Raw genomic sequence first — 72,089 nt, forward strand, 5'->3', positions numbered from 1 at the left:
AGAGTCTCAACATCTTTTTTTACATCGTGGTGACCAAAACTGGATGCAGGATTCCAAGTGTGGCCTTACCAAGGCTTTGTAATTATAACTGTATTAACACTTCATCTGATCTTGATTTTATCCCTCTGTTAATGCAGCCTAGCACTGTGTTGGCTTTTTTGGCAGCTGCAGCACACGGCTGGCTCATTTTTAAGGGATTGTCCACTAGGGCTAGCTAGGCCAGGCTTAAAACTCTTGTGGACACACAGGGACTCCTGACTGATGATGCATTTGACCTCCTCCCTCAGGCTCAGCCTGGTCATCTCTTGCAGTTAACAATTGCAGTGATTCATTTAACAACAGTGGCAAAAAAGGTTGTAAAGCCTTACTTAGCAACATAAATTCTGGTCCCAATTGTAGTTCTAAGTTGAGGACTTCCTGTAACAGTTGAAAATAAGGCCTTTGAGAGGTGAATTATTCCCATCCCACACTCACAATCTGTTGTGCCTTCATCCTTATCACTTCTGGAGATACTGCAAAAGATCTGCAGGCTAGGAAGCCATATCACAGTTCTGCTAGTGCTCAACTCGGCTTCAAAATGCATACACGGTAAACAGAAATCAGAGAACTGAATTTTAAATTGGAAAGATTAGGAAATAAGCAACAATAACTATAACTGTGGATATATGGAACTTAGTTAAGCAGATGTTTTGAATGTTCAGAACCTCATATTTTGATATTAAAAGCTGATCCTTCAGATTCACTTTCCAAACTACCATTTCAATTTTGCAGTTCTATCAAATTTTCAATTGCCATCATTTCTGGAATAGGACTAAAAGGTATATTTACATCTTTCTCTTTTTTTTTAAACTGCTCCACTTATTTATTCCTTCTCTGATGTGTTTAGTTTATAAGACAAACAGAATATATATGTTTATATCTCTATCTCTGTTTCTCTCTATCTCTATTTCTCTTTGTGTCTGTGTGTGTGTCTGTGTGTCTGTGTATCTATTTCTATCTCTATGGAGATAGATAGATAGATAGATAGATAGATAGATAGATAGATAGATAGATAGATAGATAGACAGATAGATAGATAGAGATAGATAGATGAGAGAGAGAGATGAGAGAGATAAATGAGATAGATAGATGAGAGATTAGATAACTAGATAGCTAAATAGCTAAATAGCTAGATAGATGATAGATGAGAGATTAGATAGCTAGTTATAGATAGATATAGATATAGATATAGATAGATTTAAAATTGTACAGGAAAAAAGTGAGTTGCTCCTTATAATTAATTTGACAACACTGGAGTTCAATTTTGGCTTACAAAATGGGACTATAGAAATTCACAAAATGAAACCTTAGCAGTGACTGCCTTGGGCCAGCCTTCTTCAGCTGACAGGATTTCCAGCAAAAAGGCTATGAATGGCTCTGAAATGCCCTGATTAACAACACCAGCTCCAAACAGCCCATCCAATCCAGCTGATTATTTCACCATCCAGCCAGTCCATCAGGAGACTGGCCTGCCATGGTGTCCAAGCTTATTTATTTGTCTGATTTCTCTAGGTCTTCTCAGTAATGCAACCTTCTTTGGAGGATGCCTCCATTTGAACTGAAAGCCACTTTACTCCTCTGCAAACAACCCCCTGATCAGCTAACTAAGAGGCTGAAGGAAGCATTTGTAACTCATTCAGAAAGAGGAATAGAATCGCAAAGAAGGAATTCTCTGATGTCAGTTCTACATAGCACTCTGGGTGGCAATAAACAGCTACTGCACTTGAAGATTCAGATTTATTTTACACAAGTAGGACATTATTTCAAGCTTGGCCTTCAAGGGCTCTTTCTGTTGGCATCTAAAACGTTTCCTCAAACAATGCAGCATATGTTGAGAAGAACGTCGCTCTTATAGAGAATTCATATCAAATGGGGTGCCTTACTTCATGTTCTTTCAACTTATTAAGCCTAAATGTGTGGTGAGAAATGGGGAAATTAGGCCGGGAATTATGCATGAGGCATATTGAGGGCAAAAAATGGTTCCCTGTCAGGAGCTTGGAGTTAAAAAAAGAAAAGGAAGATGTCTGGAAATGCCAAATGATGTTAATGTTCAAAATAAAACAGATGCTTTAGCTGGCCCACATGAGACCAGGTATACGAGCTTCCCTTTTCTTCCTCCTTTTCCTTCTTCATATTCCATTTTTCCAGAGCAAAATCCAAAAGTTATCTAAACCATTTTGGACTAGTATACATATGGAATATATAACCTATAATCTTTTCCTCGATGGGTTAGGACTACAATTGCCAGAATTCCTGCTGAGGGCAGCCCACAGTCATGCTTTAAATAATTTTGAGAATTGTTTTCCCGGCATCTGTGGAAAGTACAAGGTTGAAAAAGATACCATGGTGATGCTCAGAAATGGACGTATTCCCCACATAAGGGTAGTCCTCAATTTATGACTAGTCATTTAATGACTGTTTGAAGTTATATCAGTCCACACACTTATGACTGTTGCAGCACCCCAATATTCACATGATCACAGTTTGGGAGCTTGGCAACTGGGCCACATTTATGACTAATTATAATATCCTGCAGTCACGTAATCACAATTTACAAACTTTTTTTGTTGGTTTCTGGAAGAAAAAAACAACCACCCATTCATAAGAACGAGTTCACAGTTACAGTTATACAATTTGCTTAATGACTGTGGACTCGCTTAACCACCATTGTAAAAATGATCATGAGACTGGCACAACTCAGCTGATAACAACAATGGTTTATGACAGAAATTTTGTTCCCATTTATGGTTGTTAAGTTGAATACTATCTGTGTGCACAAATACCACGAAAAATCCACCACTCGCAATGCTTTACACAAAGCACCTTTGGTTCTCTACCACATCAATCAGAGATTTCCCCCACATTAAGGACTTATAATTTATATGCTGGTTTTATAAATGGTTCTATAACTGAAAGCAGAGAAAAATATGAATAAAAAAGAAGGGAAAGGAGGGGAGGGGAGGGGAGGGGAAGAAAGGCGAAGGGACAGCAGGACAAAGAGAGGAGAGGAGAAGAGAAGAGAGGAGAGTAAGGGGAGAGGCAAGGAGAGGAGAGAGAGTAAGGGGAGAGGAGAGGAGAGGAGAGGAGAGAGAGTAAGGGAAGAGGAGAGGAGAGGAGAGAGAGTAAGGGGAGAGGAGAGGAGAGGAGAAGGTAGAGAAGGGTAGGAGAGGCAAGGAGAGTAGAGGAGAGAGAGTAAGGGGAGAGGATAGGATAGGATAGGAGAGGAGAGGAGAGGAGAGGAAAGGAGAGGAGAGGAGAGGAGAGAGAGTAAGGGGAGAGGAGAGGAGAAGGTAGAGGAGGGTAGGAGAGGCAAGGAGAGTAGAGGAGAGAGAGGAAGGGGAGAGGAGAGGAGAGGAGAAGGGAGGAGAAGGGAGGGGAGCAAAGGGGGAGGAGAAGGGAGGGTAGGAGAGGGTAGGAGAGGAGAGTTATTATTGTGCTGTTATTTATTCTATTCTTTGTGCTAACAAAGCTAGTGATGCTGTCCCTACTGTAGCTAAGCAAAACCAACAGAATTAAATGCTTTTATTGATTTCACTTATTTAGGAAGAAGGCATATTTTTTCCTATGATCTGTTACCCCAGAGTAAGCAGCAATTAACAGGATTCAAATACATCACAATCTTTCTTCAAGTTAATTCCACTTTTATCCTTGACATACCTTTGTATTAAAAAAAAAATCTGTTATTGTTCAACAGAGCATTTTTCCCTTTAGAAGATCTTCTCATTATTCCATTCCACAGACTTTTACATTTACAAATATGTATTATTTGTTTTATCAAAAATTGTCTGAAGCTTGGGCATATAACATGAATAACAATGGAAAATCAATTAGGTATACAAGGAAAATATTTCAGAAGGCAAAAATACTTTGGAGAAAATAATGTCTTTTGCTCCTTCAGGCCATATACTGTATGTGTTATTCAGCAACAATGTTATTCAGAATATGGGGGAAAAAAGTCTTGTTGAAAGCATAACCTTCTTCATTTTATTTACCAACAATAGTGCTGCAACAATGATAAAATTAATTTCTATTACCAGAAAATCTTCAAAACACCCTTCAGTTGCTCTGGGCAACTGCATACCAAAGTATTATGTTTTCACTGAGAATGTGAACAATTTTTCTGGATCACTGTCTATTAAATATTTTTGTAGCTCCATCTCTAAGTAGAAGTTCGAGTTCTAAATGCTTTAGATACATTCAAGTTCATTTGCTGGTAGAAGGAAGGATATTAATCCTGCTAAAAAGTCAGCTTGCATGTTTAACAAAGTACAATTCTGACCTCTTGTGGAATAAAACCATTTCTACAAGCATTGAGCAAAAGATTCAAATTGCTTTGTTATTAGTTAAATAATAATACCAAGAAAAGGTCCGAAGGAGGAGGAGGTTGGGGAAGGAAGGAAGGAAGGAAGGAAGGAAGGAAGGAAGGAAGGAAGGAAGGAGATAGATAGATAGATAGATAGATAGATAGATAGATAGATAGATAGATGATTAGATAGATAGATAGATAGATAGATAGATAGATAGATAGATAGATAGATATAGATATAGATAGATAGATAGATGATTAGATAGATAGATAGATAGATAGATAGATGATTAGATAGATAGATGATTAGATAGATAGATAGATAGATGATTAGATAGATAGATAGATGATTAGATAGATAGATGATTAGATAGATAGATATAGATAGATAGATAGATAGATAGATGATTAGATACACAGATAGATAGATAGATAGATAGATAGATAGATAGATAGATGATTAGATAGATAGATAGATAGATAGATAGAGATATAGATAGATAGATAGATGATTAGATAGATAGATAGATAGATAGATGATTAGATAGATAGATGATTAGATAGATAGATAGATAGATAGATGATTAGATAGATAGATAGATAGATGATTAGATAGATAGATGATTAGATAGATAGATATAGATAGATAGATAGATAGATAGATAGATAGATGATTAGATACACAGATAGATAGATAGATAGATAGATAGATAGAGATATAGATAGATAGATAGATAGATAGATAGATAGATAGATAGATAGATAGATAGATAGATAGATAGATAGATAGATAGATAGAGATAGAGAGAGAGATTGATTTCTGGATATAGTTTTGCACAGACCTAAAGAGTCTCTGTGTAGTTGCCAAGAACTTACCTTGACTTGATAACAGATGTTCTCTTTTCATTAAAATTATTTTTGTACCAGTCCTTCATTAAAAGACTATCCCAAGGCTTTATAAAACCCATAAAAAACATTCTAAAATAAAACATCAGTATAAAAACCAATGAAATTGAAATGAGGATAAATAAATAGGTTTATGAATTTTTGCCATAATTAAAATGATTTTGCCAAAGGCAGAAGATTAAACGTTTGGTGAGTCAACTTGGCAAGATCATATTTTCATCCAGGATCAAAGCTAATTCTCAGATATCTTTTTGCAGGATTTTTGCTGTGGAAGGAAAGTTTCCCACTGTATGCCAGAGTCCAAAGGCAATTGTGTGTTGAAAGGGTTTGTGCTACTTGGTTTCAATTCATAAACTTTGGGAATAAAGAATTATTTGCTTTTGCAAAACTGGAAACAGCGAACAGTAACATTTTGCTATCTCTTTCTAGCCAGTAATGACGTGTCCATTATAAAGTGAAGTCTACCCAGGACAGTAATATTCTGCCCTTCTCTGTAGAATACTACCTGGATTACCCATATAATATTACATTTATTAAAACGTTCTTTGGATAAAAGCTCTCCAAAGAATATCTAATAAAACTCCATGTCAGTGAACAGCCTTAATACTCCGTGTTTGTCACTGGCAGTTCCAGCAAGTTTGTTTTAAGGCTCAGTTTGTGTAAAATGATCGCAAAAGGCTCTGGGTTGTGATAAAACTTAACTGTTCGCTTTTTGGAGAACGTGTTTCCTTGTTTCCATGTTCTTCTCATTTGTCCTTCCAGTTTTCAGTATAGGAAAAGCAACTTTATCCAATTCTCTTTCTGCTCCAGGCTTGTGTTGTGTTGTTGTTTGTCCATCGATTTCGATGAAGACCTTGACATCTTGTGGGTTATGGGCCATCAATGATGTGTCCGTAGGTGGCTAATAAGACCAATGTTAGCACGGAATGTTCTGCCACATGCTGAACAAAGAAATGTAGACATTGTTATTTCAGCATTTACAGCTCTGGCTTTGCAGAGTGTTCGCTTCTCTTGTGCCAAGATTGTCCTTCTGTGTTCATATGTCTGGCAACCCTGGTACACCAAGGTGCGCCATGTCGATTGATCATGCGCCAGAAGTTCCCAAGAGATGGTGTTAATATCCAGGGACTTAAGAGAGGCTTTCAACGTGTCTTTGTATCACTTCTTTTGTCCCCTGTGAGATCGCTTTCCTTGAGACAGCTCACCATAGAAGACTCCAGGCTAATGGGAGGTAGAAGACCTCTTGTTTTATGATGGAGGGAGCAGTTAATGGAGAAGATTGGAGGGCTTGGTTTTTATTACACAAGAAGTTGCATATGCAGATATACATCTGAGAACCTACAGAACTGTCCGTGGGAAGTGAAGAGGTGGACTATTCTTGCAAATGAGTCAATCTCCATTTTCAGTATACTACTAGCTATAAAACCAGGGCAGATGGTTAAGGTAGCAGTTGATATCTGGGAAGCCTTTAACTCAGAGTGTCCAACCTTGGCAACTTTAAGACTTGTGGACTTCTACTCCAGAATTCTCCAGTCAGAGAGGAGGAATTCTGGGAGTTGAAGTCCACAAGTCTTAAAGTTGCCTATGTAGGACACCCTGTTTAATGGCTTTTAAAGACACCTCCCTGCTGATAATAGGATGTGAGAACCTGGGGTTGATATTGGTCTCTAGTAAGAAATTGCTTTTAATTTCTGCTATATCATTGTCCAATGACTTCTTTGTTTGAGCTTTAGGACTCGGACATTGGCCCGGAAACTCCAAGGTTGATATTTCTGGAGTCAGGTGATTATCAAATATTGTGATGATTATCACTGATAGACAGGAATAACTAACATGGTGATCATGAATTCCTGGGAAGGCAAAAGGAGAATGGAATGGCAGAGGAGGAGATGGTTAGATAGTGTCATTGAGGCAATGAACATTAATTTGAGCAAATTCCAGGAGATAGTGGAGACAGAGGGGCCTGGCACACTATGATGGATGGGATGGCAAAGAGTTGGACATGACTTAGCAACTGAACAACAGTAAGGCCACACTTGGAATACTGCATCCAGTTTTGGTCACACGATGTAAAAAAGATGTTGAGACTCTAGAAAGAGTGCAGAGAAGAGCAACAAAGAGGATTAGAGGTCTGGAGGCTAAAACATATAAGGAATGGTTGCTGGAACTGGGTATGTCTAGTTTAACGAAGAGAAGGAGGAGGGGGGACATGATAGTAGTGTTCCAATATCTCAGGGCTGCCACAAAGAAGAGAGAATCAAGCTACTCTCCAAAGTGCCCGAAAGCAGGACAAGAAGCAACCGATTGAAACTAATCAAGGAGGGAAGAAACCTAGAACTAAGGAGAAACTTCCTGACAGCTAGAACAATTAACCAGTGGAACAACCTGCCTCCAGAAGCAGTGAATGCTCCAACAGTGGAAGTTTTTAAGAAGAGACTGGACGGCCATTTGTCTGAAATGGTATAGGATTTCCTGCCTGAGCAGGGAATTGGATTAGATGACCTCCAAGGTCCCTTCCAACATTATTATTATTATTACTATTATTATTAGTAGTAGTAGTATTAGTATTAGTAGTAGTATATGATAATTATGGTCTTTTTTCCAATTATTGAAGGTGCAACTTACACTAGTAGTTACACACTAGGTTTATCTTTTGTCTCAGTGCAATTATGAGGAGATTGGAAAGTTGAAATATTGCTGTCAACCTTTTACCATGGTCAGATCACATTCTGGTGTCCTTTCCTTCCCATTGCAGGGAAGTGGGACCTATTCTGCCCAGGGCTAACTAACTGCAGACCCTAATTGATTTTGCCCCTCTCTCCAGATATGGTGACAGTTTCAGCCTATATTAGAGTCACCATTAAGGATTACATTATGGCAGTAAGGACTGGCAAATTGGAGCTGTTTTTCTACTCTTGCTACATCTGCAAATAATTGGTCAATGGCCATACAGGGGTGATCTGTTCTCTATGTGAGAATATCAGTGTAAGAAATCTTCTGTCTGATAGATAAAGTTGCACAGTCAAGTATTGTGATTTAGAAGTGTTTGATCCTGTGACTCCTGAGGAAATGGACAAGATCCTTGGGGATGTTTAACTTGTCAACCTAATTATTAGATTCATACCCCTCCTGATTTCTTCTGATTGTCTTAGTATATCTTTTGGAGATATATTGCTTGTCTTAAAGGGGGATGGATACAATAGTCCGTAAGAAACTATTGCTGGAAAATTTTCTGGAAGCTTTTCTGAGAAGATGATTGGGTCATAACTTCAGAAAAAATATATTATCTAGACAAGGGGTAGGCAACCTTGGCTCTTTTACGACTCTTGGACTTCAACTCCCAGAATTCCTGAGCCAGCCATGCTGAGGGGAAAGGGAGAGGTTTCCAAGCTGAGCCATGCTGGCTCAGGAATTCTGGGAGTTGAAGTCCACGAGTCATAAAAGAGCGAAGGTTGCCTACCCTTGATCTAGACCCATTTCAGTCAGTGTCAAGCCAGGAGATGGTATAGAGACATGATGGGATTGGGGTGGTGCCACCATTCTGCTTATTCTTAATCTCTGGTTCTCCTTAATCTCTCAGCAATTTTCAGTGCCATCAGGTTATTCTTTGGACTGGCTGTGGGAATTAGGAGTGGAGACATCATCTTATAGTGATTCTCTCTTTCTCCATTCCAGATGGCTGATAAGTGGGAGAATGTTGAACCTGAAGTCCACTCCTGTTTCATATCTTCTCACCCCTCCTTTTCCATATCTTCATGAAGCTAGAGAGTGATATCCTCCCTCAACATGGAGGATAATTACTTTGTCTTTGTAGAGATAATTACTTTGTCTTTGAGTCAGTCTCAACTCTTGGTCACAAACAGAACTTTTCTTAACTGTAGGTTGATGCTTTCAGTTCCTTGGATGGATCACTCCAGTGATGCTGTGGAAAGCTGGATGGGCAGGAGCAGCTGAGATTCAACCCTGACAAGAGATAGTGATTGTAAATTCATGATACCTGTGGTGTCAGAAATTTTTCCATCCTTACCTCACAGGATATACAGGTAGTCCTCAACTTGTCATTGTGTAACAACAGTTTGAAGTTAGGATGGCTTCGGAAAAGTGATGTATAATTTCTTAACGACTGTGGTACCATCCCTTAGTCACATGATCACAATTTGGGTTTTTGTCAGTAGGCTTGCATTTACAACCAGTTGCAGTCTCCTGCAGTCAAGTGATTGCGATTTGCAAACTTTGTTGTTGATTTCCAGCAAAAACCACCCATTGGGAAGCTGGATTCACTGAACAACCACCATAAAATTGTCATAAAATCAAGTGTGACTCAACATACGTCCGCAATGACTTATGTTGGAAATTCCTGTCCTAACTCAAGGACTACCTCTATGCATGCAAGACTATTCCTGGCTTGCCTGTGTCCATGGAGATTCTCATCCAGGTTATGGTCACCAAAGTCCAGTTGCCTCCTCAATAGTCCAGTTGCCTCTGGAGCCAGGAAGATCTCTGTACAGGTGTACCTGGTATACCAATCATTTCTTTCCTGGACTTGGAATCCCAGGTGAAAATGGGAAGAGAGATCTGAGCATCAGATTAATAGAACTCATTTCTTCTTCCCCAGAGGGTGAACACACTTGGATGGTTTCATAGAAATAGTTGATTTTTCTCCAATACTATATTGAAGAAATAATCTTGCTGAGTCCAGAGAAGAAGCATGAAGCAATCTTGCATCTTTCCAACAGCAACTTTTTCTGACACTTTCGCTTTCACTGTCTGAAAGAAAACCAATACCCCAACATTAAAATTTAAGGTATTTGTTTCTCCTGTAAAATATGCATTTCAAGTGCATTTTCCCTCAAGCGGGCACACATAACTTGCTCAGTTTAGACATTATTGTTTACATTTCGGACAGGATTATTATTTTGTGCGTGTGGGTGTGTGTGAGAGAGTTACAAGCTGCATGACCACGTTCTCATCTGCCTAGAATTCCAAATTCAATGTACAAATTAGTGAGTTCATTGAAATTTCCTTCCCCACCCTTAGACTGAAACAGGTAAAGATTTATTTATGCATTTGCCATAGTTCAGAAGTCATCCTCAAAGGTATCCACTTCACACAGAGGGAAAGTAAATAGCAATGCGAAAAAAGGTTATCTGAAGACAGAGAGTTCCCTGAAGATAGAAAGTTCATTTTTTAATGAACCTCAGGATCTCAGTTGGCTAATTATAATTAAGATACAACTTCTGCCTGGGATGGCAGAATAATAACGCTTTGTCCAGGTAGTATTTCATAGATAGCACTAAGAAATAACAGCCCTGGAAAATAACTTGAAAGATTTCAAAGGTTAAGACACTCCCAGGGACATTAGCTATGCAGGGGATTTGGGTAATAAAGAAAAAAAAAAACAGGAGATACAGTGAGAGGAAAATGAATGTTTTTTAGTTTGACCTCTTTTAAGTAGAATAGTGAATCTTTGGGCAAAGTCAGATAGGAGAAGCATAATTTTCATGATGAAACTGAAGTGACATATCTGGTAGATATTGTGATATCTGTGAAGGCCTTAGGTGTCTGTAGAAATACCCAGAGGTTTTTAGCAAAATCTGATGTTCAGTCTGGCAATAAAGGAAAAAACATTAACAAGGTGACTGGAGAGGCATCATGTTAATTGTATTTAATTTTAATTTAAGGCAAAGAGATTTTGGTCAAACATATCCACATCAATAGAGGGACAGAATCAAGATCGCATGAAGTATTAGTACTGTTTTACAAAGCCTTAGTTAAGACCACACTTGGAATTCCACATCCAATTTTGGTCACTACAATATAACAAAGATGTTGAGACACTGAAAAGAGTGCAGAGAAGAGCAACAAAGATGATCAGGGGACTGGAGGCTAAAACTTATTAAGAATGGTTGCAGGATTTGGACTTGGCTAGTCTAGAGAAAAGAAGGTCTAGGGTGACATGATAGCAGTATTCCAGTATTCCAAAGAAGAAGGAATCAACTTATTTTCCAAAGGGCAGGACAAGAAACAATGGATGGAAACAAACCAAGGAGAGATGCAACCTTGAATTAAGAAGAAACTTCCTAACAGTGAGAACAATCAACCAGTAAAACATCTTGCCTTCAAAAGTTGTGGGTGCTTCATCACGGGAGGCTTTTTAGAAGAGATTGGACAGCCACTTGTCTGAAATGGTATAGGGTCTCCTGCCTGAGTAGAAGGTTAGATAAGAAGACCTCCAAGGTCCCTTCCAACTCTGTTATTCTATGTAGTTTTTAATCCATGAACAATAAACTTGTCTAAATAAAATGTAATTTAAAGTAGCAGAATAGAAGACAAAGAATTGGAAAAGAGTGTGAAGTATCAAGATCTGAAAACTGAAGTTGAAAGATTAGGGGATAAACCAGCAATGGTGATCCCAGTCATTATTGTCCTGGTACATTCCATAATAAACAAAAAAATCTTGGACAGCACTTAGAAAATCGGCATAGTGACAACATTTTCACTTGAAAAATGAATGGGAGTTGAAGAGAAAGCAGGAATAAAGGCTAAGAATGGAGTACAAGATAAGAAACAATGGATGGAAGCTGATCAAGGAGAAAAGCAACCTGGAATTAAGGAGAAACTTCCTAACAGTGAGGACAATTAACCAATGGAACAGCTTTGCCTTCAGAAGTTATAGGTGCTTCATCACTGGAGATGTTTAAGAAAAGACTGGACAGCCACATGTCTTGAGCAGAGGGTTGGACTAGAAGATCTCCAAAGTCCCTTCCAGCTCTATTCTGATTGAAGCATTGATTGAGTAGATCTTACATAAAATAAACGGGACAAAGGTATAAAACCAAACACATTTCGGTAACAGGACACATAACAGTATCAAATCTTTCAGGTAGTATGAAAATAGCTAAAACTGCTAGACACAACACACATACAAACACAAACCCAATTTCATCAGTGCTGTCAATTCAGGGAGATCTATTTTACCTTTCTACAAATTTGAAAACACGGCACATCTATTGTTAATGTTCATGCAAACAGGAACTTAGTTAATGTGATTTTGCATACAAGTAGAATAAGGGAATTTATTGGTTTGAAAATTAAACTTTAAATCCAATACAATATCCTGGAAAGATAAGGAGAGGATAGAAAAATTGGGAAATAGACAAAGACAGATTCATACAATTAACCACAGACTTCTGGCTAAATAATAAGCCCAAATGCTGTGGGAATTGGCTTGGGGAGTCTAGGGAGGAATATAAAACAAGTGAACGGGACAGCTGCAACCACCATTTTGATTTTATAACCCCAAAACCTTGGTTGTTCCCTGGCAAAAGTGATAGCATTAACCCAAAACAAAGTACACTCTTCACTAAATGATAGCATCCATCCCATGTTGATATACAACAACATGTCTTCCTTCCTTCCTTTCTTCCTTTTCTCCTTCCTCCCTCCCTCCCTTCCTCCCTCCCTCCCTCTCTTCTTTCTTTTCCTTCCTCCTTTCCTTCCTTCCTCCCTCCCTCCCTCCCTTCCTTCCTTCCTTCCTTCTATTCCCTCTTTCATTCCTTTTTCCTTCCTTCCTTCTTTCCTTTTTTTCTTTTTCCTTCCTTTCTCCTTCCTTCCTCCCTCCCTCCCTCCTTTCTTTCTTTCTTTCTTTCTTTCTTTCTTTCTTTCTTTCTTTCTTTCTTTCCTTCCTTCCTTCCTTCCTTCCTCCTTTCTATACCTTCTTTCTTTCATTCCTTTTTCCTTTCTTTTTTCTTTCCTTTTTTCTTTTTCCTTCCTTCCTCCTTCCTCCCTTCCTCCCTCCCTCCCTCCTTCCTTCCTTCCTTCCTTCCTTCCTTCCTTCCTTCCTTCCTTCCTTCCATTTCTTCTTTCATTCCTTTTTCCTTCCTTCCTTCTTTCTTTCCTTTTTTCTTTTTCTTTCCTTTCTCCTTCCTTCCTTCCTCCCTCCTTTCCTTTCTTTCTTTCTTTCTTTGTTTCTTTCTTTCCTTTTTCCTTTTTTCCTTCTTTCCTCCCTCCCTCCCTCCTTCCTTCCTTCCTTCCTTTCTTTTTTCCTTCCTTCCTTCCTTCCTTCCTTCAAAATCAGCACCCATACCCCGTCCCACAGAAGGTAATTTGGGGGGGATATTAAAAAAGGCAGAATATTATATTTCCCAAAAGAATAACGGAGAAATATCTTAGGGGAGAAACCAGCCCAAGTTGTCCCAAGCAAAAACTGAGCAGGCCAGCTCTTTAGAAATGCAGATTTGGTAATCCATTCAGGAAGCCTGGGGGCAGGAAGGCTGGAACTGAGGGGATTAGAAAAACAAAGACTCCAAGGGTAAGACATGATCTTCAGGACAAAATAGGATTAACCCACCACCATTACAATAGCGAAAGGCACAAGACTCATTACATTGCACAATCCCCTGGGGCATCTCAAACAGAACCCTGTAAAGATCCACCCACTCTCAACTCCATTTGGTCAGCTGTCCCAGAACTGCATGCTGTTGCAAGTTCTGCTCTTCAATAAACTGGAACCTGCTTTCTAAGCAGCCTCTATTTTTATTTCCAGCATGTTAGCTTCCATTTTATTCACTCCTGGTTTGGAACTGGACCTGATTATTTTTTCTTTCAATACTTCCTTCTTTCCTTTTCTTAAATTTCTTTGTAGTTATCCAAGTATGAATATATGTTTCCTTTTCTTTCAGCTTCCAGTTGTTTTGTATTATAATTTTTAATCCATCCACTAGATGGCACTAAAAGGTTGTCTATAAAATGTTGATATAATAATATATAACATGACTTTTATAACATTAGCCCAGGTACTTTTAATCACAAAATGCTACATTGTTGAAGGCATAATTGTTCAAAATCTGCAGATATGTCCCTCTAATTTGACGAGATAAATTTAATCCAAATAACTATGCAAGTTGGAATAATAATAATCCAATAATAAGTAGGGAATAATAATCTTTTTTTTATATCTAAAGGGCCACTAGATCTCATTTTTCTCAGAAAGCTATAACTACTCTGCATATGATGAGAGCAGACTTAGTGGTGACAATGACAATAGCTACACCAACATATGATAAGGATGATGATAATTATTTTGATTATTTTTATTCCACCTTTCCTTAAGATGCTGCCCATAACTCTGTTTCTTCTATATTTCTCCCAGAACATCTCTGTGATATAGGCTAGACCAGGAGCAGGCAACCTTGGCTCTTTTATGACGTGTGGACTTCAACTCCCAGAATTCCCGAGCCAGTCATGCTGAGGGAAAAGGGAGAGGTTTCCAAGATGAGTCATGCTGGCTCAGGAATTCTGGGAGTTGAAGTCCACAAGTCATGAAGGGGCCATAGTTCCCCCATGCTGGCTCAGGAATTCTGGGAGTTGAAGTCCACAAATCATGAAGGGGCCATAGTTCCCCCATGCTGCCTCAGGAATTCTGGGAGTTGAAGTTGAAGAATCATAAAAGAGCCAAGATTGCCTACCCCTGGGCTAGACTAAAATATATGCATGGTCCCATGGCTGAAAGTGGGTGTAACTATCAACAGCATGTCTAGATAGAGTAGTTGAACTGTCTAGATTGAATCAAGATGATGCTGACTTTTCCAAAAGGGGCCGCGAGCACGCTTGCGACACAAACAAGGTGTGAGCATATGCACAACCTTCACAGTGACACTAACATAAGTAGGGGTGGTAAATGCATATGCACATGCATGCTCACTGACCAGACATTCACATGGCCTGGTGGCCAAAAGGCCATGGACGGTAGTGGTCTGTGGCCCATAGGTTGGGGACCTCTGCCCTAAAGAAATTCTAGCAAACAGCAGAACAGCAATTCTACTGTTCTGCTATTCTACGTTCTTTTGTTTTCATAGCCAAAGAAGATAAACTTACTGGCATTTAGAGAGACTACTCAAGCTATAACTGACAGTCTTCTAAATATGCCCATATGTGGAATAAAGACCGTGATGATATCCAAAACCAAAGAGCACCAAAAAGTCCTTGAAATTACCTTTTAATCTCCCCAAAGCAATTCAAAATTATCTGATTGGCCTCAATAGCTTAAATCTATAGTCAAAGCCATGGTTTTCCCAGTTGCAATGTATGGCTGTGAAAGTTGGACCATAAGAATTGAGGCCTTTGAACTAGGGTGCTGGAGAAGACTCCTGCAAGTCCCCTGGACTGCAAGGCGATCAAACTGGTCAGTCCTAGAGGAGATCAACCCTGACTGCTCTTTAGAAGGCCAGATGCTGAAGTTGAAACTCAAATACTTTGGCCACCTAATGAGAAGGAAGGACTCACTGGAGAAGAGCCTAATGCTGGGAAAGATTGAGGGCAATAGAAGAAGGGGACGACAGAGAATGAGGTGGCTGGATGGAGTCACTGAAGCAGTAGACGTGAGGTTAAATGGACTCCAGAAGATGGTAGAGGACAGGAAGGCCTGGAGGAACATTGTCCATGGGGTCGCAATGGGTTGGACACGACTTCGCAACTAACAACAACAACAACAAATCCTTTTCCACTCAATTAATAAAGATACAATTCCTATTTGACAGTAGGAAGAAAAAAAAAGCAAGAGCTGATTTTTGTTGGAAGAAAATAGAAGTTCTCCTAACAAAAACCTACAATAATATACACGCACCAGGCTAGTCTATGGCCAGAATAACAATTGTTTTAATGTGATTTGATTTGATTTAGAAGATGTAGTGAATAAATGAATGAACTAAGATCTCAGTTTCATTGTGACAAGGATACCCTGTCTTAATGAATGGGACTCTACTGTGCTGTGCTTTTCATTGCAAAAAAATAAAATGTTGAAATGCACAAATGAAAAGACCCCGCATTGTGCTGAGCAAGCAACACTGAGTAAGTAGTTTGCAAATGTGAATGCTTCCCCAGTTAGAATGACCACTAGTCTCCTCCGTGATCTTGACAGTTCTTTGATGGATTTGGGCTGCATCTCTGTCTAAACTTAGGGGTAGCAGAGAAACCAGAGGAAGGATTCTATAACACTGGTCAGCAAAAAAAGTTTTGCTTTCCACCTTGATGAAGAGTCATCCAGGAGAATTAATGGGGCCAGTGAACCAATAGAGAACAAATGTTTAAGGCCATAAGAGAGCGGACAAATGGGGTGGAGGGGAGTAATAACAGCAGCTCATATTACAGCATTCAGAGTGATCTTTGAATGCTTTGATAATGGGAGAAGCCAAATTAAGGAGGGAGAGATTGCATTTTTCACTTTGACTAAATAATATCCAGATGAGATTTCAAAGGGACATGCATATCAGGGAACATTATCCAATATTTTCTGTCCTCCTCCTGCCCCAGACATCTTTGGAATATGCTGACCTTGGTGTAATGGAGAAATTCAAGGTTATATCTTGATTCCAAGATCATGGATTCATACCTGAATAAAACATAGGAAAATTCTAAACTCTGTCTGTCTGTCTGTCTGTCTGTCTGTCTGTCTGTCTGTCTGTCTGTCTGTCTACCTCCTACCTACCTACCTCCTATCTATCTATCTATCTATCTATCTATCTATCTATCTATCTATCTATCTATCTATCTATCATCTATCTATCATTTATCATCTCTCTCTCTCTCTCTCTCCAGTATCTGTCTGTCTGTCTGTCTGTCTATCACCTATCTATCTATCTATCTATCTATCTATCTATCTATCTATCTATCTATCTATCTATCTATCTATCTATCTATCTATCTATTACTATGCTTGATGGGCTCATCCAGAGAAACCATAACAGGTTTTGAAAAGATTAACAGCATCAAACTAATTTTACCATAGAACTTCTGCAAAATCACCATTAGACATATTTATTACCATCTTAATACTATTTTTCATTGCTTTCTTGATCTGTTCATTTTATTATTAGGTTCTTGTTTCTAGAGGGCTGTTCCATGTATCTGACAAACAAAATGTGTAATTTTATGGGAGCCTAACTGATTTATGGATAATATAAGAAGGTCTAGTTGCTATTATTAAACCATATTGCATATTTCTAAAGTCCCGATAATTAGGTTAACATTTCTTCTACTTACTCCTTTTTAGTACTGCACTGGTTACAGCTGTCAGATCTCTATGCATCCTGAAAAAAAATATCCTTTTTATTTTCCTAGGAAATAGTTAATTTGATAAAGAGAATTTGCTTTCAGTATTTATTTTTATTTTTTGCAAAGGAGAAGAGGAATTAACTAAAATTACATGGGTAGAGTGCAATGTTTTTGTACTGCATTTATTTAATGGAATGTGGGGATTGACCTGCCTTTCACTGTAGAATTTATTTTCTAGTCATTTGAGGTCCCTTGCCTCCCCATGCTTCAATTATATCCTAAAAGAAATCATTACAATGATTTTTTTTCTACCACTCATAAATGGTAGAAAAAATGCTGTATTTCGAAAGGTTCTTCTAGTATGTGAGAAAGAGAGTGATCAGATGATTAAACTTTGTCCCATGCTGGTCTCAATTGTACACACTGCAATGCTCAACTTTAATTTGTTCTTATTAGCTTCTAATCAAAAGCTGGACAATTGTTCACATTCATTGCCTAATTCACAAGGTTATGGAATTTGAGGAAATACATCTGCCAAACTAGAGTGACTGCCATTTCTTTTCTTCTCTTGAGGCTAAATGTGGATCTCACCCATTTGCTTCTGATATTTCAGACATGTCAAACACAAGGCCCGGGGGCCGGATGTGGCCCATGAAGTGGTTTCATGTGGCCCGCGAAGCCATCCTGGAAACAGTGAGGGAACGGCCCCCTGTGCCTTGGCCCTGGCCCAGGCCACCCAGAAGCCAATGTACAATTTTGTGGTGGCCATCTATGCTGAAACGCATTCAGTCTTAGCTCCACAAGGCTGTCTGGAAACAGCAAGCAACAGCAAGCAACTTGAGTAGCAGCCTTGAGGAAGTGGGGCTGGGCTTGGTGCCGTGGGTGCTCAAGGGCCAGGCTGGACATTTGACCTCTGCTGCCCAGGGCTCCGGGCAGCCCACACCACCATCCAGCCCCCTCCTGCATGGCCTGAGAGGAACAGTGAGGCTCCTCCAGTGGACCATGCCTTGGCACTTGCCCTGGTCCAACCCTCTTCTGCCAGAGACCCTCAGATCTGTCCCACTCCTGCCTAGGCCCCCACAGGCACCCTTGATGTGAACGATGTAGAACTGGCCATGCCCACCCAGTAGGCCACACCCACTCCATCCATGCCCACCCAGCAGGCCGCACCCACCCTGGCCACACCCACCTAACCTCCTGAGAGCAACTGCAATGCTGATGCGGCCCTCAATGAAATTGAGTTTGACACCCCTGTGATATTTGTTATAACAGAATAATAAAGTTGGAAGGGATGTTGGAGGTCTTCTATTCCAACCCTCTGCTCAAGGAGTAAACTCTATACCATTTCAGCAAATGGTTGTCCAATCTCTTCTTTAAAAGCTCCAGTGAGGGAGCACCCACAGCTTCTGGAGGCAAGCCATTCCACTGATTAATTGTTGTAACTGTCAGTAAATTTGACCTTAGTTCTAGGTAGGTTCTTGTCTTGATTAGTTTCCATCCGTTGCTTCTTGTCCTGCCCTCAGGTGCGTTGGAGAATAGCTTGACTCCCTCTTCTTTGTGGCAGCCCCTCAAATACTGCAACGCTGCTATCATGTCACTCCAGTCCTTCTTTTCTCTAGATAGACATACCCAATTCCTGCAACCATCTTCCTTCCTTCCTTCCTTCCTTCCTTCCTTCCTTCCTTCCTTCCTTCCTTCCTTTCTTCCTTCCTTCCTTTGTTTATCTTTTTTTATCTTTCTCTCTTTCTCTCTCTTAAAATCATTGGATGCTAAAGTCCTTAGGAAGGAATGAGCAAACATTTACTGCAAGGTAAATAACAGTATGGAATAAATAGCTCTTGCTCCAGACAGACATTATTATTTAGCCATATTTCTGTGATATGGCTGTGCCATTTTGAGCCATGCAGGAAGGATCTGTCAAAGTGCAGACTCTTAAAACTGCAGACAGTATCTTGTTTCATTTGACAAATATGCATGTTGCCATGTTTTTTATCACTGTAATTGCATGGCAAATATCAGTAGGAAATTACTTTTCACAATGCTAATTAGCAGCCTGATCAGGGATCACAGACCAGCTGGCCACTGAACAGCGTATAATTAGATAAGCAGAATGGAACTAAGAATAAGGTTGGAGAATGTGACAGGTCTTTATGTCCATGTAAAATAGGGGTGTCAAACTGCCTGCAGCCTGGTTGCATCATATGGAGGCTGCACCCACCCCAGCTCCGGTAATGTGAAAAAAGTCACAATACGTCACAACACGTCATGTGAAGCGGTGAGTTTGACACCTGTGATGTAAAAAGACAATGCCTTTGCTTGCCCTTAGTTGTTTCAGCCTCCTTTATTGAATAAGCACTGGAAACTCTACAAGCATTGAGGATGATGCCAACTCAATTGCCCAAAAGGAGATTAATTTTGCAATTGTTCAAGACACTATATCTTCTTAATAGCCTGACCCATGGAAAGACACTCAAATGTATGTCTTTATTGCAAAAGTCAGTCAATGTAGAAAAGCACACAAACGTAACATGGACGTCCCAAAGGTGCTTTTTCCAAAAAGCAATTGGGCTTTCTTGTTTTGTTTTGTTTTCCTTTAAAAATGTTTTGCTTTTCCTTTGGTCTAGGATTTCTTTGTTTGTTATTTTTTCAGTCTGTGGGATGCATAATAGTTGACTCCAGTATTATGGTTCAAAGGACTATCTGCCTTTTTTCTGAGTCCAGGTTTCGTAGCCATAAGTAGCAATTGGAAAAAAAAAATACATTAATTAATCTGCATTTAGTTGTGAGGCTGACTCCTTTACTCTTCCAGATGTTATTCATGCCAGACGTTGAAATAAACAAATATGCAAAAAATAGCAACAGACACTACCACCCTGTTGGAAAAATACCAACATTGAACTTGCAAGTCTTCATTTAAATGGAAGCTCCCATATCTCTGCACACCTATTTTAATAATCAAATCACAGCTATCAGACAAAGATATTAGACTTTCTGGTCTATAACCCCCAATTTAATACAACACTATCATGTAGTTACTGTATACTATTACATTTCTCTTGGATGTTAGATCTTAAAGGTATTCATTTCACTGTCAGCGATATAATTCAGCATTTCCCAGGCTATCATTTGCAAATCTAAACACAGGTTTCTAAACAAATAAGATTATTCTATCTGAACAAGGAAAAATATAGTTCCAGATTTTGTTGCCTTTGTCGTCTCTTTTTATCACATTAGCACAAGAAACAAGGGGAACAAATCCATGTTTTAATGTTGGCCATCTTGTATCCACAGGTGCAACTGACATGCTGATTTTTTTTTTTTAAGGGCTTATTTCAAGTCTTTTTACAGAAGTTGGCAATGATCGAAGATTAGCAGCTTCCTATTTTTATAGGAGGCTTGTATTTTTGTTGACACTTGTAGCTCCTGTTGATTCTGTTTATTATTTGGGATCTCTCCCAGAATCATGATTTAGTTCTTTGCAGGCATACTTTTAAGAAGTACTTTAGGTGTTTAGAAATCCAATTTAAAGCCCTTAAATCTCTGCAATGTAATTTTAATTTGGCGCTGGCTTTTGTGTGCAGAGGCTTCATTCCAGAATATGAGAATGTTTTGTTTATGAAAACAAAAAACGGTCATTATACTCTCAATGTAATTTGTTCTCTAAGTTGTATTTTGCTTCTGCAGTATAATTGCATGGAGAAAATACTTACAGTAGACCACCCAGGCTGATTTGCAAAAAGCTAACCAAGGTTAAACTTCATCAATATTTGGGTGGGAGTTTAACAGGATGTCTTAGAATTACCAGCTAGATTGAGAAGTCAAATAAATAAGATAAGATAACCTTTATTGTCATTTTTTTTTTACTGTGGGCACAATGGCACACATCAAAAATGAAATTTAGTTGCCCGCTCTCAAAGTGAAACACATACATGACACACACCTAAAATATACTATATACAACATATGTATAGACCCACACCCCTACATATACATAGCAAATAAATATTAAATACTGTCCATCTTGAATATATAACGGAAGGAGGAAGCTTGAGAGTTCACAAGGGTAATGCTATATGGAATGAAACTATGGCTGAATCTGGATGTTCTGCTGCGGATACCATGAAGCCTCCTCCCAGAAGGTAACAAGGAAAACAGGTCATGAAGATGATGTGTCATGTCCCAGATAATCCTACGGACCCTGCTCAAGCAACACTTCTGTGCTATGTCCTGGGTGGGAGGGAGGGAACTGTCAATGATCTTTTCAGCCATTCTCACCACTCTCTGCACCGCCTTCCTGTCTGAAGCAGTGATGCTTCCAAACCAGATTGTGATGCCATATGACTGGATGCTCTCGATCATCCCCCTGTAGAAAAGCGGTCAGGACAGGGGAAGGAAGATGTGCTTTTCTCATGCGACGCAGAAAATGCAGGTGCTGCTCTGCCCGCTTTACCAGTTTCTCATTGTTGAGCGACCAAACCAGCCTACTTGTTAGCTGCACACCCAGGAATTTGATGCTGGTAACCATCTCCACAGGTGAATTATTGATTCACAGAGATGTGTGGCTGTGCCTGCCTTTTCAGAAATCGACAATGATCTCTTTGGTTTTTCTGGTATTTAAACTAGGCTGTTTTCCTTACACTAGTTCACCAACCCCTCAACCTCCTTGTGATAAGCTTTCAGAAGACGGCTAATGACAGACTTATTCCATATGGTTGCCAAGCTATATGGATTTCTTCATACTTAACCTGTGGACAATTTAACCAGGAATCAGTTGAAGAAGTTGATCACAGCCTTGCAAATACAAAATTTCATTCTTAGCCAGACAGGTAACATTGGGAATCGTATCGTTTATGGATTTTTCAATGGGTTTGTTTTAAAAAGTGGCAATTTTGTTCAAATAGGGCAGAAGTGTCCTCAGGATCTTGTCAAGCCAAGAGGTCAGCTGCTGAAGTGCAATTAAACCTTGGCCTAAAGTTTTATGTGCATCCCAAAAACAGGAGAGTTTTTAATCACAGTGATGTAGTCTCCATCTTGACTTTTATTTTTTTTTAACCTCATCTTGTGGTTAGCTTGGAATATGGGGTTTTGAAAAGGCTGTGAGTCTATTGAGTAAAGGTGCCAAGAATGAAACTTTGGCAGCTACATGCCTCTTTGTTTTGACTTGCCATTAGGGGGCGAGGAGCAGTGGTGGGATTCAGCTGGTTCTCACCAGTTTGTTAGAACTGGTAGCTAATTTTTTGTTCACTTTGGTGAATTGGCTGATGCCCTAGCCCTTTTTCACAAGGCCCAAAACAGACCACCAAAAGTGCATGAATGCCACTTTCAGAAGTCCCTTCTGAGCCGGGGAGGCCTCCTAGGCCCAGAATGGCCGTCTGAAAGTGAGTGGACACCACTTCCTGTGGGCTGTTCTGGGCCTGGGAGGCATATCTGGCTCAGAACAGACTTCCGGAAGTAGCCTCTGTGCACTTCTGGTGGGCCATTCTGGACCTGGGAGGGAAGTGGCCTGCACGCAGAGAACCAGTTGTTCAGGTATTTGAATCCCACCACTGGGGAGGAGGTGTTGCTTTAGAAGTGTTTAATGGAGAAAAGAAACTTCCATGATTCTGCTTAAGACTGTGAGAGCCATGAGATCCTGAAACATTTCCAAGGACACTGCAGCAGATGTGGAGGAGAATCAGACAATTCTCATAACAAAGGGAATTTTTTTAGAGGGACTAGGTGAGAGGATGGGGGTTTGGCTGGAGATACTATTGTTTAATTCTATGAACTGGTGTCTGGGAACCTCACAGCTAATTTTGCTTCGACAGTACCATGCCGTGTATTCAATAAACAGTACAAATTTTGGAAAGGAAATTAACCTGGTCATTTATTTGGATCCTTGAGCTGGATGTTGACAAAAGGATTCTATTTATTGGTTCTTTCTGATGATTTGACTGACTTTGAATTGGCCATTTATTGACTTTCTGGTAGAAAGGCATGATCACCACAACCATCATCTGAGGTCAACATTGTCATCTCTCAAATCTGTTCTGGAGGTGGAGTTCCTAGAAAGGTAGAAAAAACTACTGTACTTCTAAGCTTTAATATGACCAGAGTAATATTTTTCTTGAGAAAACACATGTCCTCCATAGTGTGTTAACTCAGTGATATTGTGTCAGTTCTGAAGTAAACAGTTGGCAGTCATGAAACCTTGGGAAGACTAAGGGTTGGTACCCCTTAAGCCATAAAGTTTTAATATGATTATCTGCTCTATGTAAGCGTTGCATACCTAAGTTAGCACTCCAGAGGAGTGCATTTTGAGAGAAATCTAATAAACTCCCATAGATCTTTCCTTTCTTTCTTCTTGTTCATTTTAATGTCATCAATCAGACGTTGTAAATCAAGATTGCGTACAAGTAATCTACAAGACAAGATTCACATTACCACCATTTCATGAATACTCTCAAATAACAAATAAATAATATGCTCACACAGAATTCATGAGCAAGAAGAGAAGAAATTCAATGAATATATTAGAATGATTCATTTTGCTCCCCTAACAGATGCAGAGCAGAGGGACTTTCTTTTCAGTGGCTAGCAACAAAATGTTGTTTCCAAAACTTTTCCTGGGCTGGTGCAGTTTGGAGAGAAACCTCTGTAATTACTGATATCTGGCAGTATATACCTTTGCATTAAAACTTGCTCTGTGGCCATTTAGGTTACCTAACTATTGAAAGGCTCAAAATTGAGGAATATGTTTATTTATTTATTTTTATTTATTTATAAAACATAAATAAATTAAAAGCGAGAATTAGAAACCAAGGGCACCTGGGGAGGGCAGGGGCAGAATGGGGGAGGTGGGATCTGTTGTTACTCCATCAAGGAATATATTTATGCATAACATTGCTGAATATAAATTGCAGGTTGCATTGTATAATCTTGTATAATTTTGTATTGTATAATTTTGCATTCTATGACCTAGAATAAAGGCAGAGTTAGTAGGGGTAGTTGAATTCCCATAGAATCAACAAAACCGGAAGACAGTGACCCCTTTCTTGAAGTCAACATTTCTTTTGGTCCTCTGTCCTTGATCTGTCATCATCTAGGAGAAAACCAAGGGTTATTTATTTTTTAACTCCCCTTTTCATCCTGAGAACAGCTTTATTTCTATTTATCTGTCTTTGTGTCTATCCATCACAAGAAGATTGGGGATGCAAAGGAAATCATCATCTGAGTTTGAATTTAACCTGGCATTCTAGGCTGCATATATTGAGTGATGGTTTCCTTCTTTTGAAAGACAGTAGTTCACAAGAACATCTGGTACAGTGAGGTATGTTGTCCTGTAGGTAATATAGAAGAAATATCAACTTTTGTAGATATCCCAAAGGTGATTTTTCAGGAGGCAACTGGACTTCCTTGTTTTTCTTTGAAGATGTTTCACTTCTCATCCAAGAAACTTCTTCAGCTCTGACTGGATGGTGGGGAATGGAAGGATTTAAACTCCTTGCAGACAGCTGGTCATTTGCATTCTTTTTAGAGAGTCGTTGAGGCCATTTGGAGGTTTATCTGTGTCCTCAGGGTCACATGAGTAGTGCTAATGTGTGTGGAGACTTCTTGGCTGCAGGATGCTTCCTGCCCTGTGTCTCTTCACTGTTGAAGATAGGCATAGGCTGTTGGGGATGAGTCTGTGTTGTCTTCATCTCAAACTGAAGGGCAAATGGTTCATGTAGTATCCAATGTTTTCTGGAAATCCGTTCACACTCCCCCACCATTCGAAGGGTGTTCATCCCAAAGGGCATAGCTGAATGTCTGTGGAGATTCTCAGTCATCCAGGTCATGGCTGTCCCAAAGGTGCTGTTTCAGGAGGCAACTGGACTTTCTTGTTTTTCTTTGAAGACATTTTGCTTCTCATCCAAGAAGCTTCTTCAGCTCTGACTGGATGGTGGGGAATAGAGGAATTTGTATTCCTTGCAGACAGCTGAAAAAGCTTCTTGGATAAGAAGCAAAACATCTTAAAAAAAAGAAAAGAAAGTCCAATTACTCTTTGAAAAAGCACATTTGGGATAACCACGACCTGGATGACTGAGAATCTCCATAGACATCTTTTGAAGATGTTTATTTATTTATTCATTGACTGCTTTCATTTTTATATCTCCTAATCCATTATGGACTCATGACAGTTCATAATAGCAATCAATAGCTAAATACACCATATATAATCAGCAGTTAAAAAGTCCATATGAATACCAAAAAACAAACAAACAAACAAACAAATGGAGCAATCACTGAATAATGGAAGTAATAATTGCTAGTAATAAATAGAAGCTGGTGATATGTACCAGTCACTGTATGCTCTTTGGCAAAGCTCAGTCTTGAATAACTTCCAAATTGTTGTAATTCTAAGAAAAAGATGTTCCTCTTGGGTTATGAGAGAGACTGTTGCCCTGGGCATCAGCTCCCTTTCTTTTACACAAGTTAAGTCAACCCAAGAGCTTCTTCTAGCACAGGGGTTCTCAACCTTGGCAACTTTAAGACTTGTGGACTTTAACTCCCAGAATTACTCAGCCAGCTTTGCTGGCTGAGGAATTCTGGGAGTTGAAGTCCACAAGTCTTAAAGTTGCCAAGGTTGAGAACCTCTGTTCTAGCAAGTTACTAGTTAAAGCATCTATTTTTTTTTTTTGTAAGCAGAAGATCCTGAATAGGCACCGATTGTCATCTTGGATAGGATATCAGGAGTTGCAAAAAACTAGAGATGGGAAAATTGAAGAGGAGGAGGAGGAGGAGGATGAGGAGGAGGTGGTGGTGGTGATGGTGGTGGTGGTGGTGGAGGAGGAGGAGGAGGAGGAGGCAATGTTGATAAAGGCAATGTTGATAAAACTTTACTACCCCTTTACTATCATGTATTATTAATTAGCCAGGGCAGTCCTTCTGTTTTTTTTTTTTCTTTTAATCTCAGCTGCTTCTCTCTGCTTTCACAATGAGAAAGCTCTTTGCTCTTTTAAGCCTGAAAGAAAAATGGCAGGTTATAGGAACTTCTGATTTCCAACTATTAATGCTGACCAGTTGTGATGATTTCCCTATCTCTTCCAAATTCTGGTCCTAGAGAAGCATTGCCTCTTCTTCCTCTTTATTTCTTTGGCGTGGGGAAGCACAAAATTTAATGTTTGGACTACTGATGGATGGCTAAACACAGCAGAACTGCACATCTGAAACTGAGTCTTTTATGCAATGCACAGAATTTCTTTTCCTTATTATGAAGAACAGGTGCTAGGGCCTTTCCAGTTTTTCCACTTCCCCTGAAATCCAGGTATCAGGCTGGAAACAGGTTTAAAGTAAAACACCTGAATGTATTCCATAAGGGAAGTTTTTTAGCTGATTTAGCTGCAATCGCTCCTGTGTCAGCCGAGAAATATGAGTGCTAGGGAAAGTTCGGTGATGAATGGAATGGACCCGTTATTTAAAAGAGGATACATATGATTATAGAAGAAGAAATTGTAAATTCATGAGCACCCATGGGTACTATCTTACATGGTAAAATTTATGTGAATATTGTCTTGTCCACAGCCCATGATAAGTGATGCCTGAAAAGCTGACTTGCCATTCTGTCCAGTTTTCCTGTGCAATGCTATATTAATCATTGGCTACCAAAAGGTATTCATCCTCGTTACAGGCTCCTCAGCAAAATGGAAGTGTGTGATCCGCAACATGAATATGTGAAATAGTTTGGCAGGAACTGTGAGGCTCTGCTGAGGTAAACACGGAAGACCTTGTGTAGTAAACCTCAATTGGTTTACAGGTCTACAAGGAGGGATTGTTTTATAAGCAGGGAATATCACTTTCTGGATGAAATTGCAACAAAGGACTCCTTTATGATTTAGCCCAACCACCCAAATAAATTTTTATGCCATTTTCTTAATCCATGTCCCCTCAGACCTAATTCTGGGCAGGAACTAGGTTGTGTCAGACATCTTTCAGCAATTTTCAGAGCTGATAAAGTAAAACCTCGCTAAAATTCCAAGTGTTAAATAAAAGATGCCATCATAATGACCCTTTCGTCTTGGGCAGCCCCAGCGAGCTTATCAGTTCATTAGGATTCAAGCTAGATAGAGACCTTGTATCGGTTTTAATGAACAAGCTTCCCCAAATCCATGCATCCATTTACTTTTATTTACTTCTTTTTTCAGTCTTGGCAATGCATCATTTCCCCCATTGGGTTTACTGGTAGACTCCTTCGCTAGCAACACCGAAGAAACTTCCCTGTGCTGGGGACTCCCGTGAGTGTGGCATGCATGTGAACTCCAGAAATACTTGCATAAATCCATACAGTTAGACAGATTAGTTGGAAGATTTATGCTTGTGTTCCAGACCCACAATATACCAGGTTCTGTGTGGGTATCACATACGTGTACAGAAAAGGGCAGCGTCTTATGGCTGAGCTTCCCCCCTTCAAAGCCTAGCAGGGCACTGACTCGCCAAAGGCTAATTGATTTCTGTGGAAAAGTTTTGCTTAAATTATCAAAATAAAAATAAACGAGATAAAATCAGTGCATCACTCCTATTGGTGCACACCCATCTTTGAGGAGCTACCTGGACAAAATCTGCAAAAATGTAGAAAGGATGAAAGCCGTCATCTCATTGCCTTGCCTTTTGTTGTTCATTCATTTGACAATAATCAGGACTTTATCTTGCCTAGATGTTATTTGGGGAGGTGGTCTTAAGACAGTGATGGTGAACCTTTTAGAGACTGAGTGCCCCAAAACTGGCCCCACCCCTGCTCCACCCCCTGCCCCGCCTCCACTCTATCCCCCAACCCCTGCCCCACCTGCCTGCAGGGCCACTCACCACCTCCAGGGCCCGCCGCAGATCACCCAGGCAGCCCAGCAGTGCTATGGAGGTCATGCCCTCTGCCCGCGCCCTGCAGCATCAATTGTGCATGATCGGGTGTGAGGGCAGAGTCTTGTCTACGCTGCCTGGCTGCCATGTCCTTGGCTGCGCTGCTTCGAGTGGGCCACACTCAGGGGTGACTCTCCTTCACGGGGCTGCTGGAAAGGAGGGGGTCACGGGGGAGGCGAGGCTGGGGCAAAGGCACGTGTGCCCACAGAGAGGGCTCCAAGTGCCGCCTCTGGCACCTGTGTCATAGGTTCGCCACCACTGTCTTAAGAGAAAACCTTCAAAATAAAAATATAATACAATATTAATTCCTAACAACTTATCTCCACCAAGTTACATTTACCGTAATGTTTTAAATGCGTCATTGGAGGCGAAGTTTTCGGAGCTTTCCCTGAGGCATTTTTTTTATGGTAGAAAGGGCAGTTGGATCCTAATATTAGCTTTTGTCTTAATTTCCTTGAGAAAAATCTGGTTCCTGAAGCTGAACAAAGAACTACGGGTGGAAGGGTTCATTTGCTCATCCTTTCACGGTGAACAAAGTTCATTCCAGTTTGCTTGTCATTTTGAGGCCTTGTCTCATTGCCCAGTAAATCCACCCATTCCAAGACTAAATGGGTGGATCTGATGCTATTTTAAAATCATGTGTTTCACCTTTCTACTGGAAGCACGGAAAAAGCTGCACTGTCTTCTTCCATTGGGTGACTCCTTCGCAGTTCTCATTTCTAATTCAGATTTGTTTGGAAAAGCTCTAAAGTTAAGCTGCAATATCCCTGTAGCAGATGTGCTTCACAGCATGAGATTTTCCTCTAAACCTTGCAGATAGTGTTTGGCAAGAAAACCTATTAAATGTCAGATATACTGGTGACAATACTTGCTTCCTTTGGGCAACCCTCCCCCCCCCACACAGACACAATAACCAAAAACAAACCCAAACTTGGTGACAGTTGATTGGGTAATATGTTACATATTTTACAAATGTATGTCCTTGAAATGTCCGTCTTCAGTTAGATATCCAGCTCTTTCTCTTGAGTTTTCCTGTAGTTTTCGGTTGTGTTAAGAAATCCTGCCTGCTGTAGCATGCAAGAAAATGTCTCATAGGTCTTCCCGTTTATCATTCTTATTGCACATTCAGAATATACTTATTGTTTCCACCATGCAACCCTGGGAAAATTTAATAGTACTGTTGTTTTTCCTTGTGGGTTTCAATAAATATTTTTTTTACTTGCTTTTGGTTTCGTTATGTTGGAGTTTCAAATAATTTTGAGTTCTCCTTTTAGCTGAAGTTGACTTTCATCTGTGTGGCTTGCTTAGCAAGAATACAGAAGACATTTGCCACTGTCTTCCCCTGATATTTTTTTGGGGACTCCTATTCTAGTCTTCAACCCTGGACATTCCTGGTAAATTTATTTCCAAGTCAAAGCCCAACCCTGCTTACCTTTTCAAGATCAATAAAGTCAGCTTTATTTATAAAAAAGATGTTGTCACCTTAATGTCAAATTCATTTTCTGATAGTAACCAGAACAGAATAGCAGAATTACAGAGTTGGAAGGGACCTTGGAGGTCTTCTAGTCCAACCCCCTGCTCAGGCAGGAAACCCTATACCATTTCAGACTAATGGTTTTCCAATATCTTCTTTAAAACTTCCAGTGTTGGAGCATCCATAACTTCTGGAGGAAAGTTGTTCCACTGATTAATTGTTCAAACTGTCAGGAAGTTTCTCCTTAGATCTAGGTTGCTTCTCTCCTTGATAAGTTTCCATCCATTGCTTCTTGTCCTGCTTTCAGGTGTTTTGGAGAATAGCTTGACTCCCTCTTCTTTGTGGCAACCCCTGAGATATTGGAACACTGCATCATGTCACCCCTAGTTCTTCATTACAAGTTAACATTGACTTGATGGGGTATAAGCAATCAAAATTGTTGCATATTTATGGTAGCGAATTTCTGAGAAATGAGAAACCAATAACAGAGTTGACAGGGATCTTGGAGTCTTCTAACCCAACCCTCTGCTGAAACAGGAGACTCTACCACTTCATATAAGTGGCTGTCCAGTCTTTTCTTAAAAACCTCCAGTGATGGAGCACCTACAACTTCTGGAATCAAGCCGTTCCACTGGTTAATTGTTCTAACTGTCAGGAAATTTCTCCTTATTTCTAGGTTGCTTCTCTCCTTGATTAGTTTTCATCCATTGATTCTTGTTTTGCCTTCAGATACTTTGGAGAATAGGTTGACCTCCTTTAAAAAGGAAAAGTCCAAGCCATAGGTTATCCACCAGCTGCCATTTGTAGAATTTCCTTTGCAGCACAATAAAAATTATTTTGATACCAGCAATTCTCTGGGTCTTCATTCCATCCCTGAAAAGAAAAGAAAGGATCTCCACTTGATTGGCATTTCGTAGCATATTTGCCTGAAATGAAGTCCATTTTTGTCCCACAAATCTGAAGCTGATTAGTAAGGCAGACTGTGACTTGGTGAGTAAAGTCCAGGTCTTGTCAAACTGGTGACAATCCAGGTGAAATTACTGACAGTCTGAAAGACAGTTTCTTGTATGCAGTCCTTTTAATTTCACACAAAGCTATCCAGGGTCAAGAAATGCCATTCATGATTCTCTCTGAATCATTAACAACATACCTGTAAATGTGGTCCAGTTCCTCTCAATTGCCACAAACATCAACTTTATTAGGAAATTGCTACCCAAGATTAAGACCTAAGGATCATCCATGGCATTCTGAAAGTGCCATGTGTATAAAAATGGAACTTCTCATTATCTTTAAAATCTATTGAAAGAGAAATGCTGATGGTGTCTGAGCACCTCCAGCAGACCTCGGAAGCAAAGAGCTGCTAGCTTCCTTGTTTCATTCCTTTCATAGCTTCCCCTGCAGAATAAAACTAAAATGACTTTAAGGGATATATTAATTAAGTCTGTATTTGACCTCCAGGGTTTTCATAGGAAGAGCAATTGGCCTGAAAATTGTTAGAAGAGGATTTTTAATGCTTTAAGTTCCCTTAAGGACTTGTTCCATTTCTACTTGTTTTTGACTATATTTCTTCTTCTTCTTCTTCTTCTTCTTCTTCTTCTTCTTCTTCTTCTTCTTCTTCTTCTTCTTCTTCTTCTTCTTCTTCTTCTTCTTCTTCTTCTTCTTCTTCTTCTTCTTCTTCTTCTTCTTCTTCTTCTTCTTCTTCTTCTTCTTCTTCTTCTTCTTCTTCTTCTTCTTCTTCTTCTTCTTCTTCTTCTTCTTCTTCTTCTTCTTCTTCTTCCCTTCATCTGGAAAGTCTCCCTTCTAAGTACTAATGAGATCCAATCTTGCTTATCTTTTTCCAATGTTTTAACAATGGCCAGATGCAAGAGTAAACAGAAGTGCACAACCCATGTTCCCTAATATTTATATGCATCTTTGTCTTCTTCCCAGTAATTTGCTTAAATGCTTAGTGTATTGTTTAGTTAATTGCAAAGTTCCAGAAATGCTGGACTTGTACAGCCCCTCTAAATTTTTCCTGAACTCTGACCTATTAAAACAGGAATACTAAAAGGCCAGAAATCTCTTCTCACTGAGAGGAGATAGTTGTACTCATATAAAACTTTTCTGAAGCTGATTTTTCTAAACTTTGAATACCCTAAGCATAAGATGCCTGCACTTTCTCAAAGATCTGGCTAGGTGGCAGCATATATTATATTATGTTTGTTTGTGTATATCAAATGACTATAATTAAGATTAAACAAGACTAAACCTGAAGGCAAAGAAACATCTCCTGAGAGCCTTTATTTCTTTCAGAAGTAAATTGCAAATGAATTATAAAGCCAATTTTTATTTGGATGTTAAAGAACACCTTGTGCATTTCGCCCCGTTGTTTTTAACTAATCTGGAGAGCTTCCAAAGGAGAGAGGATGGAGAAATGTCATTGCACTTATCACATTTTTAGAAAGCAGAGCCTCTGAATTCTGGTTTTAGCATCTGGAATGGTTGGTGATGAGAACTTCCACAGTAATCTTTGACCCATTGGAGGAAATAACATCATTTTCTGTTGCAGAAACGTTTAATTCTCTTTTGAGTCTGTTTTTTTCCACAGGCAGTTGAAACCTTTAGACTCTTCAAGGTTCCTTCTTTTCCCCCCTTACTTTACTTTACAAGGTTTCTTTCTTAAATGTGCTGGCAAAAATGTATTTTTATAGGGACAGTGGGACTGCGCTAGGATTTAGTTCCGATCTAAAAAAAGGTGTTTTGGAGCACAGAGGAGTCTAGATGTAGTACCTGCCAACTGGAATATGGGGTCTGGGGAAAAGATTTTGGAAGGCAAACATTTCTGTTTGCAAGTCTGCCAAAGCCCCCCCTTTTTTTTGGGGGGGGGGGAGACTGAATCAGCAACACTCCAGAATCGTGCTACCAATTGTCAACAGTAGGCTTTGAAGGGCAAGAATCAAACTCAGAGCAAATTGAAGCATGTCTATGGTGTAAATTAATTCTTCTCTTCCTTCAGTGAGTGTCACTGTGAAGACAGCTGTAGTTCAGTCTAAGCTGGTAGTACCCATCTAGTTTTGAATGATGAATGATAAAGTTGGTAAAGTGGAACCAACTTAAAGGGGGGGGGGAGAGGATTTCATTCTTCATTTTATTTATAACATTTATTTATTAAATTATATGCTGCCTGTCTCATTATTGAAGTGACTCTGGGAGCTTCATTTTCCTCTGACCAAATATTATTCCACAAGAAGATTCAGATCTGATTTTTTTGGGGGGGGGGGCAATTAATAGAACACTGTCCTTGTTTGACTTCCTTGTTGGTTGTTTGACTGGGAGGAAAACATTAAAAGTCCTATCTGCTTGCCTAATCCTTTGAGTTTCTTGCCATGATTCATAAAATTTGGTGAGTGTAAACTACAGAAATTAATACAATTTAATATTCTTAAAACCGTAAACTATCCAATCTCACCACAGAATGCTTCAGAAAGTTGCTAATTCCTACTAAGCTACTTGGCATGCCATCAATTATTTTTTCTCATCTGGAAACAATCATTAGCCAGCTATTCAGCAAAGAACTTCCGGGGTAACCAGACTTAGCTGCAAAACTCCAGCTCATTACCAATGATAGAGGTTTTGGTATCACTTTGCTATCACTAATTTTGTCTGGGCAGATCAGATTATGCTAGCATGTTCTCCCCAAAATAAGAACCGGTCTTATTTATTTATTTTTATTTTTGCCTCCAAAAGAGGCACCAGGTCTTATTTTCAGTTTGGGGGGTATCTTTTCCACTCACCTCCGGCACCAACAGTCCCACCCAGCTGGCCCACTTCTTCTGCGGTTGAAGGATCAGCTTCATCAAAGGCTTTTCGGAAGACCTCTGCAGCTGAGAACCGAGCTACAGATTGAATCCGTAGCTTGGTTCTTGGCTGCACAGGCCTTCTGGAAAGGCCTCTGACTGCAAAATGCGGAGCTGGGGATGCCGCAGAAGAAGGGGCCGGCGAGGAGAGGCCTGGTTGAAAGGTAAGCAGGTGCAGGGCGGTGTGGGACAGTTCTGTCCCCCACCCCACCCTAGCTTGATTTTTAGGCATGCATCTTGCCCCAAAACTAGGGCTTATTTTTTGAGGGGGTAGAGCTTATATTAGGCCCATGCCCAAAAATCAAGCTAGGGCTTATTTTTGGGGTAGGTCTTACTTTGGGGAAAATACGGTATGTATGCCTGAACTTGTTATCAGACAATCCTCAAAGTTGGATAGCATTTCCACCATCTTGTCAAACAGCCATGATTTTGATAGAACATGTAGTTGTCCAAAGTGTCCCTTTGGAACACTGCCATAAGAAAGAGGAGGGGGAGCACAAATGGGTGTGGATTGAAGATGCCTCTGTGTTGCTAGCTTTTGTTTCTAATTTGGCTTTGATGTATTCACATGGGAATTAGGGAGGGGGAATTATGGAAGAGGAAATGCCCTCAGGGCCATCTGTGTTCACTCCTGCTGACCAACGGGTGGGAACATGATTGCTTGTCACCTTTTTAACTTGAAGTTCTCATAACATCTTTGCACCAGTGGGTTGGCTCCTGATGAACACAGGGTGGGACTTTTAGCTTAACGCTTTTGCATGGGAACTTCAGATTCCATCTTTTTACTCTGCAATCACTTTCTCTCAGTAAAAGATCCTCTTGTTTTCTGAGTTGTGCTTTCCTGGGGGAATAGCTGAGGCAGATCCTTACAGTACAGCTACTGACTGAAGAACTAACCAAAGAATTCAGGATACTGCCCACACTCTCATAATTCTCCACCATTATTGTTTTAACTGAACATAAAATACTGCAAGCACACACTACTTAAAGGGTATTCTTTATCCTTAGGTTCATTCTTATTATGAGACATTAATCAGCAGAAATGGAACGTGCTTTCATTCAGCAGAGTGTAACGGAAAAATCAAACATGAGCTAAAATCTCTTTCATTAATATCAGTAGCACTTAAAGGTCCAATATCTTTGGCTAAGCTGTGCCTGATATTGTTAACTCATCCCATGATTTAATTACAGTTAGTTTTCCTGTTGCATCCAGTAACTAAGGAAAATGTTGAGACAATGGCCATCCTTGAACTGTCTTAATTAACACTTGAGATTTTCAATGATTACTAAACTAAAGGCAACAACAGACTGGGTTCTTGTTTCCCAATTAGTCTAATTGCTGATTCTGAACAACAACAACAAAAATCCAAGTAAGATGAATTGTCATTGAGGAATTCAAAGAAGCTTCAATCTATCATCCTCTCAAAACTGATATAATGTAGGCTGTCTTTCATTAGCAGCAAAGTCTTAATTTTCTATCTCTGTCTCTATTATATTTGCCCCTACTGGAATATCTAAAATAGCCTGAATGCTCGGCCTTAAAAAGCTTCATAATCAACCATATTAGATTATTTTTCTTTTACAAAGCAGCTACCAGATCTCCAAGAGTGGATTGTAACTAAGAAAGAAGAGATGGTAAGAGAGGTAAAAGGAAGGAGAACTTAGCAAATTGTGACTACATCCTCTTGTAGTTCAAAATATTTACAGAAAGAGAATTTGGAGCTGAGTTGTGCAGGAGATTAAGTTTCAGAAGAGACATTTTTAAGAAGCTATGAGAAATAACAGGTGAGATTCCATGGAAAAGAAATCACCAGGGCAAACACAAGCACAAAAGACAGTGAAAATACAATCACGTACTATTCCAATGACCCTGGGGTGGGAGGCGGAGAACAGATAAGTACTATGTATCAACCGAGAGTTTTATTTTACTCATTTTTTCTTTCGCTGATTACTCCCTTCCCCACTCAGTACAAAAACTACATTCTATAACTAGCCCATGACCCCCATTCCAGCCAATTGCCAGACATTCAGGCTAAAATAGCAACAGTCTCTTTTTATGTTGTATCTGACCAGTGGTATGCAACACACCAATGGCCACTTCCATTCTCACTGTGTGAGTCTTTTAAAGCAGGGCTCTTCAAACTTGGCCCTTTTATGACTTGTGGACTTCAACTCCCAGAATTCCTCAGCCAAGCATGCTGGCTAAGGAATTCTGGGAGCTGAAGTCCACAAGTCATAAAAGGGCCAAGTTTGAACCCCCCTGTTTTAAAGTAAAGGATCCAATCTGGGTCAGTCACCACCACCAGAGGTTTAGTCTTCCGAGCTTTCGGACTTATGCTTGGAGCCCATCTTCATGGAACTTCTCTCTACTGCAGTGGTTCTCAACCTGTGGGTCGGGACCCCATTTGGGGTCGAATGACCATTTCACAGGGGTCGCCAAACCATGCTGTCTGCCATTTTTTTCCCTTTTCCCTAGCTGTCCTACTCCCTCTTATTGGTGGCCACACCCACTTGGGGGTCACCACAATATGGGGAACTGTATTATGGGGTCACAGCATTAGAAAGGTTGAGGATCACTGCTCTACTGGAATATGTGCTTTGGACTATTTTATGTGTAGAATTTAGGTAGTGTGTAATTGTGTGTGACTTTTTCATTGTTGATTGGGGTGTTAATGGCCAATTGTTAAGTCGTTGGCTGTTGTTTCCTTGTGCTGCCAACTCCTCGGCTCATAAGTACCTGATAAGCTGGTGGTAAACCAGCACTCCTGTTGATTGAAAAGGGCCTCATTTTCCAACAGGAAACTCAACAGGAATGCTGATTTACCACCAGCTTATCAGATATTTAGGAGCTGGGGACTTGGCAGCACAAGGAAACCACAGCCAACGACTTAACAATTGGCCATCAACACCCCAATTAACACCTAAAAAACACACAATAACCAGGCCCCACATAAATACTACCCATAGAATAGCCAAGGCACACATACTGGTGTGAGAGAAATTCCCTGATGTTGTGCTCCAGCACAAGTCTAAAAGCTTGGAAGACTAAACCTCTGGTCCCAGTGACTGATCCAGATTGGATCCTGCAACATTACCTTGACAGATGTATATTTTCCTTTTAAAGTAAAATTCTGCTTTGGTTTACCTTTCACAGAAGCAGGGAAGAACTATCTCCAGTGATGATACACGAGTGTAATCCAATAATCCTGCTTCAAAATCTGCTTTTCAAATAGGTTGTTATAGATAGTAGTCACTTCTTCTAGTAGATCACTGAATATGTTAGCCAGTCTGTATTGCAGACTTTATTATTATTTTTCCTCTCCATCACTGGCAATTTGTCCCAGATACATCTGGAAGCAGGAGTTTATTTTAATTTTGGTTCTTTGTGCTGCTGCCAATCCAAGTGAATGAAACATCATTATCTGAGACTCCCCTTGTTTAATCAGCAGAGCGGGGATAGGGATGGCAGGTCCTGAAAGGGCAAATTGCTATTTTGGAAGACATGGGAGGGAAAGGCGAGGTTGTGTATCATGTCATCTGCTTTCAAGTAAATCCAGGGCATGTCAGAGAGACTTGTAAACCAAGACTTTATAAATTTGAAATTGTACGTGTTCCTTAGCTTATCATAGAAAACAACTGTGTCAGTTTGATTGGCTGGACTAGAATTTAAATGCAGATTTATGGCACTAGCTGGAAGTCAAGTTACAATGGGTGATGTATTTGAGCAGCTTGACAAGATCAACATTGCCCCAATTTGCATCTGGGAGAAGGAGATCTTTTAATGAAAAATGTGACCTTTTCAATTCTCTCAAGAAACCAAGTTTCTTATTCCTGTAAGAAGTCCAGATCTGTCCACACAATGCTGGCACCTGTATTTCATAACAAATGTTTAGTGTCTATGAAGATTCTCAGTTACCCTGGTCATGATTGTCCCAGAAGTACTTTTTCAAAAGGCAATTGGACTTTCTTTGTTCTTCTTTGAAGATGTTTCACATCTCATCCAAAAAGGTTCTTCAGTTCTGGCAAAATGGTGGAGAATGGAAGGATTTATATTCCTTGCAGTCATCTGGTCATCAGCATTCTCTCTGAGAGTCATTGAAGCCACTTGGGGGGTTAATCTTCACCATTAGGGTCATCTGAATAGTGCAAATTCAAGAAAGAAAGCAGTGACATCACCATCTTGCAGGCTGATAAAGGAAGATACACAATTATCCTGAAAACAGATAACTACAACATCAAGGTGAACAGTTTTCTGAAGGACACTGCTACTTAGGAGACTCTGAAGAGAGAGTCTACCAACAGTTATAGAAAAAGGCCATTGTTTCCCTGAAACAACTACTGAAGGACAATGCCATTGATAAGCCACTTCTATACCCTGAAACCACTCCATGCATGTATCGACCCCCAAAATCCACAAAGAAGGAACACCACTCAGAGCAGTTGATGTTTAAACTTAAACATTATGAGCATGCATTGTCCATAAAACTTACATGATATTCCCCCTATGCAGGGGTATGTTTGTTATGGTCACTGACCAGCATTTGGTATATCTCTAATATTTAGCTTCTGTGAGGTCTACATGAGACAAATAAATTAGTTCTCAAAGGCTGAATTTATATCAGATAATAGATTTCTATTTCTGAACTCAATTATTATGTATCTTTCCTAAACTGTATTAACATATGCAGCAATGTAAAACCCAAACAAAGCTGGACAATAGATCAGATCTGGTGAGTTCAAGAACCTTCAAATTCTTTTACCACACCAGCACAAGAATCAAATGTCCATCCCTTTTAAAAGCCTGGCAGATCTCTAGTGTGACCTGTTGAAAGAAAAATCTTCATCAGGGTCCAGTCCAAGCTGGGAATAAACAAAATAGAGACTTCTTTAGAAAGAAGGTTGTAGTTTATTGAAGATTAGAACCATTAGGTCAGAGCAGCTGACCTCATGTTGCTGGGAGTGGTGGGTTTTTATACCTTCTTGGGCTTTTGTGTTTGGAGTTGTTCCTGTTCCTGTGGCTTTGTATTTCCTGTGTCATGTACTTTGACCTGAGTCTGAGTGTGCCCTGTTAATATTCTGATGGTAGTGGGTTAATCCTATTATGTCCTAAATATCATGTCCTGCTTTCCTGGAGCTGGGGCTAATGGCTATGTCCTGTGTTGGATGGGTGAGAGGTTGCTGGTTCTAATCCTATCACTCTGCTATTGTTAGCTATCAGTTTTTCTCCAAGGGATTTCAAAAGATCTTGTCTTGAATGGGTTTCTGCAGGCAGTATTTGCCCAGTCTTTCTATCTGCATTTCTGTAGAGCTGGCCTGCTTAGTTTCTGCTTGGGGCTATTAAGAAAACCTGGGCCTGCTTTTCTTTGGGGAAATATAATATTCTGTCTTTTTAATATGCTTCAAAATATTCTCTTCTGGGTGTGTGTGTGAGACTTCCCATAGTAGACCTTTGCACCACACTAACCCTTAGGCCAATGGGGTTGTGTTTGTAGACATTTAGCTGTTTAGCTCCAGGATCAAAGGTTAGCCCACTGCTTTAAGCTGTTTAAAGAACTTGATGGATAATTACAACGCCAAGATTTTTAGTAGATTAAAAATGAATCTTATCCAGCTACTGGCACATGGATATAGACAACTCTGAGTGAAAGATCAAAAAGTGGATTTGAGGAGCAAAATCTGTTCAATTAATAAGTCAAGGATAAGACCCAGTGAGGAAAGGGGTCACTTTTGAAGGTCACTCTTCACATGTCAGCCTTAATCCAGCCATCCACTAATCCAGTAAAACTTCCCTGTCTTTTTGTTGCAGACAGTAACCAATAAGTAGAAGCTGGGTCAAAAGTTGCTATTTGAGAAAAAAAAAAACTTTGTTCGAAAAGTGTTTGGAATCAGTATCAGTAATTTAGCCATGCATTTGAAAAAGATTTAAAGAGTCCATTCACTCTTTGAGTTTTATCTACTATACAATTAGAATGATGTATTGTGAGATTAAATTTTGAGAAATGTCCTTAACACATTTTTTTCTTTTTGTTGGATTTCAGCCATTGTTGTATCACACCTTTTTTCATACTTCAATATATTTCAGCTCCTGAAGCTAAATTCTTCCCTTTCTGTCATGATTTGATTTCCACGATTCCAACATTCATTTGGGGCATTAGAAGTTATTTAGAAGAATTCCTCCCTACAGGGAGGAAATAGGATGGTTAGAGGAGAAGGGGAGGGGAAGAGAGTAGGAGGGGAGGAGAGAAAGAGGAGGGAAGTAGGGAAGGTTTAGAGAGGGTGGACGCAGCCTGGGGGGAATGGGCAGGCGGTACCAATGGTTAATTGTATTTTGTATGAATAAATGGAAAATAAAAACTTTTTTAATAAAAAAAAGAAGTTATTTATAAGAATTAAGCTATTTGTAAGTTATTTATAAGGATTAAGCATTTTTTGAGAAGATGGACAATACAGCTATGGTAGAAAATGGATATGTAGAAAATAATATAGTGTGCACAGTGCAGGTGCTGAGTTTATAAAAAAAATGAGAAAAAAATTGAATGTGGTACTACTCTTCTCATTCATCCCTTTGTCCATTGGCTGCAAAAATAGATGCCAAGGTGCTAGGCATCACCTGGGCATTCCACATAAGGAACAACCAAATTTAACCCTGATAACAGAATAGCAGTGTTGGAAGGGACCTTGAAGATATTCTAGTCAGGGGGTCCCCAACCCCCGGTCCATGGACCAGTACCAGGCTGTGCCATGGCAGCAACTGGGCCACACAAACAAGCAAAGCCCTATCTGTGGGATGCAGGCAGCACACAAAACCATACACCCTCCGGTCCATAGAAAAACCTCTCTCCATGGAACCGGTCCCTGGTGCCCAAAACATTGGGAGCCTCTGTTCTAGTCCAATACCCTATTCAGGCAGGAAACCCTATACCATTTCAGACAAATGGCTGTCCAATCTCTTCTTGAAAACCTCCAGTGATGGAGCACCCACAACTTCTGGAGGCAAGTTGTTCCACTGATTAATTGTTCTCACTGTCAAGAAATTTCTTCTTAGTTCTAAGTTGATTCTCTACTTGATTATTTTCCACCCATTGCTTCTTGTTCTGCCTTCAGGTACTCTGGAGAACAGGTTGATGCCCTCTTTTTTTGTGACAGCTCCTTAGATATTGGACACTACTATCACATCATCCCTAATCCTTCTTTCCATTAAACTAGACATACCCAGTTCTTGCAACCAAACAACACAACAGTGTCTCACTTTAACACAAGCAATGAATTAGATAAAAGGCAGTGTGTATTACTCCTCGGCCCACATTGTGGGCTTTTGCAATTGTAGCCTGAAAGTTTAATAGTTTACAATGCACATGTATTGACCAATGCATGTTTTTGCATTAACAAAAAAAAACAATGTGTAGAGAAGCAGCCACTTAATATTGCAACCCATAACATCCAATCTTCCCACAGATGAAAAAGAAAGCAAGTTGATGTTAGAATACAGCAAGCATGGAACAAATCCCAAGAGCCCCTTGTTTGGATTATAATTGCCAAAATTCAAACCCAACTACCTTGAAATTCTTGAAGCTTTATTTCCCATATATCTGGAGCATATCAGCTTGGGAGAATTCCAAATGTTCTCCTTGAAAAGAAGCTCACCTGTAAAGTCCATAAATAAAGTCAAAAGTTTTCCTTGCTGGGTTTAGGAAGTTCATGATTCAGATCCCTTCTCAGCTGTTTCCAGCATCCCCATCAAATCCGTGCTACTGTTCTGTCTACCCTAGCCCAACTCACAAAATTAGAAAAATAAAATTGTTGAGAACTGAGGGCAATGCCTACATCCTTTTAGAAAGTTTGGATCCAAATATGAATCTCCAAATCTTTCCTTTGAGTGATATGGTTTAGTTAAATGTGCTGCAAGGATAGGTCTTATTTCAAGACAATTTTCCTTCAGCAAATAATTGCTTATGAATTCCTCCTGTCTTCATTCATGACACCTATTGCAGGAGAGGACTAGGCTGAGCCCAAGGGTGGAGTCACTATGCTCCCATGTTAACTATATCTATCTCTCTTGTAGGAATATAATGATTCCAAACTGATGACATATTTCATGTACACTGTTGAACTCCATCCCAACTCCTGGTTTCTTGCACCTGACATCTACCTGAACATCTTGTAAAAACTGTCAAAAAATTATCTGACTCCCCTTGGGATTTCTCTTGTACACACATACAAATATTTTGATCTGAGCTAAGCAGCCTGACATATTTAAGGTGTTCATAGCTTTTAAGGAAACAGAAGAGCACTCTCTCATGTAAACAAGTGTTGCAGAACAGCATCGAAGTCAACACTTCTATTTTGGCTGATCCAGTCAAACCCTTTTCAACCATTAAATTTTATAGAAATGTACAGTTGCTAAGTTGCTAGTTTTCTTCCCCACTAGTCAGCAGCTGCTCAATTCACTCTTCAAAAACTCTCCTTTCCAGGTGACATTGAGAGTGTAACAGGAGACTTCATTATTGATGAAATCAGTTGGTGGACTATTCTTGGAGAGAAGCCAAGGTAAGAAGTAGACAAAGCAGCAGCTGTGAAATAGAAGTATCAGGATCTCCTAAAATACTACTTAAGATTCTTTGCATGAGTCTTTATCTTGACTGACCTTCCTCATCTCGCCATCCTCTCAAGATACAACCCATCAGCCATAGCCGGTGCGAGTGCATGCAGGTAATAGACCACCTTACAATAGCATGATGGGCATATCTGTAATACACAAATCAAGCTCCTGGCTCATTTAACTTAGCTGGAGACTGAACCATTATTGTGAGAAATCCATGGAGCATTGATTTTTAAAGCTTTTCACTTCTGAAGAGCTGCTATGAAAAAGGATAAACCAGAGCTATAATGATGAGGTGGGAGAAGAGAGTTGGGCCCTTAATAAACTCCACAAACCTTTAAACCCCAAATTATGTCTCTAATACGCAGTTAACAACAGCCTACCGTAAGTTTCACAAACTAGAGTTTGCAGTGCCATTACATGAGTTAGTGAAAAACTTAAACTCATAAAATATAATCTACTGTTGACCTGGTGGGTCAACCTAATGCTGTCTCTTGTGTTAGACTGCAGAGTTGTATGGCCAACCTGATGTTTTGGATCTGGCTAAAGCTTTTTTGTGAGCTCTTTCTGGAATTTAGGCAGGAAGGTCCAAGTGCCTCCCTTTCTATTTTCCTGGAAATCTGCAAAAGGGAAAAATACTAAGGAAAGGTCCAAGAAGCCCCCAGCTGACCAAACTGGAGAGTGGGAGGAAGCTCCCTGACCTGGAGAACCCTTGGAAGAAGTAATCTGCCAATGAGATCTTAACTGATCCTTCCTCTTGATTTGAAAGATTCCATTTTGCAGTGTTTGCAACCTGGTCTAGTCTGAAGACTCAACAAATCATAGGTAAGCAAACAAAAGGCAAACAAAGCAAAACAGTCCACCTCATTGAGAACAATTCAATTAAAGCTGAAAGCTCAGTAGAATAAGGTGGGTTTTACTACTTGACGAATTATGAAACAGGACGGGACAGAGCAAGGTTCAAATTGTGGAGGACACATCAGAAGTGGCTGCCATCTCATGCACCTGCGATGTAGTTCTCTGAAGACATTCAAACCACATGGGCAGACTCAATTTTTGGTAAAATTGATTTAGTTGACCTATGACTTGTGCTGAACTTGGCCATATTTTTACCTACTCAAAGCATAGAAAAAAAATTCTGCTTTTCTAATATACCAAGAAAGAGGTAATTGCGAAAGAAAGAAAGAGAGAGAGAGAGAAAGAAAGAAAGAAAGAGAGAGAGAGAGAGAGAGAGAGGAAACAAGGAAGGAAACAAGGAAGGAAGGAAGGAAGGGAGGGAGGGAGGGAGGGAGGGAGGGAGGAAGGAAGGAAGGAAGGAAGGAAGGAAGGAAGGAAGGAAGGGCATGCTCGTGTATTGGTATGACTTTGAGAAACGTGACAAAGAAAGGCTGTCTAGGGATCAGCCAAATAAGAGAGGACATAGCCCGCAGCTGCATAATGGGTGGAGAAAGAGGTCCAGGTTTTCAACTGTAAAAGAAATAGCAGGGGGTTTGTACTATCTGACTTGCAAGATTCTGTTACTACATCCTTACAACAAGATAGAATTAGCTCATCTGGTCATGTTTCCTTTCTGGTTTACCTGATAAGGCTGACATCTCCCAGGCTCCCAATAATTTCTGCACTGAACAGATTTGAAGAGGTGGAATCGAAGTGATTAAATCTTCCTCTATTTGCCTCCTCCTCCTCCTCCCACTCTCTTCTTGACCTACCTTAAATTCTCCACCTTAGCCAGGATTCAATGTGGAAATAAGCCCATTTTTATGGCGTTGAGCCATCTGTCTATGCTGACCACCGTCACTGATGTCTTAATTCAATTAAGAGCATCAGGCATGTCTTTTGTGCTGCCCAGTGATTGAGGGAGGCTCTCCTGCAACAATAAAGTACAGTTCTTTATTTCATATTCTATTTTTCACAGCTTTCTGCTCCTTATCATTCATAGCCTGCTCTGCCAGATTAGAGAGAAAAGCTGCACTGCTCCCCAGCCTGTCCCCAAGCCATGGGAAATTCCAGAGCAACTTTACAAGGTCAGCTCCCTTTGTAGGAAAGCGTATTGGAGACTTAAATAATATCCTATATTACTTACAAATCTGTGAGTTGAGCCGGATAGGGTTATAAGAAGCCAACAGTAAAAACAAAATAGTCAGAGAACAGCAACCGACTTCTAATCCTTCCAATAGATTTCTTTCCCTATTCTTTTCTTTCTTCCCAGCCAGTTTCAAAATGCATAGCTTGAGTAGTTTTATCTGGGTGTCCGAACTCACTTTTTCAGGAGCCCTGCAGAAATTTGTAATTTGGCTTCCCTCATAAATACTCACCCCAGTTCCATCCCATACATCATCATGATGTATATTCAAAGGCAGAGAGAGAAATATGGTAAGAATCTACAATGCACATTTATTTATATAGGCTTGGGGCCTATAAATCTGCCAGAAGGGCTGACTTCCATTGTCTCCAAAATCAATGTGCTTGATTATTGTGATGTTTTCTCCTTTCCAGCAGCTCTACTTTTGTTCTGCCACATGTTCAGGGTCTCAGAATACATCCTTTCTAACTACTGTATGTAGTTTAACTTTCTAATGAGACACTTCTGGAGCTTGAGAAGATGGAATTCAGGACTTTGATCTTCTTAATGGGACTTGCTCTGCTCAAATATCATGTTCTGAGAAACTTGCTGGAATCTATCAGTCTTAACAAGCATCACAAAGAATAAGTTCCATAAATACCTTCAGGTGTGGTTTTTTTTTCTCCCTCTCAGTGTGGTAATGGAACTGGAAAAGACATTATCCCATCATATTTGGATCTTAATTTCAACTCTACTGCTCATGATTAGAAAGCATGCTAGGTTTCAGGTTCTTGACATTAACAATGTAATTCTATGGCTTCAGAAAAAAAAGGGTTTATCAAATATCCATTCATCTCAGTTGCCTGCACATTGAAATCTCCCTAGGACAGTGATGGCGAACCTTTTAGAGACCGAGTGCCCAAACTGCAACCCCAAACCCACTTTTGCATCGTCGGTGCCGGGTGGCTGTGGCCCATTGGGTAGCTGTGGCCCATTGGGTGGACGTGGCTGCGGTGGTAACAGCAGACTAGGTGGGACTAAAAAGTTGAATCAGTCAATTCCAACTTTGCAAGATCTTTTTTTTCGTGAGAAGTTGAAATTGACTGATTGATTGAACCTTTTTTTTTTGTACAAGGTGGTGGAGGCCTAAAGCGAAAAGGTTTTATAAAACCCAGCTGAAGGCCTAGGACTGGGGCAATGGCGTGCGTGCCCACAGAGAGGACTCTGAGTGCCGCCTCTGGCACCCTTGCCATAGGTTCGCCACTACTGCCCTGGGAGAACAAGGAATTTAATGAACGAAAAACTCCATGAGATATGGTTCAACACCTTTTGAAAGCCATGTACTGAGCATGCAGAGGAAGGAGAAAAATCACAATGGCAACTACAACATCTTCAGTTGACAGCTTTCTTCTCTCCATATTTACAAGGACACAGCAAGCCTATCAAGTTTCATTTGGTTGCTGCAAAGTTTCATAATCCACCCTGAGTCATTTGCAAATTATTTCCTAGGCCTGGAGGGTAATTCAGAAAAGCAGAAAAACCAATCTGTCTGGGAGAAGGAACAGTTTTATACCTTACAAAAAATCTATTCCTTTTTGTTTGTTTGTTTTTGAACTCCAAAACTGGTGGGAACTCAGCCACTGTGGCAGATGTTCCTTGCTATGTCTACTATTATAAATGGTTGTGACAAAGAGAGTCCCTGCCTCTCTTTTAATTGTTCATCTCAATAGTTATCACAGAGGCACAAGACTGAAGCTACATAATACATGACTAAATCTGCAGGAAGTGCAGCTTAACTGGTTGTTAATCATAAAAGAGGTAGGAAATTCTTCTCCAAAATCTGCCTCCAGCTCTCTTCTTCTGACAAAGCTATCCTGGTGACTTTCAAGCCAGACTTTTTTGGTCAATTCATCCTGATTCTCCATAGCCAACTCACTGTTCCAACTCCAGACCTTCAGATCTGTGATGTACCCATGAACTAAATTTTAAATTATGCCACGTGATGATTAGCCCATTGAAATAGCTGACAACTTCATCTATAAGAGTTTGGATAACAAGTATGACTAATTAAAATGCTCTTTTACTAGCATTTATAAGTGACGTTTTCATGTTAGCAGTCAAGCTATATTTAAGATTTCAAAATTAATGTGATATGTCATCCTTGTTACAAAGCCCATTGTCTCCATTTTTTCCCCACAAATCAGGATTGAGTAAAAATAGATAATTATATAATACACATTGAAATGGTACCTATTCTATACATTTTCAGCCCAAACCTAAGCAGGTCCTCAATGAAGAGATTTAAACTACTCTTAGAAAAGTTGCCCAAATTGAATTTTTAAAAAGTCATAGTATCCCAGCTTTCAATATAAATATATATAAATAGGAACAGCGACCTTAAAAGATGCCAAACAAAATGGTATTCTGAATCTTGTTCTTAATTGGATGATAGTGTATTACATTTAGAGAGGAAACATTTTCTATTAGCTTTACAAGTTTGGGATTTTTAGAACACTTTGTTGGTGTATTAACTGCTCCATAAAAGCCTCATCCACTATATCAGAATGACTTTCCCAAGACACTATTATGATATATGGAATAATCTAAAATATTTGGTGACCCTAATTCAAATTCACGCAAGGACAGTAGCTATAGTAAGGTGAACAAAGCAATTTAAGGCTGATGGAATGAGGTGGCTAATGCAGAACTAGGAATAAAAGTTAAGCGTCTATTGTTTCTTTTCTTTTTCCTAATTGAACTAAGACAAATACTGTATATGCTGCGGATAGCATCTAGTTCTGTGGTGTTGTTTTGTTTCAAAAAGGAGAGTGATTCTTACTGCCCTGTATCTGGAAATACAGAGAGATCACTAAGGCTTTGTATGGCTAATAGCTAGAAGATGTTGTTTAATGTTCATTGATGGCTTATAACTATTACCATCCTTAATCTGCTTAGATCAATTTGGAAGCTTGTAGAAAATTAATTTAAGCAGTTTTTCTGGCTAACTGCCCCTTTGTTGGGTGTTTGGCCACAGACCACTGCTTCAGGACATAGGTGTGAACAATATGCTTTGGCTGGCTCTTTATAACTAATAGGAAACACAGACACAGACAAAAAATATAAGCCACTTATATTAAGGCTCTACTGATTAACAATCAAATTTATGTTATGCTCTTGTGCTTCTCGCAGGGTGTTATTTGTTTTCCGTTGTTGCAGTTAATGAAAAACAGAAGAGAGAAACACACACAAAGAGAGATGGAGATAATGTGTTGGTAAAGATTGGCCTAGCTTGAAGGCACACAATCCTTTGAAGTGAAAAAGTTGGCTTCTGCTGTAGGACAGCTCATATATCTTAATGGAAAACATTTGTGAGATCTCGTGTTCTGAAGTCCCATATCAACACTTCATAGGATGTTTGCTCAACTGTTATTTGTTCAGTCTAATACTACTTCTTACATAAAAAGTCAAGTCCATAGTGTACTTTTCTTGTGAACACTCTAAAAATTAAAGTTACCGGATATAAGCAAAGTTCACTCTCATCGAACAGAAGACTAAGGGATGACAATGATTCCTCTTTGCACAAAGTTAGCTGGAAAGTCACCAATGCAGATGATAAACAAACAGCTGTACTTTAGATAGCAGAAGCAAAATAATAATAATAGATTTTTAGTTACCTCGATTAAACAAATAACAAATTTGATATATTTTGGCACGTATATCAATCAGCACATAAACTTTGATTCTACTGCAAGGATGCTGACATTGTTCTAGGTAAACTTCCAATTATAAACTAGAAGCTATCTTGCAAAATGTCATAATGTGGTCTGCATTCTTGAACTAGGACACTGAGTGTTATCACAGTGGATACTTCAGAGACCAGTTGAAGAGGCTTGAAGTTCCCACATGAACAGTTTTAGACTGTTGCATTGTTTCATGGAATCAACAAGACATTTTAAAAAATAGTGAAAAGAAGGAGCAACTCAGTAGAACATCTGAAATGAAGAAACCTGAGACTTGCAGGTATGTTTAGCTTCTGTCCCCATCAAGAGAATTTTGAAATTAACAGAATAACAGAATTGGAAGGGACTTTGGAGTTCTCACACAGGAGATCTTATACTATTCCATACAAATGGTTGTCCATTCTCTTCTTAAAAATCTTCCAGTGTTGGAGCATGCACAACCTCTGGAAGCAAATAATTCCACTGATTAATTGTTCTACCTGTCAGGAAATTTCTCCTTAATTCTAGGTAGATTCTCTCCTTGGTTAGTTTCCATCCATTGTTTCTTGTTTTGCTTTGGAATTCTTCCATCTGATAGGCACTTGGATTAGAAATTAGAGGACCACACACAAATACTTTAATGTTTCCAATCATGTGACACTTATTTGGGATCATGGCTTGTTGAGAAAGCTAGTTTGGTATAGAGGTTAAAGGCACTGGGCTACAAACTAGGAAACCATGAATTCTGGCTATGCCCTAGGCATGATTTTGAGCTGGTCATTCTCTCTCAGCCCTAGGAAAAAAACAACAATAAGCCACTTTCTACACTGTTGCCAAGAAAACTATAGGGATTTGTCCAGACAGTTGAAAGGAATCTAGCATGATTTGCAAGAACAAACAAAACAAAACTATATAATTTAGAACAGAACGTCATCAGACTTTGAAGGGACCTTGGAGGTCTTCTAACCCAACCCCCTGTTTAAACCAGAGATTCTATACCAGGGATGTCAAACTGCCAACCCAAAAGCCCAATGCATCATAGTGAAACCGCGTCCACCCCATTGCCAGCAATGGGGAAAAAAAGTTGCGATATGTTGCGACATATCACATGACATTGAGTTTGACAGCCCTGTTCTATTCCATTTCAGACAAATGGCTGTCCAGTCTCTTTTTAAAAGCCTCCAGGATGGAACACACACACAACCTCTGAAGGCAAGCTGTTCCACTGATTGTTCTCACTTTCAGGAAATTTCTTCTTAGTTCTAGGTTGCTTCTCTCCTTGGTTAGCTTCCATCCATGGTTTCTTGTCTTGCTTTGGGATGCTTTGGAAAATAGGTTGACCCCCTCTTTTTTGTGGCAGTCAGCTGAATTTATTTCTAACTGGTTACATAAAGAGGCTTGTTTGTTTGAACAACCCAACACTATTATAACTGAGCGATAAGATGGACAATCTTTTCCCATCCAGTTAACATGAATTTTTTTTTTGATATTTCTTTCTTTCTTTTTTATGCAAACAGCACTTTCGTGGATGTACACCAAATTGTTCTTTGTAAGATTAAAATGGTCCGTCAAGAGCTCTTCACTGCTGCTCTTTAAAGTATGTAATTTAACTGTGGTTTGTGTTCAGTGGGAATTCAAGCTCATTTTCAACTTCAAAGGCAATACTAATAACAGTTCTTCCCTGGTGTTCTTGGAATAATTTTAAAAATTCACTTGTGTGCCCTAACTAGCAAACCTAACCAGACACATCTCTGTTGGCAGGTGACAAACAAACAAAAAAAAAAAGTATTTGAAATGAAGATTCCATGTCAAGGAATTCTTTTACAATTTCAGGGCTGGCTATGTAAAAAAAAAAAAGTGAATTATAATTAGTTGTAGACCAATTGCTGCTCAAGATAAGTCCCCTGATTAACAATGCATTCGATTTGTGAACACAGTGTTGGGAAAATATGATAATTCAATCATTAAATGTGAAACAAAAGCATAATTCCAAGAGCTGGATGCTTTATGACATCATTGCAATTTGAGTAAAATCATTCATTCTGATATCTCATCATCCCACATGAGTTACAATGCTGTAAAACCAGATTGTTTTATCCAAGCACAAATTAAATGCAAAATGGACATACAAGAAAAGATTCTCCATAGGAATCATTGGGGGGGGGGGTTGTTTGTTTGAAATATATGGGTGGATTTAAAATGATGATGACAGACACATAATAGATAGATGATAGAGATAGAGATAGATGATAGAGGGAGGGAGGGAGGGAGATAGATAGATAGATAGATAGATAGATAGATAGATAGATAGATAGATGATGGACGGATGGACAGACAGACGGGTGGGTGGGTGGATGGATGGATGGATGGATGATGGATGGATGGATAGAAAGATGGATGGATAGATAGATAGATAGATAGATAGATAGATAGGTGAATGGATGGTTGGATGGATGGATGGATAGAAAGATGGATGATAGATAGATAGATAGATAGATAGATAGATAGATAGATAGATAGATAGAATAGAGCTGGTAGAATAGAGCTGGAAGGGACCTTGGAGGTCTTCTAGTCCAGCCCCCACTTAAGCAGGAGAATCTACACCATCTCAGACAGGTGATTATCCAGTCACTTCCTAAAGATCTCCAGTGATGGGGCGCCCACAATCTCTGGGGGTAGATAGATAGAAAAAATAGTAGAGATATAAGAGAAAGAGAGAAATACAGACAGAGAGACAGAGAAAGAGAGAGAGAAAAACACACAGAAAGAAAGAGTAAGATTTATGAATAAAAATTCTATATATTCCAATAATGTTTCAAGAATTCTTTAGTTCCCCCCCCCCCCGACTTCATTCAATGTTTGGGGAAGACCCAGTCTAACTTACAGCTGAATCAGAGCTGAATGAGAGTATATATCAATGTCTGAAAGATGACAAGTTGATTGGTTAGTGTTGAAATTAAAGAATTGAAAAATCACTGTTAGATCTGTTAAATGGACAAGTTACTGTACACCTTTGACTTCTTCTAAGGGTTTCTCATCTCTGAACTTGCTTTCGTGAAGGCATAATTCTACTGTGAAGATTAATTCCATCTAATATGGAGTCAGTTGAAGGGTAAATGAAAACCAGTGACCTCAATCCATTAGTGTGTTAAGAACTTTTGGGAAAGAAAGTGATAACATTACTTATGTGACAGATTTATTCCTTTTCATCTGCAATGAGAGCATTGGGTAAGAAGTTATCACAGTAAGCAATTTTCTCCGTTGGAGTTATAAGTTTCAGCAGCAACTTTATCACAAGAAAAATTGTCTGTTTGTTTTCAGCTCTGATTAACATAATTTAAAGCCAGATATTTCAAAACTGATTCTAAATCTTTCTCGATAAATTTGAGTATTCAATAGTGAGACTGAAAAATAAAAATAGCTTGGAGGAAAAAAAGCTTACCTATTGATTCCAGCACCATTGATTTATAAAGCTGTTCTGAACTATTCTGATGGTATATTGTGGGCATAAAGCCATTATGAATTTTCATTCACGCAAATAACTCCATTCGACAAGTCGCTATTAAGCTATAATGAGCACTTGAACCTATGAATTTCTGAGAAGCACTGCAAAGCACATCGACCCGAAATGCCAGTTTTAAAAAGTTGGGTGTGAACAAGTGAGCACAATCCAAGCAAGGCAAATATATGGGTGGTATTTAGCCAATCAAGTATATTGTCTCTGGTTATACAGAGGTAGGCAACCTTGCCCCTTTCATGCCTCATGGACTTCAACTCCCAGAATTCCTGAGCCATGTTCACTTTTCTCTGCTGTCCTTTATGTGGCTCAAAGGTGAATATTCTCAGTGTCTGCTTCATCTCTCTCTTTCCCCCTCAAGGACAGAAAACTCAGAAATTCAGGCTATCTAATAGAGGACATAATTCACAGGTTGCTTGGCTTTTTAGACATATTTAGAGCTTCATTCTACTCACCTCTGCACTGTGAAATAGATAATAACTGGAGGGTCCACTACAAAACACAATGATGCCATTTGTGATGTTATTTGTCCTATGCCCTGTCTGGAGAGACCTATCATTCTAACCAAAAAGATTTCATGACATTAACACCTTAGATTTGAAATGCTGCTAGAATCAGAACTTCTTCCAAATAATAAGGTGATGTTTATTTCCAGGATTTTTTACTACAGAAAATAGAGTACTACAGAACTCATGATTTACTAGAGGGGTCATTTGTTCACTTATGATTTGTCATTATATAGACCAGAGGTCCCCCCCCAACTTTTTGGGCACCAGAGACCGGTTCCGTGGAGAAAGTTTTTTCTGCGGACTGGAGAGTGCGTGGTTTTGTGTGTTGCCTGCATCCCATGGATGGGGCTTTGCTTCTTTATGCGGACCGGTTGCTGACATGCCGTGGACCGGTACTGGTCCATGGCCCATGGATTGGGGACCCCTGATATAGACTACATTATTCAAACTTGGGAACTTCAAAACAAACTGCCAGTGTTTCAAAATCCACCCACCAGAATATTAATGTGACTGAGATCTCTATCCATATTGCAGGAATTGGGTATGTCTAGTTTAATGAAAAGAAGGACATGATAGCAGCATTCCAATATCTAAGGACCTGCGGTAAAAAAGAGGGATCAACCTTTTCTCCAAAAGCACCTGAAGGCAAGACAAGATGCAGTGGATGGAAAGTAATCAAGGAGAGAAGCAACCTAGAACTAAGAAGAAATTAATCAGTGGAATGGCTTGCCTTCAGAGGTTGTGGGTGCTCCCTTACTGGAGTCTTTTAAGAAGAGACTGGACAGCCATCTGTCTGAAATGGAATAAGGTCTCCTGCTTGAGCAGGGGCTGGAGCTAGAAGAAGACCTCCAAGGTCCCTTCCAACTGTGTTATTCTCATATATGTCAGTTCTGGCATTCCTTTTGGAAATTTGCTCTTTGTTGTGGTTCAAGAGACACTCCTTTCTTTGCAATCAGTTTGTCTACTTGTTTCTGGTCAAATTGCATTATTTTACTCACTTTTGTTAGGTAGGTGATTCTTTTTTTTAAATAAAATTTTTTATTGAGTTTTATAAAGGTAATAAAGGGATAGGGTCAAAAAGGATAAGACAAAGGGAAACATACAAAAAGGTTAGACCAGAGGAAAGGGATAACACAAAAGTGGGATTAATCCCACAAAATAACATCGTTTCAGCAAGTCTACCAGTCCGGGTTTACATATTAAATCTTAATAATTACTCTATTATTAGATAACTTTCAATATAATCATGTAAATAACAAATTAGTCAATAGCTCTCATTCATTTCACTACTTAACAATGCTTAGTATTAATTAATTATAATCACTTTAAAATAATAATATATTACATATTAATTATAGTTTACCGTATTGTTTAAGATCACAAATATACAAAGAGGAAGAAGAAGAAATAAGAACAAGTTCAAATAATCATGGAATATAAATACAAATTATCAATTATCTCTTTAAATTTCATAACCTTTTCTCATTCTAGCGTGTTTCTAACCAATAATAAAATTTTCCCCATGTTTTAAAATAAATTGTGTCTTCTTTCTCTTTGATTTCTAAAGTCAGTCTATCCATTTCTGCACATTCAAGTACTTTTGTTATTATAGCCTGGTCAGATGGTAAATTTTCATTTTTCCAAAAATTGGGCAAATATTATCCTTGCAGCTGTCAACACATGCAATATTAAATACTCATTCTCTTTCCCATAAATCAAACCTAATATTCCTAACAAACAGAGTTCTGGTTTAAATTCTATCTGTATTTTAATAATCTTTTCTAACCACATGTGAACCTTCAACCAAAGCTTTTTAGCATTAGGACATATCCACCAGAGATGGTAATAAATGCCTGGTTGTTGTTTACATTTCCAACACATATTTGATACATTTTTAAACATTTTCTCTAATCTAACTGGTGTCATGTGCCATCTATAAAACATTTTATATACGTTTTCCTTATATGCAGCTGCTTTAGTAAATTTAATATTTAGGTCCCATAGTTTTTGCCAATCTTCTAAATCTATACTTAATATATATAAATCTATAGGTAGGTGATTTTTAATGCTTTTTTCAGTCTTATTAACTTACAAGACTTATTCAGATCCCACAAAAGATTGATCACCATTTATTTTTCATCCCACTGCATACTATACAAGGTTGCTCATGTTTAAACTATGTAATGTGGAGTCCTTGCTGCAGTGGTGGGATTCAAATATGTGAACAACTAGTTCTCTGTCTGGATGCTGCTTCCAGAAGTCCATTCTGGGCCTGGGCAAAAAACAAAACAAAACAAAAAAAAACATAGCTACTGGTTCGGCCAAACTGGTGTGAACTGGCTGAATCCCACCATTGCCTTGCTGCTCTCTGAGCTTGGTGGTTTCCTTGCAGATGTTTCATTACCAAACTAGGTAACGTCATCAATGCTGTGTAATTTGGGCAAATTAGGAAACTGTTTCCCTGGCTGTTTACAACAGATCATGTTGAAAAAGAGCCCTTTTAAATTCATAAATTTGGCCATGTAGAAAAGTTCTTTGGATTTGCAAGCAGTTAACTAAACATGAATTAGGAACTTTGCAGAGCCTGGTACTGAAAATTTGTTATGCTCTGGAAACACATCTAAAAGTTTTAAGATTGATTTAAAAGAAACAAATCAATAATATTTTAAAATATTTTGGGAGCAGATGAAGTCTGTGATATCTAAAAGTCTCTGGGTGATTAAAAATCCTGTTTAAAGTTCATTATTTAATTTTCAAAAGGAGGTGTTTTCCTGTAGGTTTAGGTTTTCCCCAACAGAGCAGCAAATATAACACCTAACCATTTATATCTAAAATAGATTAAATATAATCTCTAATTAATAAGCATTCATTCATTTGTAAATAGCACCCCAATGAAATTTTTACAGGCCTATTTATAGCAATGGAAAATGTCAAAGTATGGAAATGTCAAGTCATTTTTCTTTACCTTTAAGTATCATGCTTGTCTCAGAAAAAAAAAAAGTAATTTGGAGATATTGATTGTTAATGCCTGATTTAATGCTATTAAACATATTAGCATAATTTTATTCAGTATTTTACTGCCAAAAGTATTTCTCTTACTTTGATATTAAGCAAGCTCCAAATAAATTAAGTTGTCCAACGGAAATAATTTTGCTGGAATGTAATTGATACAATTTGCCAATAGATAAGTCATTTGAAAGTAATGTTTCAATGATTGATCAGTTTCCACTAAAGTTGCAAAAGAATTCAGGAATGATATCTCATTTCATTGATAAATGAACTGATAAACTGATCAATCATTTCACTGTAAAATAGCATAGGTATACAGCATAGTATACTGTACACTCATACTCTCATTTTTTTGGGGGGGAGGATCAAGTTAAAAGCCCCAACTAAAATAATTTTCTCATGGAAAGCAAAGCACTGGCCCAGCCATTGGATATCAAACTAGTTTTTTAAATATTTGGTTATTTAAATATTTTAAATATCAACAGGAATGCTGATTTAATAATAATAATAGTAGCAGTAGTAAAGTTGGAAGGGACCTTGGAGGTCATCTAGTCCAACCCCCTGCTCAGGCAGGAAACCCTACACCATTTTGGACAAACGGCTGTCCAGTTTCTTGTTAAAAACTTCCAGTGTTGGAGCATTTACTGCTTCTGGAGGCAGGCTGTTTCACTGATTAATTGTTCTCACTGTCAGGAAGTTTCTCCTTAGTTCTAGGTTGCTTCTCTCCTTGATTAGTTTCCATCCGTTGCTTCTTGTCCTGCCTTCAGGTGCTTTGGAAAATAGCTTGATTCCCTCTTCTTTATGGCAGCCCCTGAGATATTGGAATACTGCTATCATGTCCCCCCTTGTCCTTCTCTTCGTTAAACTAGACATACCCAATTCTAGCAACTGTTCCTTATATGTTTTAGCGTCCACTCCCCTAATCCTCTTTGTTGCTCTTCTCTGTACTCTTTGTAGAGTCTACCACCAGCTTATCTGGTACTTAGGAGCTGAAGACTTGGCAGCACAAGAAAACAACAGCCAAGGATTTAATAGCTGGTCATCAATACCTCAATCAACAAATAAAAAGACACAACCAGCACCACATAAATACAATGCATAGAACAACTCAATGCACACATTCCTGTAGAGACAATTTCTCTGAAGATGGGTTCCAGCACAAGTCCAAAAGCTCAGAAGAATAAACATCTGGTCCCAGTGACCAAACCAGATTTAATCCTGCAACATTATCCTGGGACAAGTATATTTGCCTTCATTCATGATTATCTAGATTTCTTAAACATTTGATCCATTTTGATTAACAGAACAGTATTATAAAATGTAAGGAAGCTTTCCAACATTTAGGTAAACACGTGTGCACGGAGCAGTGCATGCACACACATATACAGACACACAGTTTCCCCCCTCCCAAATCTTGTAATTTAACAAAAGTACAAAAACAATAGTAAAAAAAATGAACAGATCCAATGTATTAATCTTTCTTTACTACAAAGGACAGACCAAGACAAGTGGGCCCTATAATTCAGTCACTTGGAATTACTCTAACTGTATTCTTCCTATGCTTTATGGATTGCAGTGAAGGTAAGGTGACTGGGGGCTTCTAAAACATATATAAAATCTTTTTATCAAATCTGAAAGTCTTTGTGCGCCATGCTCTTTTTCACAATTAAAAAGTTTTTTTTCTCTCTCTCTGTCTCTTTTGTTTCAGTCCAGGGGAATTTGTTTTAATTAATTATATATGGGAAAGATCAGGATACGTTAGACCATCATTAAAATCTAAGAACAATGTGGATTCACCATGGCTAAAATTTTATTCCTATTCAGAATAACAGAAACTAGGAAGGGACCTTGGAGTCTTCTAGTCTAACCCCCTACTCAATCAAGAAACCCTATACAATTTCAGACAAATGGGTGTCCAATCCCTTCTTAAAAAGCTCCAGAGATGGAGCACCCAAAATTAATTAATTGTTCTAACTGTCAGGAAATTTATGCTTAGTTCTAAGTTAGTTCTCTCCTTGATTAATTCCCATCCATTGTTTCATCTAGCAATAGTCCATTTACACGATAAGTTTACTGGAACTGTTTTGAGTATCCACTGATAACACTCTATATCTGCAAAACATGGCATTTTTAATCATTATAACATGGGGAAAACTTAACAAGGAGAAACATGCTCTTCAGAAGAAGCAACAGGGATGCCAAAGCAAGGCTGGAAAAGATGTAGTAGTTGTTTGATTGTGGCTCCCAACTCATCACCTTTTGCTCAAATAACCCCTTGGAGTCATTCTTGACTTAAACATACTCTGTTGAATGACAGTGTGTGTGCAGATTGTGAGGGCACATCTTGCCATGAATGGTAGCAGCTGAACTATCCAATCCAGAGGCTCTTATAGATGTTCTCTTGGGATATCTCTGCCATAATAAATCAGTTGAACCATTCAACATTCATCCTGCAATTCAAACGTGCCTTTACTAAAACGTAAATACTCTGAATCCCACAAGATTGGCTTTCAAGAGAAGAAGCCTACAAGAAGCTTAATGAAGTTATTTTTCTTAATGGGGGTCTTTGGGTGATATTAATTACTTTAGAGGATCTATTGGGAAGCCAACAACAACAACAACAAAAGAGCAGGGCTAATGAAGCTATGTGTTACTGATACATTATTGCATTCCTGAACTCTTATCGTTTTCATTAAAAGGACACGGCACCTTCATATATTTTTATGAAATGTTAATAATAGTGAAAGAGGAAGGAATTATTTAGAATATTCTGGGCAAACTCCACTGGGTTTCTCTCTTCTCCCCGTGTCTGCCTTGGATTTATCGGGACCATTTGTTTCACTAGAAGACAGAGGCATATGAAATTCTGGGCTCATTAAGTTTGCGGATGTGAACGTTGACTTTTTTCCAGCACGTCGTTTATTTCTTTCTGAACACTCTCTTTGTACGTTGATGCTCTAATTTACAAAAGTCAAAGAACAATTTGTTAAGGCAGCCAGTGAGGAACTGAAGAAGAAGGGGGGGGGGGGACATGAACCTTGAGGTCTAAACAATAAAGGATTGTTTGTTGCAGAGATCCCTTTTAAGCAGTGCAAAGGCAGGAAACAAACCCTGCCTGTGTATCTGTCTCTTCTTCACACTTTAAAATTGGTTTCTGTCCAATGTCTTGTATTATGAAGGGGGGAGAGTGTATGTGAAAGCAGCAGTTACTGTACTTGCAATCAGACTGGTATCCTGGTGATATCATTATGTTATTAAATTTGTTTCAGGTTCATCTGTTTTGAAAGCCACAGAAAAGAAATTTAAGGGCTTTACCCAAGTTGTCCATCTTTGCATTAAGCTCAAATATGATTTCATATTTTTTTGTGGGGGGAGTTATCCCATTACAAGAAAACACTTGGGATTTGGCATGTTGTTTGAACTCAGCTTCTAATAATAGAGTAGAATGGAATGGAATGGAATGGAATGGAGTAGAGTAGAGTAGAGTAGAGTAGAGTAGAGTAGAGTAGAGTAGAGTAGAGTAGAGCAGAGCAGAGCAGAGCAGAGCAGAGCAGAGTAGAATGGACCTTGGAGGTCTTCTAATCCAATCCCCTGCTCAGGCAGGAAATCCTGTACCATTTCAGATGAATGGTTGTCCAATCTCTTCTTAAAAACTTCCAGTGTTGGAGCATTCACAGCTTCTGGAGGCAGGTTGTTACACTGGTTAATTGTTCTAACTGTCAGGAAGTTTCTCCTTAGCTCCAGATTGCTTCTTTCTTTGATTAGTTTCTATCCATTGCTTCCTCTCCTGGCTTCAGGGGCTTTGGCGAATAGCTTGACTCCCTCTTCTTTGTGGCAGCCCCTGAGATATTAGAACCCTGCTATCATGTCACTCCTAGTCCTTCTTTTCATTAAACTAGACATACCCAATTCCAGCAGCCATTCTTTGTATGCTTTATCCTCCAGTGCCCTAATTAACTTTGTTGCTCTTCTCTGCACTCTTTCTAGAATCTCAACATCTTTTTTACATTGTAGTGACCAAAACTGGATGCCATATTCCAAGTGTGTCCTTACCAAGACATTTTAAAGTGATATTAACACTTCACATGATCTATCCCTCTGTTAATGGATTTCTTGGGGACTTCTAGCTGTTCTAAGTCTCTAGTTTGATGTTCCTGTTTCTAAGCTTAAGGAGGGGGTGATGTCATCCACTCAGTTGTATCTATGCAATTCTATGGGTCAGGACTCTCCACATCTTCTGTTCTTGCACTACTTCTTTGAGTTGTTCTCTGCTCTGGCTGATGTCCACTTTAATGATGTCCAGCCACCCTGTTCTTTGGCGGCCTGATTTCCTTTTATCGCTAACTCTTCCAAACATAATTGCTTTAAGCTTAAGGGGATGACTGCCCTAACAAAAGGAGCCTCTGTTTTGCTTCAATACTTGCAACCTCAGATAGGGTTTCCTTTGCACTGACTATCAAAGAAAAAAACAACAACCCTGCTTTGTTTTTTTTTTTATTTCATGCCAATTTCTGTTTTGCTGGGATCGTCTGATTTTATTTTAAGCCACTGATTCAGTAACAAACTACCTTGCCTCCTTCTTAGGGAAAGGTTCTTAAAAAATTAGAGATTGTTCCCATCATCGTTTTTAAAGAAACAAATAGAAAGTACCCTGAGAACAATGCCCATGATGTGAAATCAATAGACATTTCATTTCCAGGTGTAATTTTATCTTCGACTGTTTTTTACCTTGGACTAAGTGATGTAAAGAACATTTCTTTTGGAGTCTGTAAACTTAAACTACTTGTTGATTACCTGATGGTGCTTCTATATTCCAGAGGTCTGGCAACCAAACCAGATCCAAGTCAATAATGTAAACTGTCTTTGTGAAGTTAATAGTTTTGAACTGAATAGAGCTGGAAGGGACCTTGGAGGTCTTCTAGTCCAGCCCCCTGCTCAAGCAGGAGAACCTATACCGTCTCAGACAGATGAATGTCTAATCTCTTCTTTAAAATCTCCAGTGTTGGAGCACCCACGATTTCTGGAGGCAAGCTGTTCCACTGGTTGATTGTCCTCACTGTCAGGAAGTTTCTCCTTAATTCCAGGTTGCTTCTCTCTTTGATCAGTTTCCAACCATTGTTTCTCGTCCTTCCCTCTGGTGCTTTGGTGAACAGCCTGGCCCATTCTGCCATGTGGCAGCTCCTTAGATACTGGAACACTGCTTTCATGTCTCACAATTTATTGACTCATGAATACTCATGTATGAGACATATTAAATTTGCCACTAGTGTTATAGATGTGTAGGGTTCGTTCCAAGGATATGTGAACCATGGTTAATCAGAGTTTCTTTGGAAAAAAATCCGTATTTGTTTTGCTAGAGAGGTCCATAAAAAGACCTTTCACATCACCAGGAATTATATTTTGGGCAACATTTGTATCAACAGCCTTAAAGCAGGCTTATCTACAGTGGGTAAAGTAATGATGAGTTCTCACAGTTGAAAGAAACCTTAAATTCTTTCAAGTGGGTCCTAAATCTGCTTTCTCGACATTTCATACAACAAAGATTTTTGCTGCAGCAAAGCCAAACAGTAGAAATTCTGAAATATTTTTTTTTTCTAGAGGGATTTGGATAATTAGAGAAGATGAATTGTAGAATCCTTCCTTACCTGCTGAAAAGTTGAAATTTTACTCCCCCAACACACACACACACCCCCTTGCTCAGATAAGCAGCAAAGATAGATGTTTATTACTTCAATAGAGTTCCAAGAAATTCTTCCAAAATCGGTCCTTATTGCAAAAGGTTCTTCATGCAATTTCTAAGCATGAGAAAGGCAATATAAATGGATTTTCCAGATATTTTTTTAAATGTTCAAGGGACGTTATTGTTAACTGTTCTTCAGAATTCTGAAACTATCTCAGGAAATTCAGACTCTTGGTGTTTCATTAGATGGAATAATGTACAGGAGTGACCAAAATTGTGGAAACCTTTTTGGGAAAAGTGTATTTTTGAGATTTGATGGCTAATAACACCACTTTTTTTTGGAGTAGTATCATAAAATTATATATCAATGGAAAGATACTTTAATCAAGAATATAATGCAACATAGTTTGTTCAATTATCTGTACTGTATTCTATGAAAAGTTATAGCCAAATAACCAGAAAAAGGAAGCACAACTTGCTTAGGTTGATATCAGGTAGCTTTCCTTCATCTGATTGTAGCCAATGAGCATGAGTGTTTAGAGAGCCAATCAGGTGTCGTCTTGTGTCAGATCACAGTAGGATTCAATTATTGGTGTCATGTATTGAAGCTGAGAGGAGGATGTTTGTCAGTGTGTTATGTGATTGCTGTCACGTTGGTTGGGTTTTTTGTGTGTTCTTTCATTTAGTGAGCTTGTAAAACGTAATAAAATTAAAGTAATGGTGCAAAGAGTTGACTGGTTGCCCAGAAAGTGATGTAAATTAGTATTGTTAAGTGAACAAGGCTACAGTTATAAAGAAATTATAAGAAAAGTTGGTGGAAACTTAACCAAAGGTGGCATTTCTACTGTACACTTTTCCCAAAAGGTTTCCACAATTTTGACCACTACTGTAATGTTACTTGCAGGAATCCAACTTCCTGCTATAAGATTAATGGTTCTTGGATTTAAGTAGTTTAGGTGGATAATATGATTGCTGTTGATGTACACTTTGTGCTACACTGGTTGATAGCAAGATAAAAGTGATCCATGTGTGATGCACACTATAAGATCACTCCACTGCTGGAATACTCATTTCTTTCCCTCACTCTTCATCCCTATTCCCATTTCAGGTAGTCCTCCATTTATGACTGGTCACTTAGCAACTGTTCAAAGTGATGACAGCCCCCCCCCTCCAAAATCTATACTAAGACACAATTTCAAAATTCCAATGGCCACAGATGTCATGGTCACATCACTGCATGTTGAGTACTTGGAAACCAGCTCACCATTGCAGCCATTTGCAGCATCCCATCATCATAATCTGTTCTCCTGCTTGAGCAGGGGGTGGACTAGAAGACCTCCACGGTCCCTTCCAGTTCTATTCTATTCTATTCTATTCTATTCTATTCTATTCTATTCTATTCTATTCTATTCTATTCTATTTTCTGTTTTTGGCTTTTACTTGGGTTATCCAGGAAAAAAAAAACTAAAATAAAAAATAAAACCACCCATTGGATAAGATGGATATAAAGTAGTACTGTAAAAAAAATATAAAATCTGGTCTGGTTATGTAGTGACCTACTTAATGACTACAATGGCCTACAACTAGAAGTCTAAGCTCAATTGTGGCTGGAAGTTGAAGATTACCTATAAAAGGGCACTTCCTGAACTTTCTTTCAATGGCTGCATCTTTCTAGGGATGAATTAGGGAAAGTCAAAGCCTAGGACTGTCAAGAGATTTATTTTTGCTATGTTGTTTGGTTCAGCACTGGTGAGAAATGTTGGCTATTCCTCTATCTTCCGTCTTTTCTTGCTTGCTTTGTTTATTTAATTAATAGCTGGAGGGTTCTAAAAATAATTTATTTTCTTTCTTAATGTGGTTATAGGGAATGTAACCATATGGGCCAGAGAGAGGTAAGGAATGTGTGGGTGAGAGCAAGCAAGGGAAAGGAAGAGCAGCCTGGAGATATGCTAATCAACATAATTGTTGTTCAAACAGAGTTGACTTTAATTTCCTAGAAATAACTTTTCTTAATAAATACACAGCCACAATCCTGTGGGCCCTGATTTACCCAATAGTGGATCAGAACAGAATGGAACAGCCTTCACATTATCAACATACAATTACACTGGGCACTATTACCAGCAGATGTTGTCCCCACAAAGTAGCTTTGACAAATACAGATGTTCTTGTATTATTATGGCCCAGCTGTTAGGCTGCATATCAATCAACTGAACTGGAAAAAGACAGGGGCCTCATGTGGATTTTATCCCTTAAAACCCATACTTAGTCATTCTGGACATAAGCAACTGTGGAAATAATGTGATGGTAAGAAAGAGGATCCCAAATGAACATTAATTTATAGCTCTACCAACTGGAAGCCATTTTAAGCAGATGGTTGAGATTAAATTCAGACTCAAGACAACATGATGCTGGTTGTTTTGCTTTGTTTCATATAAATATTGCAGTTGTCTTTTTTAAATCTTAAGGTAGGGATTATTCTCAGCTGCTTTTCCTCTAGCTACATTAGTCAAATGTAAACCCAAACAATTTTTATTTTGTTTAATAATGATAATTAACTAAAATAATTATGTCTATGTACTGTATCTATCATTTCTGTCTATCTGCTTATCAGTATGTCTGTCTGTCTATCTATCTATCTATCTATCTATCTATCTATCTATCTATCTATCTATCTATCTATCTATCCATCCATCCATCCATGTATCTCTCTCTCTCTCTCTCTCTCTCTTTAATTTATTTTATTCTATGTGTTTGGACAAACAGCAAACTAACTATGTATTTGACTGACTTTTTAAAAAAATATATTCCCTTCCTTTCACTCAGATATTGCAGGCAGCAGGATTTTGAGTTCACATCACTAAATATCTCCAGAAAAGCTTTAATTACAAAACCTCTCCTCACAAAACTTAGTCTTTTCCTGACCCAATCCAGAAATAATCACAACAAGCATATATGTTGGTTTCAACATCCCAAATTAGCAAAGGTACAGCTGCATTTCTATCAGTAAAACTGCAGTTTTCCAGTATGAAGCCTACTTGAGCACTCCTGGAAAGTTGTTCCATCAGCCTGGCTGGCAGCTGGCAATAATGAAAGGATTGGAACAGTAATATTTTGTGAAACCTGAGATTTCAGGATAGTTAAGCTTTTTTTTTTTTTTTAAAGCCAGTTTTTTCATGAGTTCATATAGAGGAAGATCTCAGTAGAAGCTGCCTATTCACATATTTGGTCATTAGAATGAATGTTAGGAAAAGAGATCCAGATGCTCCACCTTGGTCTAATGGGTTGACTTGCTCATAACAAGCAGAATGAAAAAAATAACAGAATTGGAAGGGACCTTGGAGGTCATCTAGTCCAACCCCCTGCTCAGGCAGGAAACCCTATATCATTTCAGACAAATGGTTGTCCAGTCTCTTCTTAAAACCTTCCAGTGTTGGAGCATTCACAACTTCTGGAGGCAAGTTGTTCTAGGTTGCTTCTCTTTTGGTTAGTTTCCATCCATTGCTTCTTGTCCTGCCTTCAGGTGCTTTGGTGAATAACTTGACACCCTCTTCTTTATGGCCACCCCTTAGATATTGGAACACTGCTATCATATCTCCCCTAGTCCTTCTTTTCATACTCAATTCCAGCAATTGTTCTTTATATGTTTTAGCTTCCAATCCCCTAATCATCCTTTTTTGCTCTTTTCTGTACTCTTTCTAGAGTCTCAACATCTTTTTTTTAACATCATGGTAACCAAAACTGTAGTATTCCAGGTGTGATCTCACCAAAGCATTATAGAGTGATATTAACACTTTATGTGATCATGATTCTATCCCTCTGTTAATGCAACCTAGGATTGTGTTCGCTTTTTTTGGCTGCTGCTGCACACTGCTGGCTCATATTTAAGCTGTGGAGAGGAATTGCAAGATCAGACTAGTATATCAACTTCAAACTGAGGTGGCCAGGGAAAAGTTTATAGAAATATATCTTAATAGGAATGCTAGATGCTGTTTTAGGTAATAGATAATATTAAGCTTGGCTGTGTAATGTAACCTAAAATCATAAAGATGTGTTCATGTTATGTAGAAACATTTTTACAAGAAGTGTCAACTGAAAGTCACAGATGGTGTAAGATATTACCCGTGTAGAGAGGTGTGGTAAGACAACCGTTTGTGTGAACTTCTCCTTTTTCCTTGTGTAGCCTCAAGATATAAACTTCTCTGTTTTAGTGTGTTAAAGGTAGATAAGAAGTCATCTATTAGGTTAAGCATGGGTGGCAAGCTGTATAAAAATGACTCCCTGGGAGTAACTCAGGGTTCAGAATTTGTCATGTGAATGCTCTGAACCATTGTGCACAAATAAAGCCTGTTTTCTCCAACCCTTCGTGGTCTTGTCTTCTGATGTAAGTATTGTGGTTTTTTCCATAACAAAACAAAGACTGAAACACACATTATATTAAGAATGACTGTAATCACTGTCTGATTGTGCTGGATCTTTTCCTCCTGCATATGCCCCAGTATATAATAATAATAATAATAGTAGTAGTAAAGTTGGAAGGGATCTTGGAGGTCATCTAGTCCAACCCCCTGCTCGGGCAGGAAACCCTACACCATTTCGGACAAATGGCTGTCCAGTCTCTTCTTAAAAACTTCCAGTGTTGGAGCATTTACTGCTTCTGGAGGCAGGCTGTTCCACTGATTAATTGTTCTCACTGTCAGGAAGTTTCTCCTTAGTTCTAGGTTGCTTCTCTCCTTGATTAGTTTCCACCCGTTGCTTCTTGTCCTGCCTTCAGGTGCTTTGGAAAATAGCTTAATTCCCTCTTCTTTATGGCAGCCCCTGAGGTATTGGAATACTGCTATCATGTCCCCCCTTGTCCTTCTCTTCGTTAAACTAGACATACCCAATTCTAGCAACCGTTCCTTATATGTTTTAGCCTCCAGTCCCCTAATCATCTTTGTTGCTCTTCTCTGTACTCTTTCTAGAGTCTCAACATCTTTTTTACATCGTGGTGACCAAAACTGGATGCAGTATTCCAAGTGTGGCCTTATTATGAAAGCATCCACCTAAGCCAGGGGTGTCAAGCTCAATTTCATTGAGGGCTGCATCAGCATTGTGGTTGCCCTCAGGGGGCTGGATGGGTGTGGCCAGGGTAGGTGTAGCCTACTGGGTGGGCTTGGATGGAGTGGGTGTGGCCCACTGGGTGGGTGTGGCCAGCTCTAAATCGTTCACGTCAAGGGTGCCTGTGGGAGCCTGGGCAGGAGTGGGATAGATCTGAGGGTCTCTGGCAGAAGAGGGTGGGAGCAGGGCAAGTGCCAAGACATGGTCCATTGGAGGGGCCTCACTGTTCCTCTCAGGCTATGTGGGGGGGGGGCAGCTTATGGAACTAAGACTGAATGCGTTTCAGCATAGATGGCTACCACAAAATTGTACATTGGCTCCCAGCTGGCCTGGGCCAGGGCCAAGGCAGAGGGGCCCATTCCCTCACTGTTTCCAGGATGGCTTTGCAGGCCACATGAAACCACTTTATGGGCCGCATTTGGCCCCGGGCCTTGTGTTTGACATGTCTGACCTAAGCTATTTACAAAGTTTATCTCTTTGTCCAAGACTTAAAAGATACATCAGTCCTATTTTCCTATGGAATGGTTCTTGCACATTTCAAGCATGGTTATCTTCCTTATTCAGAATACTAGAGCCTTGTCCTTCATCTAAGGCTTGGAGAAACAAAGATAGCAGGAAAGGAACAATGTTTTCCTCTTTTCCTGATTAAAATATTTCTGTTGCTTCTTCTCCCTGTAGATTTTCTGTCTATCCCTAGACTGTCTCTTCACCTTTCAATTCTTCACCATGTTTTCTGCATGAAGTAATGCACCAGCAACCCCAGACTGCAAAATAAATGCTGCAGACGTTACAAAAAGTGATTGTGGTGTTTTTTTTTGTTTGTTTGTTTGTCTGAAAAGCAATCAATATTAGGAGAGATTAGTTGGAATAATAAAAATGCCAGCAAAGAGCTATCCAACGTGCTTTTTAAAAAAAGAAGAAACAATACATTTTGACAATATAGCCTTCGGTGTTCAAACTTTTCCAGTGTAATAGTTTGCACAGTTTTAATAAGGTCCCCAAACTTCTCTTTGTTGCGTATTTTCTTTTTTAAAATGCTCAGTAAAAATGATTGTAATACTGGTGAGAAAGTATATGGCTAGTTTCTGCTTGCATAGATAGCTTGATAGCGCACTAAATCTAAGAGTTGTCAAAATGATCACAGGCTGAATGCTGGAATTGCTTGTGATCTCCTGTTAGTTTTCTTTGAATATTTTACACTCCAGACACAAAACCAATATTGATTGCTTGGAAGGATTATGTTTTCAGATTCCAAGATGATTTACAGCTTGCAGTGGTTCAGAGGCTCGAGAATCAAGCATTTTCAAGCAATATGTTTAAGGAACAGTTAAACCAGTTCATTTTTTTTCCTTTGTGTTTATTTTTTAAAGATCCCTCTATGATTGAAACGTGTAATGTGGCAAATTCAGTGCATCACGGCTAAGCTGAAAGGGTTCAAATATCATATTAATTACCGTTCAAAATGCCTCAGCTTATTACAGTATTACAGGTAAAGATTTTCTTTATTATAAATGCAGTCAAAAATGCCCATAATAATTACAGATCAGCATCCTTTAGAAAGATAGTGATTCCTTGGCTACTCTCAGATAATTTAAGGTGTTTTATATCAAAAGTACATCTGTTTCCCACATCATTTAAATAAATCCTATATTTCTCTTAGATGTATATCTTCTATATAATTAAATTCTGTCCAATCTTGCCATCTTCATGCCAACTTTCATATTTTTATGTAGCTACCTCATTATCTTCCCATTTTCTAGCTATCAATATCTTTGCTGCTGCACCTGTTAGAGATTCCAATTAACTTTTTATGACAAATCCATACATGCTGTAGGATTTCGCTCAAAGCAATCGCAGTCCCCAGTGTTAATCCAATACCTGGTGACAGGAATCTTATCCCCCCCCCCCCAGGAATCTTTGACCAAATCCATTGAAGGTTATAAAAGAAATGTTATTTGTGGTTCCACAACTCCTGTTCAGTACAACGGGGATCTGACAGCCCTTTCTCATGTTCAAAGTGTTAAGTAGGGTGTACAGTGTTGACTCTTTTCATTGATATTGAATATCTAATTATTGATGGTGATGGTCATAAATTCATTCAAATGATTTTTCAAGGATTCAATAAAAAAGGGTTTGATATGTTTTATCTATTAAGGTTAGGCCATATACTTAAACATAGTTCCTTTAGCTTTCTAAGTAACTGCTTAACTCAGATAATTAATAACCCCAGATATGGACCACTTGTGTTCTGAAGGAAATAGATTCTCATCTAGGCTGTCGTAGCACTACAAGTGTAGATATGAATTTATTGTTAAGATCTCTTTCTCTCTCTCCCTCTCCTTCTCTCTCTCTTTCTCTAGATTTCCATCTCTCTGAAGCTAGTAATATCATCATCTATGTTACCCTTCTCTGAATCTTTCATGGGCACAACATGCAATATGGGGCTCTAATCAACACAGGATAAATGGAAATACTAATTCCTGTGATTATAGAACTATTTTGTTGATACAGCCTAATATTACTTTTCTCTCCAGCATATCAGCATGATAACTCACGTTCAGTTGTGGTCATCTATTGTCTGATTTCCTTTTCTCCAAAAATACTTCAACTCAGATGTTTTTCAGCTGAGAAGCAACAGTTTGGACTGGAGGCCATGGACATATTTTATTGCTACATGAAAAAGACAGTGAGTAAAATAGGGACTTTGCTGAGCTGTGATGTTCTCCTAAAATCTATAACAATCACCACCTGTGACATCTGTAGAACAAATGTCTCCTATTTTCCAGCATGAGTGATGGATGAGCTAGTAGCCTAAGATCATTTTTTTTTCTTCTCATCGTTTTCAAAGATGTGACAGAAAAAGGCCGTACACTGAAGGAATTCCAAAACTCCAGGTATGGATTTTTCTATACCATTTGCTTATGCGGACCATTCTCTAAGAACAAAGCTATAATTCCAGCAGACCTCTTTGGATGATCTCTCTATATACACAGTAAAAAAATCAATCTGATTGACAGATTGCTTTTGTTTGAATTATGTGCATTAGAAGAAGGGTTACATTAATAGAGTCCATGTGGTTTGAATTTCCATGAAGATTAAATAAGATTCATGTAGTAATAGGACAGACTACCATCCTTCATTAACTGTCTGAGATCTGGAAGAAAATCTCAACATGACTCAAATGATAATGTATGGGTCCATTGCTGAGGGAGAAAAAAATATCTGTCAATAATATCTATTTTCAAAAGCATCAAATCGTTGAATGGCCTATTTTTTTGGAAAATATAGATTTAGTCAATTTTCGAAGATTTTTTTTAAAGAAAAAAAACTATTTTCTCCTTTACTTTGTTTCTGTTCTCATGGTATGTAACTTAATGCAAGGTTTCTTAATTATGTTTTACATGCTAGGAGTATGATCAAGAGTATTTTTAGAGAAGAGAATCAAATATAACCAAGTTAACAATAACTTGGTAAATGCTGTGATAAGGACACTCAACAACTTGTGTAAAAAATTAGGTATAGTAGTCAGTAAGGTGCTAGAGAGCTTCATAAAAAAAATAAAATTGTTGTGGTCAAGGTGGCTTCTATTTCAATTTCCTTTTTCACTGGAGTTTGTGAACCTTTTATATTTAAGGATGAGCCTAACATACACTGAGAGCTTATACACCGGAGACAAATTTCTTGTGTGTCCAACCACACTTGGCCAATAAAGAATTCTATTCTATTCTAACCTACATTATTCATAGATTAGTTCAGTGGTGGGATTCAAATATGTGAACAACCAGTTCTCTGTATGGATGCCACTTCCAGAAGTCCATTCTGGACCTGAAAAAAAAAAAGAAAATTAGTTACCAATTCTGCCAAACTGGTGCAAACTGGCTGAATCCCACCACTGGATTAGTTATGCAGTTCAGAAGGAAATCATCAAATACACTCAGACATAATTGCATAAATATCCCTCTGAAACTTTTAAAAACAATTTCATTGGCTTATATCTCCTTTCTCCTATATCTTTTTGTCTTCCTAGTAACCCCAAAGGGACTATGGCTCCAATTAACATAATTCTTATAATGTCTACTCAATAGACCAGGAAGCTCAATCGATGTTTTAATTCAAATCACTAGGCTGATTTAGTTTCTTTCTGTATCTATTCAGGCATTTTAATGGCCCGAATCAAACTGATGGAAATTGAGACTGATTTGGAGATTTGTCCAAACCGGTTTGATTTGTCAAAAAGTTACACAAGTTAAAATTGGATTGAATTTGCATACACTATAATCAGTGGTGGGATTCAGCCAGTTCGCACCACTTTGGCAGAACTGGTAGCTAATTTTTTTTCTTGACCAAGTCCAGAATGGATTTCCGGAAGTGGCATCCCCACAGAGAACTGGTTGTTCACATATTTGAATCCCACTACTGACTATAATATTTCCCTCCCTCCAACTTACACTTTATGCTTTTGATGCTTTGTATTTCAAAAGCTAAACAGAAATGGGTCATCATCATTTCTGTGATTTGTCACAAAGAAGTACTGTGTGTTATTCATTTAACCCAAGGTGGGATCTGTAGGAAGTAATGACCTTCAACACTTTTTAAATGGTTTTCTGACACTTTCATCCAAGTTATTTCACAGATAGCTTCTGCTTGGCTGAAAATTAAAAGTTTAATTGCCTAACACTTGAAGTGCAAAGTCCAATAGTAGATCCTTTTGTCTCCAGTGTGTAGCTCTGTCTTCTATTCAAACTATCTTGGCTCAACAGATTTTTGGCATGTCTTCAGATAAACAAAGCAAAGCAGAGGAAAACATCATTGAATGGATATCATCATCATAATAATTAGGTGTTAAGGTGTGGCTTCTGGATTCTCGTACATCCAGAAGTAAACACACACAACTATAAGCTTTAATGGAAGATCCTTTAGCAACTTCTGATATTACATCTTAGAAACTGTACATTCCAACTAGCTATTTTGTTAACTGAAAATGGTTCGTGAGTTTGAAAGTTTTCTTCTGTCTTTTAATTCCTTGGGTTAAAAAGTCCTCTAGAAAAACACAGCCAACCAATTGCAGGAAACTTTTTTTTTCCTTGTATGCATTTTTGTGTTTATAAAAAGAGGTTATTAAAATTTCTCATTATATACTCTGCTGCCAAAGAATAGGCAACCTATTTTTAGCCTTGTTATGTGGCAATCTCATTTTTTTTTGTAATTTAGAACATATTTCTCAATTTAGGGTGAAGCTTAGCATTTAAATCCTAGTCATACTTATACAATGGCATGTAGAATTCTACACATATTTGAATGAAAGAAAATGACAAACTGTTTGCAATACAAAAGGCATGATGGAAATGTAGAACAGAGATACCCTCATAGAATTTATTGCTGTATTTTCAAATAATTTTTATCCCAAAAAAAAGTGTGAAAGAGGAAAAAGAAGAAAAGAGGGGGAAAAAAGATTATTTAACTTCTAAGTAGACATAGGTAAAACGTTCAGTGGGAAAGGAGATACAGTAATAATAGAAAGTTGTTCAAACTGCACAGACCAGGATGTTGAAGGATCTGTTACAACAGTGATGGTGAATCTTTTAGAGACCGAGTGCCCAAACTGCAACCCAAAACCCATTTATGTATTGCCGGGTGCCATGTGGGTGTGGTCCACATGGCACAGCTACAGTGGGCGTGGCAGACTGGGTGGGTGTGGGCACTGGATGGGTGTGGTGCAGTAGTCATGGCAGACTGGGTGGACATGGCCGGGGTGGGCGTGACCACCTCAATGTTGCTTATGGGGAGGGACACCTGTGGGAGCAGGGCAGTGCAGGGTTGGGGGAGATCCAGGGGGTCTCTGACGGGTGGGATGGTGGGCTCCCCAATGGCAGCTCCAGGCTGTCTGGCCTTAGGCCAGTGATGGCAAACTTTTAGAGACCACATGTTCTGGGCTGATGGCGCATGCGCATAGAGAGGGCTCTTCGTGCCGCCTCTGGCACCCGTGCCGTAGGTGTCAGACCCAGCGTGATACTTACCTTCCAAAGTCCAGAATGTTCCAGTTAACCCTGTGTTCCAGCCGAGTCCGGTAGCTTTGTGAGCTACATCGCCAACAGCGGCGGCCGAACGGGTCACATGAACATCCTATGTTGCCAGCACATAACCGGACGGAGGCTACATAGAAATGGAATATGGAGAAGCCGACTGCTGTTAAAACTGTTATGGCTTATGTTGCTGGAACCGTGACCCTGTGAATGATGGGAACTGGGACGCTGGGTCTGACAACACTTGGATACCGGGAGGGGGTATTATAGGAAGAGGTTGAGTGGGACATTAGGGATGAGAATGGCGTGAACGGAACGCATGGACTCAATGCAAGGTTTGAACATAAGTACTAGCTGGATCGGGGCGTGGACTCAATGTAAGGTTCG

At 39.0% G+C, this 72,089-nt stretch overlaps 1 long non-coding RNA gene across 1 annotated transcript; it reads right to left on the bottom strand.

Annotated features, from left to right (window-relative positions):
• Positions 1-8,619: 8,619 nt before the first annotated feature.
• LOC120320193 lies at positions 8,620-43,909 on the bottom strand. Its single transcript, XR_005559922.1, has 4 exons — positions 43,793-43,909; positions 41,041-41,128; positions 36,630-37,620; positions 8,620-10,018 (listed from the first exon to the last, which is right to left on the bottom strand). It is a non-coding gene; the product is annotated as an uncharacterized LOC120320193 (long non-coding RNA).
• Positions 43,910-72,089: the final 28,180 nt, after the last annotated feature.

This window comes from Crotalus tigris, unplaced genomic scaffold (genome assembly GCF_016545835.1).
Source record: "Crotalus tigris isolate CLP2741 ecotype Arizona unplaced genomic scaffold, ASM1654583v1 scf7180000021207.2732985, whole genome shotgun sequence".
NCBI classification, from domain to species: Eukaryota; Metazoa; Chordata; class Lepidosauria; order Squamata; family Viperidae; genus Crotalus; species Crotalus tigris.